This window comes from Prunus avium, chromosome 6, assembly GCF_965620075.1.
Source record: "Prunus avium chromosome 6, drPruAviu1.hap1.1, whole genome shotgun sequence".
Taxonomy (NCBI): domain Eukaryota; kingdom Viridiplantae; phylum Streptophyta; class Magnoliopsida; order Rosales; family Rosaceae; genus Prunus; species Prunus avium.
In genome coordinates, this window is record NC_142289.1 from 2245342 (window position 1) to 2306359 (window position 61018).

The window sequence follows — 61018 nt, forward strand, 5'->3', positions numbered from 1 at the left end:
ATAAAGTTTGAAGCAAGGAAGTTGCAGCCATGTACCTAAATAAAGATGATGTGAATCTGTGCAATGAAGTTAATGAAGATGCAGATCAAATCAACGAAGATGAAAGTGTTTCGATTTGATCTAAGTGTGAAAAATAAAGTCTATGCCAGGAGATACCATGAAGTTTGCTGCCATGCCAATCTAAATCAATGATGCCTTGCAGATTAATGAAGCATGCAACCTTGGTATGTTCTTAAGTTATTTGTTTTTCCTTCCAATTCTTCCATTTCCCCTAAACCTTAGCCTTTCATTACAACATTGTGAAAGACCTAGCTGATCTTTGAGGATGTATTCATGGGTGCTGGTAAGTATGTGTGTATCTCTATTCTTAGTATTTAATTCCTTTCATGAGATCTAACCAAATTTGTGCTTCTATTTCATACACTCACTTATGCTTTCTTGAGAGAATTAAAACATAGGTTCTGAGTGATTGAGTGTTATCTGTGAGAATTAGAGTCGAAGCATGTTCTCTATTCAAGGTTTGAGTGTGCTTGCTTTGAAACTGTGTGCCTTTGAGCTATAGCTTCCACTTGTACACACTGATTGATGACCTATCTTGGCAACTCTATGGTGTTGGAGGTATGACTAAAACTTTCTTTCATTTTCATTAGTTGATTTCAAAGTTGTTTTTCTAACCATTTTGTTTTGTAGAGTTAGAAAAACGTTTGTGGGTATCGTATCTGTTAAACCCTCAGGAGACACAACTCCTCCTACTAGGGATGCCTAGAGGTTTAAAGGCTTGTTGCATACGCTCAATGCAATCGAGTTACCTACGAAAGTGGTCTAGTTAACTTCTTGTTTTGTTTTTATCTTTGTTTCTCTTTTGTTTTGCTCGAGGACTAGCAAAATCTAAGTTTGGGGGTGTGTTAAGCTCATAATTTCATACATATACATGCCCAATTTACTTACTTCTTTTGCTTAGTTCCTATAATTCTAAGTTATTTCCCTCCCTTTGTGTGTTTTGTAGGCCAATAGAGCAAGAGAGCATAATTCATGCAATTCAAGCATGTTAAGGCCTAATTTGGATGAATAGAAGAAGAGCTTAAAAGACAAACTCATTTTGGCTACAGCCCCCTGCCAGTCCAGTTCCGTAGGTCATATTGCAAGCTTTGTTTCAGCAACCTACACAGCTCGGATGAGACAGCATTCTTCATGAAAGTTGTTCCAATGGGTGTGTACTATAACATATCCAAAATTCAGCCCCATTGGATAAATATGGAGTCTGTTACCTAGCAAACACAGAGCCTTGCTCAGGATGGATTTTATCAGCGCGCAAAATGAGTTAGCAATTTGTTTTGGCCTTAACTTCCTCCTCCGACCTTGGATTGGCCCAAATGATATATGGCTGGAAATAAGACATTCTGAACTTCAATTTCGAGTGCTTAAAGTCCTAATTTGATTAAGAGAAGCCCAAGTTGTAAGCCCTTGAAATTTCTGGTTATGCTGACCTCAGCATGTGCTGGTTGGATGCTTGGTCATGGTGAGCTAGGTATGAGCTATCATTTCTGGTTGGAAGCTTGGTCATGGTGACATGAAGATGAGCTAGGGCTGCTGGTGGGATCTATTGGTGAAGTGCATCAACCAATTCAGATTTTATAATGCAAGTGTTGTATGCATTAGTGAAGTGCATCAACCAATTCATCTTTTATAATGCAAGTGTTGTATGCATTAGCCATATTGAATTCAGATTTGTCACTCCCCTCTCCCTATAAATACCACATCCATTCCACATTCAAGACACAACAAATCCTGAGATTCACAACCCCCACAATTCACTCCAACCATCCTCAAACACTCTCAAAATCCCAAACACTCCAACAATCACCAAAACAACTCCAGCAAACCTCTCTTCCATTTCCCTACGAATTTCATCTTCCTTAGCCATCACCACTCACTCAAACTCATCCCAAATCACCTCCATATCCTTCATACATCTTTCTAGAAGTGGGGAAGCTCTTGGAGAAGCATTAGAAGTGGAGAAGCACTTGGAGAAGCCTTGGACACCACAAGAACTTCAGAAAAAGGGTTTTTCTACTCTTATTGTATTCATTATGTTTTCTCATTTCTGTTCAAGTCTCTTTTCCATTATGAGTAGCTAAATCCATAACTAGGGCTTCGATGTAACCTAACATGAATATTCTGGGTTTATAAGTTTGGAGTTTCAAGTTTGATTCATGATTCATGTTCTTATTCATTATGCTTATAAGTTAACATGCTTGTTTGAATGATTGATCACCATTAGAACTTGTTTGTTAACTATCTTGGTTTGAATTAAGAGTATACACCATGCTTTAATTCGAATTGAACTATGAATAGGAAGAGTATGTATGGACATTCGACAACAGGGATTAGATACATACTTGGTTGTTTAAAATGTTCTTCTATGCTTAATGGGTTCCTAATGCTTAATTTTAGGTTAGACAACAAATGATCAAATTAGGGAATTAGGAACACAAGGTTAGGACCAAACACCATGGCCTAATCATACTTTAGCTAGAATCAATCTTTGAATCTGAATTAGACTTGTTACTTGAATCTTTATAACCCAGAATTGAATTGTTATGGTGATTCGAATGCCCTAGTCTCAAAATCTGTTTTCCAACTCTTAAAACCACTCTTTGTTACATTTGTTTACTTGTTTTTGTTTGCAATTTCATTTTGCTTCTTTTGTTCAACAATCACAACCACTCTTGTTTTAAATTCTGTTTTAGACATAACCTCCTACTTTCTTGAATTTGGTAATCTAAGTACATAACTAGTTTTAACTTCTCAGTCTTCGTGGGTACGACCTCGTACTTGTCTTGCTATACTACTAATTGCCCCGTACAATTGCGAGTTAACATAATATTAACAACAATTGACTCAGGACTTCTTGAAATCTCAAATTTCATTTAACAAGGCAATACTAAGAAATGCTCGAAAACTTTGTAGGGAAAATATGAATGATTGGTGGTAAGCAAGAAGCATACAATTGCAACACTATCCCAGAAGATAAAAGGTAAATACCAAAAAAATAAAAGAAAACGGATTTACTGTTCCAAGGTGTTTGAAAATATAGACAGTGACTACTTGATTCATTGCATCTCATAAGAAACTCGGGAAGGCAGTAACAGTGATGGCCTTCTGTTATTTTTCATGCCTCTCAACTTGAGCGGACTCCAAATTACTGGTTTCCGCTGTAATGCAACAGCTGTTGGATGCCTCTCCTTTGCTGAGCCAAGCTGTGCCGGGGGACTACCCATGAACTTACTGCTCCTCCTCATGGTAGCTGGTGTTGTCTCAGCTTCTGTTGTTAACTCAGGCATTGGAGAGAACAGCCTGGAATACCGTGCCTTTCGTGGATCCCTCATGAATGACTGCCTGCCATTGTTAAATCGGGAGGCAGAAGAATGGAGGGGCGTCGTCATGTGAGAGTTTGGCTCAGGGCGATAGGTAGCAATGGAGACCCGTCTCTTAGGCTGAAGAATCTGCGAGGTTGTTGTAGTTGGAGGTCTGACAGCAATGGAGATTCGTCTTGGTAAAATTAGGCTTTTTTGGTTTCTTCCTGCCAATGTTGTGGAAATGTTTTCTTTGCCATCCATTGAAGATGGGACAACAGAAGTTGTATAGCTGGGTTTTTTGGGTGGTAAAGCTGGGGGCATGAAGTTGGTAATTCTTCGCAGAGGTAGCCTCGATTTTGAAGGAGCCAACGGTGGCTTCTTCTCTACAGCAGTCTTCTGGGCTGCTTGTTTCCGAAATGATGATGCTGAAGACTGATGAGAAGCAGCTGCAAAAGCTCTAGTCTCCTGTTTCAGTCTTGTCTTCCTTTCCTCTCCTAATTGGTTCTCAAGGTCTCGAACCTATTATGGACAAATGTAGTTGTTAATCTATGAATACACTGATAAAAAATAAAAATAAAAAACTCAGTAAGAAATAAATCAACTTCCCAAAACTCGGGAAAATTGTCTCTTTGAGTTGTATTGAGAATGGAATACCTTTTCTTGTAGATTTCTGCAGATGTGTTCTCTTGCAGCAAGCCTCAACTGCAAAGACTGTAAGCCATCCTGTAGTTTTTTGGTTTCCTTCTCATCTTGCTTAGCCTTTTCTGCCTGTTACATTGGAAATCTAAATATTTTAATAATTTGAAACCAAGAGAAGAAAGAATAAAGTAAAGGGTTAAATTACTATAACATACCATTTGTTTGTACTTGAATAGCTCAGTGAGGTCTGCCTGTTTGCGAGCAGGGCCACTCTCTATTCCCCGGACCCGGCTGGCAAAATTCAAGGAACACAGTGTCTCTCCAAGATCTGAGGCACTTGGGCTGATCTGGACAAACATCAAGGTTTTGCAATCTCCTCCTGCAAGTCAAATTTCAATCAACATCATGCATGTAGAACCAAATTAGAGAAGCCACTCACATTAAGTAAAATACTACTACAAAGGCTCACCTAGAGAACTCTGCAGCATATGAGTCAGCTTCGAATTCCTGGTTTTTGCAAAAGAACACAAATTTAGATACAGTAAGCAAATGTGAATATGAGAGAGAGAGAGAGAGAGAGAGAGAGAGAGAGAGATGCCTGTAAGGAATGTGGGCTGTTTTAGATGCAAGGGATGAGATAACATCACCAAGGGCCGAGAGAGATTTGTTTATAAACTGAGATTCCTTCAGTCTTTCACCTTCAACATCAATCCTCCCCACACGCTCACTACCAGCCAAGTCTACTAGCCAAAGTTGACTCCTAGTCCTCTGCCCATTTATCAAGTTCTCCCCCTTAACAGTCACTCGCAACAAGCTACAGAGAAGAAACTTGACTCATTACAATCATAAAAGGAAAAACTGTATGTTCACTCTGATTTGAAATATTCAGAGTACATGTGATTTTGCATGTAGTGTTTACGGTAAATCTTGATCCATTTTGCAAGTGATCTGGTAGAGAAACAAGCTAGAGTCTGAAAATGTAGAATTTAGGAAATTAGGAGCATGAAAAATACCAGTGAGAACGGCTGCTCAGCTCATTAGCACTGGTAGATCCAACAGATCTAGCTCGGCTTCCAGACTTCAAAAGTTCCCACATCTCTTCAAAGCCATAAACACGCGCTTCAACAAGTCCTGGAACATCTATGGTTCCCTCTGCAACTTGTTTTATTTCCAACCTTTTTTCACATAACACTATATGTATTATGACTCAACATTATATCCTCTAATTGAGATTCTTAAGATGCCAATGGATAAAACAATATTACCTCTTCAAAGAAAAAAAGTCAGCCAGTTACAACATTTCTTTAGAAGTTAAACCCAGAGGGCAATCGTATTTTGGTTCTTCAACATCTTAGGACGCCAATAGATAAAACAATATTACGTCTTCAAAGAAAAAGGGTCAGCCAGTTGCAACATTTCTTTAGAAGAATTTAAACCCAGAGGGCAATCATTTTTTGGTTCTTCAACATCTTAAGAACAGCCAAGTGCATGTTGATACTTGATTCAAATAAATTTTCTGTATGAAAGGTAGCAAAGCCTACTCAATTAAAATGTAAGCAAAAGAAAACTCACTTCTTTGTTGGTTGATTGGTGCTATCGACCAAGAGGTCCCTTATCTTCTCATTATAAACCTCCAGCATGCTAACACATAATTCATATCTCATGAAACCACCTCTGTCTTTTGAAATCCGAAACAACTCCTCCAGAGTCCTGTAGTTAACACCCCTATTTTCAGGGGTTCCCTCCATTGTAAAAGTCTTACCAGTCCCAGTTTGTCCATAGGCAAAAATGCAGACATTAAAGCCATCCAATACTGAAGTCACAATGGGTTTAGTTTGCGCAAAAACAGCCTCTGCATATTTAAAAAACTCAGCATCAGTGATACAAAATCAGTTTAAAATTTATTCATCGTAACAAATCAACTGTGGATTATTAAACCATGCAATTACAAATCAGTATGATTTCTTAGATACCTTGGTTGTCCTCAGGTCTGAACACATGGTCAAACTTGAACTGCTTTTTTGAGGAATCAGAGCAAATGACCTGGAGCTCGTTATCTAAGGAGGATTCGAATTCAATAACAGAACTAGATCCAGTTGAAATTTCATTTGGATTCAAAGGTCTACATCTGCAGAAAACCCTGATGTTGCCTTTAAGCTCGATTACTTCATTGTAAAGTCGCTTCCGCTCAGAGGACTCATCAAGGTACTTCTTCTTTAAAAGTTCATGTTCCATACCTAGAGAGCCAGCAACAACCGATTACAATCAAAGAGAAAGGAAAGTTGGTAAATAATCATGAGTGATCAATGCAAAAGGCTCACTTAGCAGCTGAATAGTGTTTAAAACTTCAGGGTCTGGAAAGGAATGTGTGGTGAGCTTGACTTGATCAGACAAGACAGTATGGTCTTTCTTCAAATCCTGTAAAACAAGTGCAATATAAAAGATGAATTAGAATGTTAGCCGTAAAAGAGCAAAAACAAAAACTTTTTGTAAATTCGTTGACCCACATTTCACCCTGTGGCAGTCAATCATTAAAATTTAAAAGGAAAAGAATATACAAATGCTTTCAATAACTTTCTAAGATTTCCTAGAAGCAAATTGAAATACAGGATGCTATATTTAAAAAATTACCTGAATTTTGGCACTCAAATCAATGATCTTTTGCAAAATTGGAAGGGTCTGTCCCTGATATGACGAAGCTTCTTGAGTTCCATTTGACTCACTACTCTCATCAACCAAATCAGAACCCTCAACTTCTTGTGTAGCAATACCTGAAATAAATTCTAAATCATTAAACACGTTGCAGAAGCAATATGTATATGTACCATGAGAGAGAGTGGGTGTTAGCCGTCTAGTTGCTGAGAAAATGTTATAATGGATATGAAGATTAAGGTTGGTGAACCACTCATCAAAACTTAAACATGCAAATCACCAAAGAAAGAACAAAAAGAAAATAAAGAAATTATAGTGCCCCTTAGTTTTTAAAAAAAATGTCATTTCAACTACTAATTTTACATCTGTAATATCACAGTTCAGTTGTAATAATTAAAATCTTTAATTTAAATATAAAAAAAAAACAAGAGTTGTAGAAAATACAGACCTTTGTCGTTGACATAACTGTCTAACTCGCATGTCGCATCTTCTAGGGTTTTAACTGGAAACATAAAAGATTAAATCTAATCAGAAAAGTTCCCAATTTTACATTCTCTTGGACTGAAAATAAAATAATAATAATAAAAATCAGTAATAATCGTACCCGACCTCAAATTCATGTTTGAAATAAACAAAACCTCAAATTCAACATTTTCTTGTAATTTTGAAACTAGAAAAGGGGGGAAAACTTAACCACATAAAACACAAACCTTTACGGATTCTAAAACAAAGTAACATTTCATCTTTTTTTTCCTTTTCATTTCAAAAATTGGGAATTAGAGAATAAAAGAGGAGGAGAAGAAAACGAAATTGGAAAATGAATAAAATAAAACAAGAGCACGTACTTGTTTCGGAGGTTGAAGAAGGCTTGGAATCGTGATCTGGAACAACATGGTCGCAATTTTCAGGGATCATTTCCACCATTTGATCTGAATAAAAGAAGCAAAATTCGTCATTATTACACCGTTCGAACAAGGATTTGGGAAAATTAAATAAAAAACAAGAAATCATGAGAGAGAGAGAGAGAGAGAGAGAGAGAGAGAGAGAGAGGAAAGTACCCTCCATGGCGAATCAGAGCAAGAATGTGAATTCTAGAGGGAGAGTGAGAGTGATGGATGGCTGAGAATTCTAGACCGAAGACCTCTGATAGCTAGAGAGAGAGAGAGAGAGAGAGAGAGAGAGAGAGAGCGTTGTTTGTTTTAGGACCGGAGGTGTTTGTCAGGGTAGGGTTTTGATTGCGTTGAGTTTGAAATTGAGTGAATCACAGCCGTCGGTTTAAATGGAAGGAGCTCTTTCTTTCTAACGGCTATCAAAATCTTCTCACTGGGCCATTAATGTCCCAATTGGCCCAATCGGTGAGAAAGAAAAACGACGCATAGTTTGACGTCGACTTATTTATAACTACGATGCAACATTCACGTCGTTTATTAATATGTATATTAATAAAAGAGGTACAATTTTGTTAGGCCTTGATTGGTTTTCTTCCTAATTCCCATAAAGATCTGCACTCAATCACAAAACAAATAAATAAATTTATATCTAATAAAACATAAAAATCTCTGTAACTTTGCTCCTATAACTACTTTTCCAGTGGCTAAGTTCATCATTCATGGCTTCCACATCCCCAAACTGCTTGTTTTACTTCTTCTCCCCTTCTTCAATATCCAACTCAACCTCAACCTCAACCACACAATTGCCCTTATCTTATTCTCACTCTATCTTTAATGGGTGCAATGGGATTTCACTCACCAAAGCCTGGCCTTCTAGCTCATCAAGAATTTGTGCCAAGTTTGAACAGTTCCAAGGTGAGCCTCCCCAGGACAATCTTGAAGATACAACACCACCAACCCTAGAAGCATTTGAAGAAGATGGTGAGCAGGAGGAAGAAGATGACAGGTGACTTAATTTCTTTCATAATTTGGGTTTTATGCAGTTTTTCTTTCATAATCTAGTGTGCATATAAAGTACAATTGGGCTGATTGTGGAGGGAAAATGGTGATTTCCATTTTATGTAAATGAATAATTCAAGTGTGTTCTTTGAGCTGCAGTTAATTTTGAATTGAGATTAAAAGGAGCTGCAATATCTATGCTTTTACGTAATATTGTTTGGAAATCGGGCATTGATGTAATTTGTTTAATGGTTCAGCTGCTTGCCTTCTGACTTGGAGGGTGCAGTCCGGCAATCGGGTGAAGCAAGTGCAACATTTGTGTCTTCAGGAGGATTGAGAGCCATAGTACGTGCCATAACAAAATGTCATCTGACTGATACATGTTTGAACAAATTTGTGCGGAAATAGGAATATTATATTCTTGTCTCATAGTTGACATTCTTTAATTTTCTTGGCTTGTCTGCTCAATTTGTTCCGTAATTTCGTTACAGGTTGAGCTTTTAATCCCCCAGCTGCAATTTCTTGATGAAGAAGGTGCACAAGCTGAGCTCTGGGAATTGTCAAGGGTTTTCTTGGATACGCTTATTGAAGAAACTGGTGGTCAGGTTAGTTGAAAATGTTTCTTTAGTTAGAAAACTTTAGTAAGTGATTTTTATCCAAGAAATAATCTCAGTTGATAAGTTATGCTAATTTAATTGTTAGAGAGTTAAAGCCATATTTCCTGATGCTGGTGCCGCAGCACTTCTAAAATACCGGTGGAAAGATGCTGCTTTTGGATTCTCCAGGTAATTTATACCATCCTACTAAGTCTTCACTTTGATTAGTCAACCTCTTCAGTTGAATTCTCTTAAGCTTACTTTCGGTTCGCATTTGTGGCTTTAATCTTAATCTTCTGTCTCCTAATATCCAGCTTAAGTGACCGAAAGCCGGTACAGAGTGAAGATGAGATTGTGGTTATGGTTGTTCCTGATTATCAGATGTTGGAATATGTAGAGAAGCTTGCATCTACCCTCTCAGATGATCCGGTAAGCTAGTGATTCTTACTGTTGCATACCTTCTTAACTTAAACTTACTGAATAGCATCTCAAAGTGGGAAGGATAATTTTCGACATTTTCTTGTGCATTGGCAGCCAAGGCCTCTCATCATGTGGAATCCCCGTCTCATCAGTGAGGATGTTGGAGTTGGATTCAATGTTCGAAAGCTAAGGCGGTACTTTCTGAGGTATAATTCTGATCTCTCTGCATTCATATATGGTCATTCTTAATTTTTACTTTCTGCATTTGTGTTGTGCAGCACTTTTACAACGGTGTACTCAATGAGGCCTATGCAGTCTGGTGCTGTCTTTAGGTGCTATCCAGGGTAAGGGATTTAAACATCTATCAAATTCTTAACATTTAAATTGGCTCCTTTGGTCTATGGTTTCAGCCGCTAAGAGCTATGGTTTCTGCTCGTTTACCAGGTCATGGAAGGTGTTCTATGATGACAAGGATAGACCAAACAGATATCTGCTTGCCAAAGAGCTCATTAGGCGCCCGGATGCCGAAGAACTTGAGGTTAGTTACTTGTTGCCAACTCCTTCACTTGAACAGATTACACAAAAATTATAAACAAGCTCAATGGCATTGGTTTGATCTTTTGCAGATGATATTTGGAAATGTAGATGAGAAGTCAGAGCAGGGCCAATCTTTGTTTGATCAAGCGGCAGGGATCTTCTCTTCACTAAATCGATTTATGAGGGTCATTTCAAGATAGACTTTGTCTCTGATCTATCTCCTGCATTGTAATGTGTATTGTGTATAATATTTTCTAGCACGAACCCAAGTTGTGTTTGCTGCTTTACGTCTGCTGTTTTTAGTGAAAACAAATGAAAGAAAGACAAAATACACATTTTTCGTATCACTGAAATTGAGTGCATCTGGCATATAATTTCTTGAGCAAGGCAGCTTTAATGATCTCTTTTACAGGCAACCCAAATCAGCATTTCTGGATTTCAATTTCTTCCTCCTATAAATACAGTGGCAACCAGCTACATGTTTTGTTTGACTATGAAGACGGAAGATACTATGTTAGCAACATATGTGCTCTAAAACAACTAGTCAAAACCAGTCTACATGTTGTGTTGAAGCTTTAGGTTGCTTCTTCGGCTTTCGATACCGATTGTTCTCAAACCTGGCTTTAACTATAAGCGAGTATAGCAAATCTGCCTCGGCTGAACTATCATAAGGCATGTTCAAGATACTACAAAATCAAGAGTTACCACACAAAGGAAGAGTTAATTCACAAAGGAAGAGTTAATTAAAACATTAAACAAGGAAGGAACAAACAAGATAAGTTTTCTTTTGTTCTTGAAAATTAATAACCACCTGTCAAGTAACTCCTCCAAGATAATTCTCTGTAAAGGTGTAACATAATGAATGCAACTTCTTGGGCACTGACCAACTGCAAGTTGAACTTGGTAATCATCCCCAACTCCTATTAACACACATACAGAGTGGACTTTAATCAGAAAATTAGCAACCTATTCCACTTTCTACAACTACAACCATCCTCAAAACCATAGCATAGGCTTCATCTTCTGTTCCTGTATCTACAAACAAAGACGAAAACAAAACGAAATAATTAAACCAACCTAGAGAAGTTGCTCTTGCCGTCCCGGTTGAAGCATAAGTGAAGGCATGAGGAGCTCTTTGTACACATGAATATGGACAACCTGCAGATTTTTTTTCTTCTTTAAGTGCTCCTCATTCTTTATAATCTGATCATAAAAAGAATCAAAGCTTTATACCTTTTCCAACACAAAGAACCTCGTTAACGAAAACATCAAATGCTTCACATTCTGGATTATCAAAGGGATCTACACATTCCCTACAAATTCATCACCAACAGTCAAGTATTACAACAAGGAAGCAAATAACAACAGAAATATAATAGAATTTGAACTTAAAATGGACAAAAATGATAAATTATATACATATATAATACACCAAACAAACTCCAAGTTTACCTTTCAATTATCTCCGATCGGCTGTAATTTGATAACATCTGCACACATTATATTAACCACCATCATTATCAATTATTCTCTTTTAGCAAAACTCCAATTTTTTTTCCCTTGAAAAATATTATAGAAAAAATATTTATAAATAAAAATGGCATCTTTAAATACAGAAATACCTCATAGGCCTGAATTACACGGCGAATCATCATATCAGAATATTTCCCGGTCCTATTTACATCAGGATGAAACTGCTTCACCTATTTTTTTCACAATCAAAATATGAATATTTGAATTAAACAACATATATATACAAAAATGAATGCCATATTTAATTTTTCTTTAATAAAAAGAAGAATGAAGATAAATACTTTGGCGCGGAAAGCGGCTTTAAGCTCGGTGGCTGAGCAGGTGGGCTGGACGCCGAGAATAGCGAAAGCGGATGAAGTACCGGAGGGAGGAGCATCCTCTCCGGTGCCCTCTCTGCAATTCTTTAGTGTGAATTTGTGACGGCGGTGAGTTTTAACGGCTTTTTGAAATGGAAAAATTGGAGGTGTCCAACCGCACACGGATAAACGTTCCATTTCTCTCTCTTAACTTTTACGCGGGGCTCTGCTATTCTGTTAATTAGTGAGTGGAGTAGAAGACTAAAACGCTGCGTTGGAGCTTCTGTGGATCCCTCCTCCTTTTTTTTTTGGTTGGAATCCCTTCTGAGCAAATTTTAGATGAATACATTTTTATTCTATTAATTCCTTTTTTTTTTTTCTGCGGGTGTGAAAGGCAAAAAAAACTAAAAGACTAACCAGGTTTGAATTTTCATGAAATTCTTTTTGCATGATATGATATCAATATAGCGAGAAAATATTGAGATGATATCGAAATGACGAGAGAATATTAAGAGTATATTGAGATAATATCGATATAATTGGTCTATTTGAGAGCAATGCTCCAGTAAAATAAAAGTTCTATTAATTTGATTGGGAACTAATTGATAGTGAGAAAACAATTTATTTTACACACATGATTTTGATATTCAGGGACGGACCCATTCCCAAGCTAACCTGGGCTATAGCCCAGGTGTCTTGATTTGTTCTAGCCTATAGTAATACTCCCCAACCCACCCAAGCAAACCCCACAAACCCTTAGATAATGCACGCAGAGAAAAAACAAATTGAAGAAAGAGCCAATCATCTCTCCTGTTACATGCCCTTCAATGCTTAATTAAAGCAAACCAAATTAATCTTCAATTATTAATCTTCTTTTATTGTCTTAATTTGTTGATGTTGAAATTTGGGACTTTTTAGAGTTTATGAAGTATCAATTAGGGATTTACAATTTTTATTTAAAAAAATTCTATGTAATTTTTTTTTTGGCTTGGCCAAAACATTTGATTATACAGGTTTTGTAATTAAAAATATACAAATGAAAGTAGGTCAGCCCCTTATAGTCCCCTAAAATTCCAATATATTTTTAATTATAATCATTCATGTTTTATGCCATAAACCCTTAATCCTAATAATTTCTACATTTTTGGAAAGAATAAAATAGCTTCTACATAAGTAATTGTTTAATTAGTATGAGTTTATTCCTTTTGTTGGTTAGTGTGAGTTTTTGTTTTGGTTAATTAATATAGGTTTTGTGTTATTTAAAAAATTGGAAATCTATACACGTCGATTCCATTGATTATGTTCCTCCCTTCATGGCTTGTGCGTAAGGTAAACCTAGCCCATCCTAATTTGAAACTGGGTCCGTCCCTGTTGATATTGCCAATAATAATATTATACAGACATAAACACACTCACAAAGGACTTTCATGAGCCCTCAGTATGAAACTTCACACAAGCAAAAGGCCAAAAGAAATTAAAAACAACTGGTAAATGTAAAAGTTTTACTATATATCTTGTTCAAGCCATAGTTGGAGCTTCAAATTCCTCTTCTTTCGAGACATTTTTTCAACATTGGCACAACAGAGGACATAAGGGGTCGTTTGTGTGGACTCTCTTCTGTGCAAATCATCCCTACCTCAAGCAATTGAATGCTGCATTGCTCAAGCTTCTCTAAAGCATCATGTGTGCCTTTTGAGCACGCCTCCTGCTTCAGTGTGGTGTCAACAACATCCCAAATTTGGTCTGGAAATGCAGAACCCACCCACTTCCTTAGATCAAGCCCATCCGAAAACACATCACTTGTCGGTCTTTTTCGCGTAAACATCTCGAGCAGAACCACACCAAAGCTATACACATCCCCTTTAGCTGATACCTCAACTCCCTGCCCATATTCTGTTTCACAAGCAATATATATATACAGATGGTTGCTCAGAATTGCTTTAGTTTCTGGTGTTTCTGATATATGAAAGTGATGTATGTTCATGTGATATGCATACCTGGGGGAATATAACCAATCGATCCTCGAAGAGAACGCGTTGTGCTAAGATATTCTTCCATTTTGTCAGCTGAAATGAGCTTTCCAATCCCAAAATCTGCTACCTGAGCCACCATATTTGTGTTGATAAGCACATTTTCTGGTTTCAGGTCACAATGTATCACTTGGACTGGACAGCCTTCTTGAAGATACTCCAAGCCATTGGCAATATCAATAGCTATGGAGATTCTTTCCCTTAAAGTCAGCTTACAAGCTCCTTCCTCTAGCCCACCAGGATAAAGATGTTGTGCCAAGTTCCCATTGCCAATAAAGTCAAGGACAAGAGCCTTGAACCCTCCGTTCCAGGCATACCCTACCAGTCTAACGAGATTCCGGTGCTTGATTTCAGACAATATTTGACATTCCCTCTTAAAGCTTTTGAAACTCTGATTGCTGTCACCATGCAGGACCTTAACTGCCACAGTACTTTCCCCATTATCAATGATTGCTTTATAGACTGATCCAAAAGTTCCTCTACCCAGAAGATTAGCCTCATTGAACCCGAGTGTTGCAGTTTCGAGTTCCCTTTCGGTGAAACTTCGACTTCCATGCTTTCCTGGGGGTGCCATTAGCATTCCATGCGCTGTCTTTGAATATTTTCTGAAGAAGAAACGATGAACAAAGACAGCACCCACCACACAGCTTACTGCAACTGCTGCAACCACAGAGTAAATTACCCAATTCTTTGTCCTGCCTTTTTGCTTTTGAACTTCACATGGAGGAAGACCAAGTTGTGCAGAACCACCACACAACCCCACATTACCCAGGAATGAGCTTTTATTAAAAAATGTAATCCTCCCAGTATATGGAACTTCACCTGATAGATTATTATAAGATAAATTGAGATTCTTGATCATATGTTCATCAGCAATCCAGATTGGAACAGTGCCATTTAATCGATTATGAGACATGTCCAAAACTTCAAGATAAGTGATTGATTTCAAAGACCTTGGAATTGTGCCTTCAAGCATGTTTTTGGACAGGTTCAGATACACCAAAGAAATGCAACTTCCAATCAAGCCAGGTATGACACCAACAAATTTATTCTTCGAAAAGTCGATTGCCTGCAGAGACACCAGCTTTCCAATGCTTGTTGGCAGTTGTCCTTCGAAATGGTTGTTTGAAAGGTTAAGTGAGAAGTCTAAGTTTGAAAGAAGGCCAATCTGTACAGGAACAGAACCTTGTAAGCTGTTGAAAGATAAATCGAGCAGCATCATAAGAGAACAGCGAGTAAGATCAATGGGAAATTTTCCTGATATGCTATTCGTAGACAGGTTAAGATATCTCAGCTGTGAAAGGTTACCAAGTGAAGGTGGAATAGACCCACCAATCAAATTTTTACCAAGATCCAGTAGACCAAGGCTAGACATCTTCCCCAAGTCATCTGGAATTGGCCCAAGAATTCTGTTTCTCTCCAAGTATAACCTCTGCAAATTCCCAAGCTCTCCAAATGATGGTGGAATTTTTCCTTCCAAAAGGTTGTATGACAGCTTTAAGGTTACTAGGCTGCTTAAGTTTCCAATACTGTCTGGTATACTTCCCATAATGGAATTATTGAAAAGATTGAAGTAAAAGAGGTCTTTTGAAAGACCACCTACAGAAGACGGTATATTATCTTTGAACGAGCATGAACCAAAGTGTAGCTTTTTTAGAACCGAACAGTTTGTGAGAGCTGTTAAGAAACTGAGGGAAGAATTACCAGAGCTGCCGCCACCTAAGTAGTAGTTGGAATGAAAGTAGAGAATCTCAAGGTTCTTTAACATTCCCAACTCTGCAGGAACTTCGCCCTCTAAATTGTTGCGACTGAGATCAAGCAGTGTGAGCTGAGAGAGATTGGAGAGGGTCACTGGAATTCTACCAGAAAGCTTGTTCTCAAGCATGTGCAATTTCTGCAAGTTCTGGAGTTTGGCACCCAGCTCTAAAGGGATTTCTCCACTCAACAGATTCTCAATCAGCGAAATCTCACGTAAAGCGGTGCAGTTGCTAATTGCTGCAGGTACTGGTCCCTCAAGAAAGTTCGTATGGAGGTACAGAATCTCTAGCTTTCTTAATGCTCCAAGCTGTGGTGGGATCTTTCCGGTAAAATAATTGACACCCAGTTTTATTTGTGTCAATTCCGTCAAGTTTGATAGTGACGACGGCAGCTCTCCAGTGAGTCTGTTTACAGACAGACCCAAGTATGTTAAGTTCTTCAGCCAGCTGAGTTCCTCAGGAATGACCCCAGAAAGATTGTTGACATTCAAGTCTAGTTCTTTCAAGCTTTGGCAGCCATGCAAAGAACCAGGAATCTCACCTTCAAGCTTATTTTCGCTTATATTGAGAAATGCTAACTCTGAAAGTCCTCCCAAGGAAGATGGAATTTGTCCATAGAATCTGTTGCCTTGCAGAGACAGGGTGGTAAGAAGAGAAAGATTGGATATGAATGGTGATATCCCTCCTTGCAAAACCATGTCTATGAGCTCAAGACCTATCACTCGGTCTCGGAGATGTGGGTGGCATGTGATTCCAGTCCAGTTGCAGAAGGGATTGGCTTCGTTCCAAGTCTTCAGATGACCTTCGGGATCGCTTCTTAGGCCCTGCTTGAATTTAAGAAGAGCATGACAATCAGTGGATTCTTCACAAAGAAATGCAGAACTAAATGGCAGAACAAGTAAAATGAAGACAAAGCAGCCAATCGTTGCCCTGATACAGTTTAGATTGTATGCCATTTCTCTCTCTCTATATTCTTTCTTTCTAGAGCAATTTGTATTTTTGGGTGAAGTTGTTCTTTCTGTTTGGACTAATAAAAATCTTTCCAAGGAGTATCGGCATTGGGGGCCACTAATTAAAACAACTTCTAGTAGTCAATAGCCTTGGCCCTTGATAATAATATAATAATAATAATAATAATTCATCGCTCTGATTAGAGAGCAGTAGTTGAAAGCCATAACTGAAGTTTGCTGTTGAAAGCCACATAATTTGAACCAATGTTTCATACTGACCTGACAAACTCAAATCTCAGCTGTGAAAATTATATAATTACAGTTCTTCGTCTTTTTTCTCAACAGACAAAATAGGAATACATTAATTTGATCCTACTCAAAATGTTGAGAAGCTAATTTTCTATACGGGCTTTTTATCAAGTAAAATGCTGCCAACAATATAAATACACACTCAAAAGAGGACTTTCATGGGCCCTCTTTATGAAACTACTTCACACAAGCCAAGCCAAAGGTGAAAACAAAAAACAAAATGTATATGTCACAGTTGGAGCTTCAAATTCCACTTATTTGCAGACATTTTTGAAAACTCTGCACAACAGAGGACATAGGGGGTCGTTTGTGTGGATAATCCTCTGTGCACATCATCCCCACATCACGCATTTGAATGCTGCATTGCTCAAGCTCCTCTAAAGCACCATGTGTCCCTTCCAGGTATGCATCCTGCTTCAGTGCGGTGTCAACAACATCCAAAATCTTCCAAGACTTGTTGCATTGACAGTTTGACGTTTTGTTCCCTGGGCCCCCATCATTTAATCTGGTAGTCAATAGCTTTGGCCCTTGGTAACAATAATTCATCGCTGTTTACAGAGCATTTGTTGAAAGCCATAACTGAGGCTTCTTTTGCAAGCCACATAATTATTTGAATAAATGTTTCATGCTGAGTCACCTGATAAACCCAAATCTCCAGCAATTCACAAAGAAGAAATATCAGACATATTTTTTCAGATTTAAAGTTCTCCAACCAACCCAATACACCTACTAACCACCCTTGTTCATCAGAAACCCTTCAATACACCCAAAATAGCAAAAGCGAACTTCACAATGCAAATATAAAATGGCAGCAGGGCTACAGGGGACCATCTTGGCAATCAATTCTTTCTGAGTTGCAATGTAAAAGATAACCATTCATTATACCTTATGCTACTAGTGTTCTCTTTCGTTCAGTCTACAAAGCGAAAGGGAAAACCCAGTTTTGTACCAGCTTCTTTAAAATTTATCCTGCCGGGGTGAAAAATATGCCGGATAAGAAATCATAATCCCGCATGCAAAAGTTCAACAGTTGAACTTCTCTTAAGATAATATTAACACAGAAAATTTGTATAATAAAGGAATGACAAACCTAAATCATTCTTCATTTTCCTCCAGAAATACAACCTTCATGGTTTTGGCAAGTCTGTAATAAAGAATTGGCTCTTATCTCTTTTCATGATCACCTAAATAGTAGAGTATAAACCTCTAATTTGGTACATATCCTTCATCTGTCATAAGTCTATACAGTTCTGCCAGAACTCCATAAATGATCTCTGCTTGTGGATGCATTCTATCCCCAACAACAAAGCTCTGAACTTTGTTTTCAATCTCAATCCAACTAATACCTGTTTCTTTTGCGACCCCCATTTCCTTCATCCCCTTAATGGTCCTTGCTCTCTCTTTCCACCTTCCTTCAGAAGAATATATATTCGCTAGCAAAACATATGGTGCCGGGGTCTCAGGTGCTGCCAAAAGCAACTGATCTGCAGCATATTTACCAATCTCTGAATCACCATGAATGCTACAAGCACCAAGCAATGCTTGCCAAACAAGTATACCCGGATTCTCAGGTAGTCCCTCAATGAAATTTTTGGCCTCAGTGAGAAGTCCTGCACGACCTAACATGTCAACGACACAAGCATAGTGTTCTGGTCTTGGACTCATCCCAGGGTCCTCATTCATGGAGTTCAAAAATTCCATGCCCCTTTCAACGAAGCCAACATGGCTACAAGCATGAAGTAGAGACAAAAATGTAACATCTGTTGGTTGTACACCATCCATTTTCATCTCTTCATATAATTGTAATGCTTTGGAGCCATCTCCATGACGGGCAAAAGCTGCAATCATGGAATTCCACGAAATTGAGTTCCTCTGAGGCATCCTACTGAACACTTTGACCGAATCCTCCAACTCTCCACACTTGGAGTACATATTTATAAGCCCATTGCAGACAAAAGAGTTATGACCAAAACTTTTTTTGACAATTAAAGAGTGGAGTTGCTTCCCTAGACCTAAAGAAGTATCAACACCAAACACACCAAGAACAGCTGAAACCATGTTTGGGTCGATTTCAATTCCTGCTTTCATCATTTTCGCAAATATTTGGATCGCTTCACTCTCAAACCCATTTTGTGCAAATCCCACAAGGATGACAGTCATGGAAATCTCATCAAGTTCTTCAGTGGATTCAAATATTCGCCATGCATCTTCCACGCTGCCACACTTCGAATACATGTCCATTAGTGCACTCTCAATGCACAAGTCTGATTGAATTCCCAGTTTCCATGCAAGTCCATGAATTTGACGCCCTACACTTATTGCCTGCAAACCAGAACATGCAATGAGTGACGCCAAATAAGTCAACGAATTTGGATCCACCACTCCACTACGCATCTCCAAAAACAATTCCAAACTTTCCACGTATAATTCATTTTGTGCGAGCCCCGAAATCATTGCCGTCCATGTAATCACGTTCTTCTCAAACATCTCTTCGAAAACCCGCCTTCCTGAACCGAAACACACACATTTACAATATGATGTGATCAAAGCATTCCCCACTGCAGTTTCCCGCTCAAATCCATTCAAAACCACCAAACCATGCATCATCTTATTCAAGTGACAAAACTCAGGCCCATCAAAAGCTGCTAAAATCGAAGTCAAAGTTGCTCTATCAAATCGATAAAAATCCGATCCACTCATTTGCTTAAAGTAGCCAAACCCAACATCAAACTCCCCGTTCCTTAAAAACCCAGATATCATTGTATTCCACGAAACTGTATCTTTCATGCCCATATTGTCAAACAGCTTAACAGCATAAGAAAATTGACCGCATTTGAAATACACTGAGAGCAGAGAATTCCAAACAACAACGACATTACGATAATCATCTTGACTCTCAGGGTAAAATAATTCAGGGTTCTTAATGATAGAGGCATGGAGGGAAGAGCCCAAGGGAAAGTTTCCTTCTTTTCCACAAAGAGAGAGAAGCAGGCTTATGTCCACATGGTTGAGGATCAATCTTGAGGTTGTTTCTGCAGAGGGGTTTTGGTGAACCTTGGCTTTGAAAGGAGAGATTAGAGACGAAGCACAAGAGGACAAGTAGTGAGAGTTGAGGTTCTGAAACTGAAAGACCCATCTGGATTTCATCCATGAAATTGGGGACACGGAGACCAGCTGCAATTCTCTCAGTCTCTTCAGATTTTCGCTTTCATGTTTCAGGCACAAAACACAATAGCGCAGACTAAACGGTGACTCTATTGGACCCAAACTTTTTAGGCTCATCAAATATAAGCCCAAAAATTGGGAACATGCAGTCCATTTGGGACCGCTTGGCTTGGGCTGCCTGCTGCATTGGTTAGTGCACACTTGAGACATTCTCCCTCTTTCCTGCGGTACTTTTTTTACCTCCATTGATAAGAAAATAAGGGAGAAATAATGTGCAACACAAGATGATGTGAAACTCAAAAAAGAGACAATTCTCAGTTTGTATCTTTGTTTTATTCCTACCATCATTTGAGGAGGTTGATGTACCATGTTCGAGTACAAGCACATTGGGATAATGTTTTAAAAGTTGGACCTTGTTTCCTAACATTGGTCTTTGCTTGAGGAGCAAGATCTGTTGTGTATAATTCAACTATTACAACGAGCAAAGAAAAAAAAATCTTTAACCAACTCAACGGACTGTATGGACACCATGGTAATTCCATCCATCAAGAGTAACTCGGGGGGTGACACCAGGAGGGACCTCAAAAGAGATCTTGATGGGCATAGCTTCACCTGGCACCAGCGAAAAATAGTTGTCTGAATAATGAACAGGAAGAATTCTTGTGTCTTCTCCTTCCTTATGGTCTGTCTTCAATCCATGAACTGAAAAATGAAGGAAGAAAGCAACGCCTGTGTCGTTGCCGTTGATTTCAGCAACCCTCAAACCATCATTCTCCTTTGTGAAATGTCTGGATATTTTCCGAAACCAACCAACTTCAAGCTCTTTGTCTGCTCCGTCATGTGTAGATTCCACCGATGCTACATCAAAATCACCATCACCTTGTTTAGTAGTGAAATTGTTTTGATAGGTTAAACTTTTCGGCACTGGTTTCTTAGATTTGTTCTGGATGCGCATATGCATTTCATAGGTGGTTCCTTTGATGGAAACCTGGGATGTAACCTTTAATGGAACTGTTTTCTTCCTGTACGGTTCTAACAGCTTGTAATCTCCACCAGACAGATGCAACCAGTAAAAGTTCCTGGATATAATGCGATAATCTGACATGTGATACAGCTTGAGAAGAAGAAAGTACACTGGCCTTGGGTTTTTAGATTTAGGATATTTCATCTCAGCAATTGGTACTGTTCTTTTTGGCGGCATGGACACCTTTTCATGAGCTATGTAGTATGGGCATGTTCCTTCTAGATCCCACACCGAGGCTTCTATAGCGACATCAGATAGTTCCTCTGATGTAGTGTTGACAACCTGTTCAAGGCATGAAGAGAAAATGACGGCAAGTTTCAAACCATGTTTATATGCTATTATGTTCCACTTAGATATGGATTCCTTCTGTGAGGACTTTTCTTTTTTTCTTTCTTTCTTTACAGGTAAATTTTCCACTAATTTCGGTATGTTAAGAAGAAATCAGAGCATATTTGTGCGTCGCCAATTATTAGTCTGATTATGATTTTGTTATAGAGCTTACCTCTATGACATATGTAGCCAAGTTAAGCTGGACATGGATTGGCTCCGCTGCGCATCGACAGCCATAGAAACCTGCTGTTTGGTCTAGAAAATGGTTGTAAAGTTGACCTCTAAGACCTGGCCAAGGATTCTGTGTTTTCCAAATCAAAACACCAGTGTATTTACTCCACATACGGGAAGTCCAACCCTCTAATAGAGCTTTATACTGAATGTAGTTAGCTAGTTGAGCCTGAAATGATGTAAAGTCAAATAGTCATAACATAGATAGTGTCCAAATGCACCCTGAATAATAAAAATACTATTTTACCTTCAAGCAAAAATCATCAAGATCCTTTGGCGACCCATAAAGCAAAATCTGGTCATGAACCTTGCCTGGTTTTGAATAAGGGATGTATTTATAGTGTACCCACATGCCGTTTGGAACTTCTTCATAATCATTGGAAACCTTCTTAAACAAAGGAATCTGCCATGCTTCTGGAGGCATTGTAGATCTGATGGTAGCTGAAACAGGCATACCTACAGAACCAACTTCAGGATTGAACCCATATTTGTAAAAGTCATCTTTAAAGAAGTCTTCGGGATTTTGAATTTCATAAGGGCCATCAGTGAAGTCCCCCTTTCCATTTGCAAATCCATCCCACAAGGACCCTTGGATGTAAATGCGTGTACCATCAAGATATTGGCTTGGATCCTCCGACCCTGCGGAAAAATCTTTAACAATCTTGCCACTCTCATTTGATGAGCTTTCAAAATATGGATGGAGCCTGAGGTCATGTTTCAAAGCTGCGTTGATGTCATATGGAGGAATTTGTTTACTTCCGCCCACCCAAAGGGCAAGACTTGGATGGTTCCTTAGAAGCTTGACAGTATCTCTTGCGCATAGCAAGAAAAGATCATGGTCCAGTGGACCCATTTGGATTTGATACTGGGACACCTCATCCGTTGACATCTCCAGTAATCCAAAATTCTTGTCAGACCTACAAAATTTAAATCAGCAGCAGTATGGATCAGATTCACCCAACTAATTCCATGGCCAATAAATTTTAAACCCTATGCTCTCAAGATTTAGCAGCTAAACCCTAAACCCTTTGTTCTACTGCCCTCCTTCCCCAATAAAACCTAGCTAAACATGCAGAGAGAGAGAGAGAGAGAGAGAGAGAGAGAGAGGCATAGCTTACCAACAGGCCATAAATATCACAGTAATGATAAAATTCTGGCCTCTCGGCCACTCCCCCTCCCCAACAACGGAGCATGTTAAGATTCATATCTGCGTGAAACTTGATGTCTGTTCAGTAACGCTCTTTTGAAAGTCGTAGGAGGCCATCTGACACTGTCCAATTACCACCACGAATAAAAATAGGCTGACCATTGACCTTGAACAACCTGAAGCGCAGAATGTACAGGTAACACAACATACACACCAGAAAAAGAGTTAGCATGTTGAAAAACTGCACATAACACAATAAACAAACACACACACACACACACACACACACACACACATATATATATATATATTATATAATTTAAAGTATACATAAATAGAATACCTCCCACCGGTGGTAGTATCAATGTGGTTATCAATTTTGCGGAATCCAAATAATTGGCTCCACAAATCAGATTCTCCGTATCCCTTTACATCGACAGTAATATCAACATTGTACAAGGATTGCTTTCCCATACCATTAGGCCACCATAAATTGGGCTTGTAGAAGAAGAGCTGTCAAGTTATACTATTTAGAACACAAGTATTGAATGTTGAATGCAAGATAAACAGATAGTCCAAAAGGGATACTAGAAATTTACTTTGTTCTATTAAGATAATAAAAATGCATCATATGTTCTTTCACGGACCTCAGGAAATGTATATTTCACCCGTGATCCAGCAGGTATTGACAGATGTTGAGTGTGAAGATGCTCTACTAAACAAACGTTTCCTTCAAGTTCTGTTGTGACTTGGATATTCAAAGAACACTCGGCAACCCAGGTACTTCTATTTTCCAACTCAGTTGTAGCATGAAGATATACCCTCTTGTAATTGTCAAAAAACGATGAAACCAAATGGGGATCAATTATTTTAACTGGCTGCAACAAAATGGTAATGAGTCAAAAATTGAACTTATACAAATAAATAACTAATATTTGACTGAAAATTGGTATCTGAAGATAATAAAAAATGCATGACCAAATACATTAGCAGTGCAGAATAACACGAAGGAAATTCTGACTGAAAGGGAAGCAAATTCACCCCTGTTACAGAAATTGACACCTCATCCCATATGCCAGTGCTTCTATCCCTGTAACAGTATATAAGCGAATTACAACAGAAATCTCTTGTGTACTGAAAATATCTATATAAAAATATCTGAAGATTCTGCAAGGGCAGGCAAGCAAATAGATCTGACAAGAAGTTTCTAGATCAAACTATTAGCCAATACACGAGAGGATGCATACAAATCATTTCCTTTATCACCATGGACTTTCAATACAGTGCATTGATTTTTCCTCCTAAACAGTAAAGGAGAGCCCTTGAACCATTTTAGCTGGAAAGAGGTGGAAAAAATTTCCTCGACAAACAAAAAGTATGCTGAAACGTTTTCTGGCATCCCAAATTAGAAAGAAGATGAAAGGGATATCATGATCACAAAATACTAAAGAAAACACTCTACAATCTTAATATGGTAAAACACAGTCACCTTATAGGGCAAATCCAATCCCAACCCTCCACATATTGTGCAGCTACATCTTTCCCGATCTGAAATGAAAATTAGATACAGTAAGGCACTTGCCTCAATTTAATAATGAACTCTTTTCAAGTCACCATTGCTCTTGCATGAGACCCAGTATCTGAATGTAATTCTGAAATTGGTAATTAGTAGAAGGATAAAACTTTGAGCAAAAATCTAAAAGAAACAGCATGTAATCAAATAGGTTTTATGGATATGGAAGTGTACCTCATGATCGCCACCTTGCCCACCCTCAGGAGGAATAGTCCCGGGATTATCTGGCGAGTAAACACGAACAGCAAGCAAATTTCGACCATCAGGATGCGCTATATCAGTGACATCAAGAGAATGCCTTCGAAACATCCCTCTTGGCAGGTCTTTTTTGTGCCCATTTAAATATACCTCTGCGTAGTAATCGATTGCGCGGAAATTCAGATCCAGGAACTGTGTGCTGGACTGGAAAAAGGGTGAAGCAAATTTAGAGGAAAACTAAAGTGAGAGCAATCTTACAAATCTTTCTTAAATTGCATTTATCATTTAAGTCGGATATGGCTTACCAGTTTACACCGAAAAGTTGTGAAGAGCCAGAAAGTGTAGTACTGCCTCCCGGATTCAGTAATATCTATGATGTAATCGTTTTGCAGTTCATAGAAAGGATCGGGTACATCTTTGCCCTTCACCAAGGTTGCCATAACACTGTCAATTAAAACATCTATGATCATTGATAGCCAAGTTTTGATTCAAGAAGTAGATTTGTTTCATCAGTTGGTTGCTTCAATCAAGATGGAGTTAGATGAATTAGCAACAATAACCAAAAATTATGCTCTACAGACACTAGAATGCTAGAAATGAATCTAGTCAGAATTCCTGAAGCATCTTTGTATTTGTAATTAATGTTGAAATACAGGGTTCTCATCTCAGCAAAAAATAGTGATACAGTAGAGAGGAAACTTAAGGCTTAGAAATTGAAGTTAACCTAAACGCAGCCAGAACCCAAAAAATGAAAACTCAAAACTTGAATCAGATTAACCCACATTTACTGAAACTCAAAGAAGTGTTTTATTATGTCAATGTATATGTACGCGATGGAGAGAGAGAGAGAGAGAGAGAGAGAGAGAGAGAGAGAGAGAGAGAGAGAGATTACGTTCCGGGGACGACGGCCTCCATCCAAGGAAGGGCGGGGGAGGGAGGGTGGGTGGTGGTGAGCTGGGTGCCACTAACCGTGACCTCCCTGTCTCTCGTCCCGATCCAACCCGAGTCCAGCCTCGTCTTCCCTATCGCCGCCATTGAAGCCTAGCTCTCTCTCTCTCTCTCTCTCTCTCTCTCTCTCTCTCTACAGTCCCAGTCAGCCAAAGTCACAGTCTCACTCACCAGATCTCTCTCATTTTAAAAGTGTGTACTTTGAACGCGGGCTGCTGCTGACAGAGACAGCCGACAAAGATGACAGGAAAGATGGCATTATTTATATATTGATTTTTGCCGCGCATCACACCCACAGTGCACAAAACGATGTCGTATGCTCCATCATTTATTTGACAATATTTCGAGGACCGTGATTCATCATATGTTATCTGTTTTGACATGATATAGAGTTTTTTTTTTCATAACTATTTGTTGCGATAAATTATAATTAGAGTTTTATTTGATGACTATTTAAGTGCTCTATGGAGTCCCATTAAATCCTTATAGTTCCTCTTCTTCGTTGTGTATAATTCAACTATTACAAGCAGCAAAGACAAAGCAGAACAAGTTTTTAAACCAGCTCCATCAATTGACTGTATGGACACCATGGTAATTCCATCCGTCAAGAGTAACTCGTGGGGTGACACCAGGAGGGACCTCAAAAGAGATCTTGATGGGCATAGCTTCACCCGGCACCAGCGAAAAATAGTTGTCCGAATAATGAACAGGAAGAATTCTTGTGTCTTCTCCTTCCTTATGGCCATTCTTCAATCCATGAACTGAAAAATGCAGGAAGAAAGCCACGCCTATGTCACTGCCATTGATCTCAGCAACCCTCAAACCATCACTCTCCTTTGTGAAATGTCTGGATATTTTCTGAAACCAACTAGCTTCATGTTTTTTGTCTGCTCCATCATGTGTAGAGTGCACCGTGGCTACATTGAAATCACCATCACCTTGTTTAGTAGCAAAATCGTTTCGATAGGTTCGGCTTTTTGGCTCTGGTTTCTTAGATGTGTTCTCCACAAGCATATGCATTTCGTTGGTGGTTCCCTTTATGAAAACCTGGGATATAATCTTGAGTGGTACTGTTTTCTTCCTGTATGGTTCTAACAGCTTGTAATCCCCACCAGACAGATGCAACCAGTAAAAGTTCCTGGATATAATGCGATCGTCTGACATGCGATACAGTTTGAGAAGAAGAAAGTAAACTGGCTTTGGGTTTTTAGATTTTGGATATTTCATCTCAGCAATTGGCACTGTTCTTTTTGGTCGCACCAAAAGCTTTTCGTGAACTTTGTAGTATGGGCATGTTCCTTCTAGATCCCACACTGAGGCTTCTATAGCGATGTCAGATAGTTCCTCTGATGTAGTGTTGACAACCTGTTCAAGGCAGGAAGAGACAATGACAGCAAATCTCAAACCATGTCTCTAATGTAAACTCCGTAAATAGCCGAGTAACCTCTAAGAAATATGTAACCAAGTTACCTCTAAAAGATATGTAGCCAAGTTAAGCTGGACATGGATTGGCTCCGCAGCACAGCGACAGCCATAGAAACCTGCTGTTTGGTCTAGAAGATGATCGTAAAACTGACCTCTAAGACCTGTCCAAGGATTCTGTGTTTTCCAAATCAAAACACCAGTGTATTTAGTCCACATTCGAGAAGTCCAACCCTCCAGTAGAGCTCTATACTGAATGTAGTTAACAAGTTGAGCCTGAGATGATTTAAAGTAAGTCCAATAGTTAAAACAGAGATAGATCCAATGTGCACCCTGAATAACCAAAAGATTAGTTTACCTTCAAGCAAAAATCATTGAGATCCTTTGGGGACCCGTAAAGTAAAATCTGGTCATGAACCTTGCCTGGTTTTGAATAGGGGATGTATTTATGGTATTCCCAGATGGGGTTTGGGACTTCTTGATAATAATTGGAAACTTTCTTAAACAAAGGAATCTGCCATCCTTCTGGAGGCATTGTAGCTCTGATGGTAGCTGAAACAGGCATACCTACAGAACCAACTTCAGGATTGAACCCATATTTGTAAAAGTCATCTTTAAAGAAGTCTTCGGGATTTTGAATTTCGTAAGGGCCATCAGTGAAGTCCCCCTTTCCATTTGCAAACCCATCCCACATGGATCCTTGGATGTAAATGCGTGCACCATCAAGATATTGGCTTGGATCCCTCAACAATGGGGGAGAATCTTCAACAAACTTGCCACCTTTATTTAATGAGCTTTCAAAATGTGGATGGAGCCTGAGGTCTTGTTTCAGAGCTTTATTGATGTCATCTGGTGGAATTTGCTCATTTCCACCCACCCAGAGGGCAAGACTAGGATGGTTCCTGAGAAGCTTGACAGTATCTCTTGCACATAGCAAGAAAAGATCATGGTCCAGTGGACCATTGGGATTTGATACAGGGACACCTCGTCCATCGACATCTCCTGTAATCCAAAATTCTTGCCAGACCTACAAAATTTAAATCCGAGGCAGAGCAGTATAGATCAGATTCACCCAACTAATTCCATGGCCATGAGATTTCAAACCTAATGCATTCAAGTTTACTTATCCCTCCTTCCCCAATAAAACCTGACAAAACATGCACATGTTAAAGCAAGAGCAGGCATGACTTACCAACAACCCATAAATGTCACAGTAATGATAAAATTCTGGCCTCTCAGCCAGTCCACCACCCCAACAACGGATCATGTTAAAATTCATATCTGCATGAAACTTGATGTCTGTACTGTAACGCTTCTTTGAAAGTCGTAGGAGGCCATCTGATAATATCCAATTACCACCACGAATAAAAATAGGCTGACCATTGACCTTGAACAACCTTGAGAGGAGAATGCACAAGTTAAAAGTTAAACAGACTCTCAATTTTGTTAAACAGAATCTACATTAAACTTTATGTAATTACCATACCTTCCTCCAGTGGTATTATCAATGTGGCTCTCAATTTTGCGGAATCCAAATAATTGGCTCCACAAATCAGACTCTCCATATCCCTTTACATCAACAGTAATAGAAACTTCGTACAAGGATTGCTTTCCCATACCATTTGGCCACCATAAATTGGGCTTGTAGAAAAAGAGCTGCCAAATAAATTTGATTTAGTACTGAACACAAGTATTGAAAGCTAAACCTAATAAATGTAAAGAATTGAATATCAAGATAAAAAGATTCTCCAAAGGGCTTCTAGAAAAGTATTGTTTTCTGCTAAAATAATTAAAATGCATACTATGTTCTGTCACGAACCTCAGGAAACGTATATTGCACCCGTGATCCAGCAGGGATTGACAAATGTTGAGTCTGAAGATGCTCTACTAAACAAAAATTTCTTTCAAGATCTGTTGTTACTTGAATATTCAATGAACACTCAGCAACCCAGGTGCTCTTATTTTCCAACTCAGTTGTAGCATGCAAATATGCCCTCTTGTAATTGTCATAAAATGATGAAACCAAGTGGGGATCAATTACTTTTACTGGCTGCACCAAATGGGAAAGAGTGAAAAAACAAAAGAACTTATTATAGACCACAAAGGCCATACTTACACAGTGCAAGAAGTCAACAACTTTTCATTGAGCCTCAACACAAATCAAATGATCAGCCCATATAAAGGTAAATCTATTTCCTTTCCCAACAAGATGAAAATCAGCATATCACTATAGAGACAGTATCACAAGGAAAATTCTATGACAGGAAGTGAAGCATTAAGACTAAACTCACCCCTGTTACAGAAATTGACACCTCATCCCATATGCCAGTGTTTCTATCCCTGTATCAATATACAAGTTAATTACATTGGAAATCCTTTTTACACTGATAATAAAAGATGACACATCCTCTGGCATCCCATTTTAGAAAGAAGATGAAAAGCATATCATTGGTTTGTGATCACAACATGCTAAAGAAAACACTCTGCAATCTCAATAGTAAAACATAATCACCTTATAGGACACATCCAATCCCAACCCTCCACATACTGAGTAGCTACATCTTTCCCGATCTGAAATAAAATTTGAAAATTAATAGTTATATTAATCTCAGTTTGCTCATTGCATACACTTGATAATTAACTCTTTGGAAGCCATCATTGGTCTTGCATAAAATCCAGCATCTTAATGTAGAATGATAAAAGACTCATGGATATAGATATGTACCTCATGATCACCGCCTTGCCCACCCTCAGGAGGAATACTCCCTGGATGATCTGGAGGGTAAACAAGAACAGCAAGCAAGTTTTGACCATCAGGATGCACTATATCAGTGACATCAAGAGAATGCCTTCGAAACATCCCTTTTGGCAGGACTTTTTTGTGCCCATTTAAATATACCTCTGCAGAATAATTGATTGCACGAAAATTCAGATCCAGGTGCTGAGTACCTGACTGGAAAAGGGTCATGTATTTAGAGGAAAGTATCCAAGCTAAAATATCAAGGAAAACAAAAATTAAAATCGAGGATAATCTTACAAATCTTGCCATAAAGAAAGAACATGTTATCATTAAAATGAATCACTTACCAGCTTACACTGAAAGGTTGTAAAGAACCAGAATGTATAGTACTCCCTCCCGGAATCAGCAATATCTATGATTGACTCGTTTTCCAACCCATAGAACGGATCGGGTACAACTTTGTTCTTCACCAAGGTTGCCAAAACACTGTGAACTAAATCATGATTAGCCCTGAGCCCTGATAGTTTTTAGTAAAATTATGATTCAAGTTGGAGGCGTTTGAATCAATTCCAAATTGTTAGTGGAACAAGTTGAACATAATTCTACCAATGAGTTTCATATTTCTTAGCACATTTTGATGTCATGCAAACACTGAAATGAACTTGAGCCCAGAACTTGAATCAAATTAAACCACATTTACTTAATCACATTGAAATTAATGTGTGTGTGTGTGTGTGTGAGAGAGAGAGAGAGAGAGAGAGAGAGAGAGAGAGAGAGAGAGATTACGTTCCGGGAACAACGGCCTCCATCCAAGGGGAGGTGGAGCCAACGGAGGGAGGTTGAGTGGTGGTGAGCTGGGTCCCACTGAGATGGACCTCCGTGGACCTCGCGGCGAGCCACCCCGAGTCCAGCGTCGTTTTCCCTATCGCCGCCATTAAACCCTAGTTTCAGTCAATTTAGCTGTCACTCTCACTCTCAAAAGTCAGAAATGAAGAGGAGACTTCATCACTCATCCTAGTTTTTTCTCAATTATCAGTGTGCATATGAGTTCGTGAGTGTGGGGCAGAGGCTCAGACTCAGACCGACAAAGATGATCATCCCCTTTCTTATCTTTTACGGCTGAGATTTCTATGTGATACAGATCCGTGATAAAGTAATATTTTTTCACAACTACCTTTTGATTTTACCGCGCATCACCAGTCTTACAACGCCGTTTTCTTCCGTGTAGGATTAATAGTTTTTCATGTATTTAACGATGTGCAAACAACTCACTGATGTAGTGATTTAGAGTAATTATTCTTCAAGAAAAGATTCTGGGCTTGAGTTATAATATTCGTGTAGTGTGTGTGAGTTCGTATAATTTGTGTGAATTTAGTATATTATCACCCTTCTTAATAAAAAAGGGTTCTTAAAAAATAAAAATAAAAACCTCACAATAAGAAAGGTTCTCAACAAAAAAGAAAAAAAATACAATACCACAAGGGTCAATAAAAATATAGTCTTTTGTTTCATTACTCTATCTATTGTTTTTTTTTATATATATATACAAACGATCATTTAAAGTAGTTTAATATATGAAGAACATAATCAAACTCAAATGCAAGGGTTTTGACCAACCAGCCTAACTTTTTCAATTGTTAATTACACCAATTTAACTCAATAATGTGAATTTATGCGAGCTAGGTTCATGCTGGTGTTACTTTATTATCTTTTAATGGAGGAAACCTACCCCAATATGAAGAAATCAAGGTTTTTACCTGTATTTGGTATAGTTTGTATAGCTGTAAATTACTTGCCTTTGTTAAATTCTACTTGTGTTCATTATCCTCACAACCAAAGCTTCTAATATTGGATCAACACAACACGTGCCTAAATTGCACATTTTTGGTTGGACCATTTTTCTTTTAAATCTCGTTAAATTGCATCATGGCTTCCTAGTCCTATTGTTGTACCCATAATACTTCTTTTTTCCCATAACTTGTTTTTCTTTCTTTTATTTTTCCCCCTTTCCCATAAGGATATAGTTGAATTCAGGGAGACAAGATAAAGATATGACCGGGTTACATGGCCATGTGATGTGCTTAGTTGCTCCAAACTAAGCAACAAAATCATTGAAAATCAAGACCCAAGCTTTCTCAATCTCATCTTCTTCGTGTTTTCTTTTTTCTTTTTCCATTTGGTTTGACATATTCAAAGTCTTTTTGGCCCCAGATTGAGAAGTAAATTTATCCTTATATGATATCTCAGCCAAATTTGAAGCTCTGAAACTTTGTTTGAAATGATACATTGGCATGTTAAATTAATGTTAAGCTGACAAAAACTTTATCTTATTTTGCGTTTGTTGTAATATATTATTGGTTCAGTAGACCATTAATTATTATTTTTACGTAAGTTATCAAGCTGGTAAGATTTGAAATCGTCCAACCGATGATATTAACGGTCAGGATTTTGTTGTCCGTACCGTACGTCGGCAAACTACAAGCCATGAGGTCATGGAAAGCTGGAAGAGAAATACTTAAGGAGTATAGCCGCGCGGCTATACTATTATTCGAGAATCTGAAACACTGTTTGCGCCTTCTTCGTCACATTTGCCCTTAAAAAGCGCGCCCATTTTCCCATTTGTCAATTTTTCTGTTACTTCAATTGAACCTTTAAAAATGAAAAAAAAAAAAAAAAAAAGGGGAACACCAAACAGACACCAAGCAAAGCAAAGGAAGCAACGAGTGAGAAGCGCTTAACAAACTTTCCCACCTATTTTCCCGAGAGAATTCCCTTTTCCCGCGATCATATTCATTTTCCCGAGAAAATCATCGCATCAAAAGATTCAAACCCCCGGAAAAATGGAATCTTTACCTGCTCCTCAGCGTCGCCTCCACGCCATTCATTCCCACCTCCTCCCTCCCTCAACCGACCATCCTCCTCACTCTCATCTTCACGCTAACCTCACCACCGGTGAGTTTGCTCACGGTACATACTCATCTCTCTCTCTCTCTCTCTCTCTCTCTCTCTCTCTCTCTCTCTCTCTCTCTATATATATATATATATATATATATATATATATATATATATATATATATGAAGCTGTGGTCTTGTGTTGGGTCTTAAGCAGGGCAGGGCTACAGTGTGGTGCTCCCAGAGAAGTTGCACACAGGGAAGTGGGATGTGCATAGGTATATATATGCTTTTCTTTCTTCTTTTTTTGTAGATTTTAGCTACCTTAAATTGTTGCTGTAATTATTCGGTTTGCTTTTGTTATTGATTTGCTGCAGATCTGCACGTTCGCCTTTCAAGCTCGTCAGTCGATTTGCTGATCATCCTCAAATTGGGACTTTGCATGATAACTTTGTGTCAGCCTTCTTACTTTCTTACTTTCTTGCTTGGTTGAATAAATTGAGTTAATTAATCCCCTGTTCTTATTTTTTAGTTATTTATTAATTATTATATTTTGGAAGAATTACAATTGTTTAATTGTTTGGTCGAAATTTCTGAGAAATGCAGACGTTCAGTTGAAGTTTTTAGAGATTACAAATTCTTAGGTACACGAAATCGGGTGGATGGAACTGTTGGAGAGTAAGTTGGTTTGTGTTGTGCTCTCTAATTGTGCGTAATTTCAATTCCTTCTCCAAAGTAGTAGTCTTTATGATTGAAGGTACAAATGGATGACATATGGAGAAGCAGCCACAGCTCGGGAAGCAATAGGTTCTGGCCTACGCTTTCACGGGTTAGAAAAAGTAAATCAAAATCCATTACACAAGTCATATGCTCTGCTTTGATGATAGACTATATTTGCCAAAATTTGATGGCATCATCTTGGCTTGGACAGGGAGCTTGTGTTGGACTTTATTTCATAAACAGGCCAGAGTGGCTGATTGTGGATTATGCTTGCTCCGCATATTCTTTTATCTCAGTTCCTTTATATGATACTCTTGGTATGTATGTATACCTGTAATTGCTCAAATGAATGGTTCCGAGTTTGTAAACTCTGTTTTAACAGATTTTTGGTCTATGAGCAGGCCCGGATGCAGTTAAGTACGCCGTGAATCATGCTGGTGTACAGGCAGTCTTTTGTGCCCCACGGACTCTAAGCACTGTGAGTTTTGATATTTGCTTCTTCAGCTGTGATTTTGCAATTTTGCAATAAATGATGCCTGCAAGGAATGCCATAGGCTGGTGCATCATTCAAAGATGTATTATTTCTTACTTTTAATGTTTTCTTCAAAATATTCTGCAACGTTCCATTTCTGTTGTTAACAATTTGAAAATGGGAAATCCAGTTTGTATCTGAATTCTGCTTTTCATAATATGCTAATTTATGCTTTACAAATTTGCTTTACATCTTATAAGCCTCTCCTGATTCTTGCAGATGTTAACTTTCGTATCTGAGATTCCGTCTGTACAACTTATAGTGGTATGTACTCTTGAAATCTTATTATCTTATTATCTTATTCTTGTCTAAGTTGAAAACGAACGAATGCATATTTTCCAGTTTTCTAATCCTTTTTCCCCTTGAAATCCATAAATGTAGGTTGTGGGAGGGATGGATGAACACTTGCCTTCGCTTCCATCTACATCTAGAGTGAAGCTTATATCATATTTAAAGCTCATCAGTCAGGTAAATTTTCGACTTAAACCTATCCTGATAATTTTTTTCAGTTATTTGTAAATTTATATTCCAAGTATATTCTTATCTTCCGAACAGAGAAAAACATATTCTTTAGAATTTTGTTTTGCTAATTGTATGCTTATATCTTGGTGTAGCATTAATGTTTGTTTATAAAACATGTATGTTTCTTCACCTTACAATGATTCTCTTTTAGGGCCGCAGTAATCTGCAGCCTTTTTGCCCTCCTAAGCCCGAAGATGTTGCAACCATTTGCTACACAAGTGGTACGACTGGAACACCAAAGGTAGAGCTTGCTTTTTTATGCAACTATGCTCAGTTTCTGCTGGAAAAGCTCATTCTATATTGTTATGGTGAAGTACATTATGGACCTCGTTACTTGTTTTAATCGTGTTTCTCTACCCCCTCCTTCCCCTAAAAAAGGGAGTTGTATTGACCCATGGAAACTTTATTGCAAACGCTGCTGGATTCTGTCATGCAGTCACATTCTATCCCTCGGATATGTGAGTACATTATATATAAATTATTAGTTGTCAGATAATGTTTCATATAGTGTTTAAATACATTTTATTTTCCACAGTTACATATCCTACCTTCCTTTGGCACACATCTATGAACGAACTAATCAAATTATATCAGTGTACTACGGTGTTGCTATTGGTTTCTACCAGGGGGTATGTGACTCTTCTGAGTATCATAGTTTTAGTATCTCCTGGAGTCTCTGAGGCCATTCAAGCATTACGTACAGCTCTGTCCTTAATTGCAGGACAATCTGAAATTGATGGATGACCTGGTTGCACTGAGACCTACATTATTTTGTAGTGTGCCTCGGTTGTACAACAGAATATATGCCGGGTAATCATAGTTGGCTGCAGCTTAAAAGTATTGTTTATTATTGTTCATGTGGTCTCCATGTCATATCTAATTCAGTCCATCACAGAATTGCAAATTCTGTTAAAACATCTGGGACTCTAAGGGAGAGACTATTTCAAACTGCCTACAGTTCCAAGAAGCAATCCATAATGAGTGGTAATATACACTAATAACTTCACCTTCTCATAGGCTATTACTTAAGTCATGCTGTTGTTAAATTTCTCTATGTTAAACATTTATTTCAGGTTCGAATGGATCACCAATATGGGACAGATTGGTGTTCAACAAAATAAAGGAAAAGCTTGGAGGACGAGTTCGTTTTATGGGATCCGGTGCTTCACCCTTGTCCCCTGATGTCATGGACTTCCTTAGAGTGTAAGTTGGGTATCTTATATAGTGCAATTTAATAATTTTTTCATTTTTTTTTTCAAGTGTTAAGACCAATGAAATTTTTGCCGCATATGTAACCAAAATCGCAGGTGCTTTGGCTGTCAAGTAATTGAAGGATATGGTATGACAGAGACTTCTTGTGCCATGAGTATGATGGATGAGGGTGACAACTTATCTGGCCACGTCGGGTCCCCTAATCCCGCCTGTGGTGAGTTTATCAGACTTATCATACACGAATGTATATAAGAATTTGCTGTTAGATAGCATATTATCTGATTCAAAGTGTCACATTTCAGATTCTTCTATGTATTCCACCCTCTCTCAGTAGCCTTGCCTTTTTTCTTTTTCAGAAATAAAACTGGTGGATGTCCCTGAAATGAATTACACCTCTGAGGATCAGCCCCATCCTCGTGGAGAAATCTGTGTCAGGGGTCCAATTGTCTTTCAAGGCTACTACAAAGACGAAATCCAGACGTACAGAACTTGCATCTATTATTATGATCACAGATACAAAATTTAGCACAAGTGAGTCTACCTGACTGTGCAGTTGATTGAACAGGAAAGAAGTCATTGATGACGACGGCTGGCTGCATACTGGAGACATTGGTTTGTGGTTACCTGGAGGCCAGCTTAAGATCATTGATAGGTGAGATCCTATCTTACACATAATTATAGTTCAAAATTATTGAATGTAAAAAGAACATATCATTCAGAAACTAAACTCTTTTGACAGGAAAAAGAACATATTTAAGTTGGCACAGGGGGAGTATATAGCACCAGAGAAGGTTGAGAATGTCTACGCCAAGTGCGAATTTGTTGCTCAAAGTTTTGTATATGGTGAGGAGATTGAGTTTTCTTTGCATATAAAACATCCCAGCAGCCATGCTTTACTTGCTGATTTGCTCATTTTATGCTACTTCTAGGTGACAGCTTCAACTCCTGTCTAGTAGCTATAGTTGTAGTGGATCCAGATGTACTGAGAGCGTGGGCTGCATCTGCAGGCATAAAGGTTTGGTTTCTTTTTAACCCTCCTAGGTTCATTTCCATTGTCTTTTGGTTCATGCAGGCATGACGCTTGCTCGATACGTTTATCCTTTCGATGAAAACAGAATTTTTGTTGTTGTTTTTTGGGCGACTCTTATTGCATTCGATGCAGTATGAAGATCTCACACAACTGTGCAATGATCCAAGAGCAAGGACTGCTGTTTTGGCTAGCATGGATGCCCTTGGAAAGGAGGCTCAGGTAAATCTGTCTCAAGCCATACTGCCTGAAATAATAATCTTCAGGTTGCAAGGACTCTTGTAGCTTATTTTTAGTGTTTCATTTACAACTGCAGTTGAGAGGTTTTGAATTTGCAAAAGCTGTAACTTTGGTTCTTGAACCATTCACATTGGAAAATGGCCTCCTCACTCCAACCTTCAAGGTAAGCTTCTATTTTACTTGTCTTGGAAATCGAAAACGATGAGGGAAATATGGGTTGAAATTTACATATCCTAGTATCACTGTATTGACTTGAAACGCTTTCTAGATCAAGAGGCCTCAAGCTAAGGAACACTTTGCTAAAGCAATATCAACCATGTATTCTGAGCTATCTGATGCTGTACCGGCAAAACTGTGAGGATCCGAAAGACATGGAAGCAGGATGAGAAAAATAACATCCTTTTCCTTAGCCAAGAAACGAAAAGAAAAAGTGATAACCATCCTTTTTAATGAATTGTCGTAGACACGTCGAAACCGTCTTTTGATCGGATGATGAGGTTTTCATTGTTATTATTTATGTGAAAAGAAAAAAAAAACTATAGAAACTTTTGATTCTTTATAGCCCATGCTGGGGCCAAACTTACCCTTCTACTTCAGAAACAATGGAATCATATGGCCTCAATTCAATTCCTGCATTCTTCAAGTGATCCATCACCTCTGCGCTCACTTTAGTATCTACAAATAACTTCGCTTTATCAGTCTCCACAATCCAATATGCATCCATCACTGCCTCTCTGCAAAACAAAATTTAGCACATCATTTGGATTTACACAAAAGCATGAATATTTATGAATAATTTTGAATTACAATTTTATATTTGGTTAAAGAATCAAGAATATATGAGAATAGCTGATAAACGGGGTTAACATGCATCTTTGACAAAAAAAAACCAACCCACAGATAGGTTCAGAGGTATAACTATTGATTCCAGCGATTAGAATCTTCATGTCATAGTGGGGCCATAGATTTCTTCGTAGTTATTTTATTTTATTTTATTTGTCAAAATTAGAAAAGGGGAGGGGGAGGAGAAATATTTTTATGTTCAAGTACACCAATTGTCTGGCAGTGGCAGAGCTAGGATTCTTAGCATGGAGGGGCCAAAATTTCAAAGTCACTTCCACATAGGTTTTTCATCTTCAATTGAGAGGGTCAACACAAATCTAATTGCAGTAATTGTATTGCTATATCATATATTTTATAACATATTACAATAGATTGAAAATGATAGCTCTGCCCCTACTATGTGGTGTACCATCCAATACACATAAGACATGAAAATATTTCATAAAAATAAAATATTTTTATATGTCCCATTTGTATTTTATGATACACCATTTTCATATATATGCTTGTCTTTTTTTAATATATGTTCCAAAAATCGGTACACAGTACGTGGGCGGCAAGCATGGGCCTAGAGCCTAGAGGAGTAATCAGGGCCTAAGCACCCTTATTGTTTTTTAATAATTATTTTGTATTATAAATTATAAATTTATACCAAAATCATGCAAAATAATAAGATATATAAAAGAAAACTTTAATATTTTCCAACCTTCATGTTATCTAATTTTTATTTTTGTATTTTCAGTAACCTTGATACTTAAAAAAAACTGCTAAAAAAAAAAAGTAAAAATAGGCCCATTTTAACACAATGTTTAAGGCCATTTTACAAAACCCAACCCGTTAGTTATATTAAAAATTAGGTCAGATATCTTCCTCTTCACAGCGTCCCTTCTCCTTCCTCTCTCTGTTTCGATTTCATCTCTCCGTCTCGAGCTCTCTCTTTCTCTCCGTCTTTCTTCCTAACAAGCAGCGGCTCCTGCGCGCTTCAACCGCCCTTCATCCGCCTAGACCCGCCTAGGCCGCCTAGGCGCCGCCTAACTCCCATCGTTCACAACCCTTGGGAATTGGTTGCATGGACAACATATATGGAAGTGTGGAGAGTTCTGACTCACAGCTTTTCCGAACTGAAGAATGTAGAGACATGCTGTTACGTCCCCGCAATAGGACAGAATATCTCTTGGACAACCTCAAACTGAGATTTGATGATTGCGAACCCACGCAGTACTTTACGTGTTCTAATCCACATTGAAGAAATTTTCGGAACAGTCTTGTTTTTAGTTATTACCAAATGGTTCGTTGTCATCGTTGTAAGCGTCTAATGGACACAGAGACCACCCTTTCAGTGCCTGGTGCTGAAGATGGTGAGGTCTTTGTAAAAGGTCCAGCCAGATTTATAATTAGTGATGCCCCATTTACTTCTACAAGCTCTTCTTTAGTAAAGAACCTCGGATTCACGGGATGGAATAGTATTGAGGAGTTGACAGTCAATGTAGGAGTTGATGAGGTAAATGATCTGTTATACCACCAAAGTTAATTTTCTAGTAAGAAATGAAATGCTAGTTTCTGATGATCTTTTCACTTTCTTCAGGTTTTGAAGTTGCTTATGTGCTCATTAGTATCAAAGATGCCTTTGACTGAAACTCTGCTGAAGCATGAACCCCTCCCAGAATTGAGCAATGAAAATGTTGATCAAGAAATATATGTTGAATCTTGAATGTTAGGAGACGCCATGGTTTGTTACGCAGAAGCAGGAGCGGAGTTTGTTAATTTACTTTCAGTTTCTTGACTCTTCCACTCGGGTTTATTGTGAAACAGATGCAGGATAACTCTATGAAAGGATGCATTGGTCAGTTGTACAAAAGTGTCCAGGATCTTGATGAGCAATGCTTGAAGTCAAATAACCATATCTCCAAATCCCCTAATCAACAAGCGAAATCAGTTGAATTCGTAGACCCCAAATCCCACTGTAACAAAGATGATAACGCTCTTGGATTTTTGAAAGGACCGGGGATGTTCATGATAACCGACAGTGTCTCGACGTAAGTCCGATCTCTGCAATTCTTGGCCTGTCAATTTTATGCGAATTGAACGTACCTGTCACTGACATTGAGGTACAAGTTGCTCAAGTGGGCTAGAAGGAGGTGAGTTATATATCATTTATGTTTATCATTTGTAATTTACCTTAAACTACTCTGGTTGAATCCTTAGCTGTGAGTTTCTATTTTGTTTGAAATTTTAGGCAGTTGGTTTATGATGAATATTCAATAAAGTGTTGCTGCTTGACCACGGTTGTTATTCAACATGGTTAAAGCCCAAGTAGCTAGCATGTGTTGAAAGTGGTTGATCTATTTGTGACAGTTTTATAATCTCTTTCATATGTTGATCAATCTTGTTTCTTACTGCAGGCACTCCGTCTTTTGGTGGCTTCTTTTGTTTGTGATTCTGCTCTAACCAGTATCTTCCTTAGGAAGCCAAATCGAGGATTTGGATGCCTTAATTTTCTAATTTAAGAAGAGGATGTATTTTGTGTTGCAGATTAATTAATTTTCTACTTTATGTATTGTTCTCTGCACTATTGTATGTTTTGCGTTATATGACTTGAAACGCTTATGATTGTTGGATTGCTGTGAGATATTACTTCGTATATGTGTGCCCCGTCTTGGTTTCATCTTGCTAAGGAACACTTTGCTAAAGCAATATCAACCATGTATTCTGAGCTATCTGATGTGATGCTGTTCCGGCAAAACTGTGATGATCCGAAAGACATGGAAGCAGGATGAGAAAAATAACCATTCTTTTCCTTAGCCAAGAAATGAAAGAAAAAGTAATAACCATCCTTTTTAATGAATTGTAGTTGACACGTTGAAACCGTTTTTGATCGGATGATGAGGTTTTCATTGTTATTCTTTAAGTGAAAAGAAAAAAAAGCTATAGAGACTTTTGATTCTTTGTAGCCCATGCTTGGGCCAAACTTACCCCTCTACTTCAGAAACAATGGAATCATATGGCCTCAATTCAATTCCTGCATTCTTCAAGTGATCCATCACCTCTGCGCTCACTTTAGAAGTATCTATAAATAACTTCGCTTTATCAGTCTCCACAATCCAATATGCATACGTCACTGCCTCTCTGCAAAACAAAATTTAGCACATCATTTGGATTTACACAAAAGCATGAACATTTATGAATAATTTTGAATTACAATTTTATATTTGGTTAAAGAATCAAGAATATACGAGAATAGCTGATAAACGGGGTTAACATGCATCTTTGACAAAAAAAAAAACCAACCCACAGATAGGTTCAGAGGTATAACTATTGCAGACGAACCAGCATCAGCAAGTTCAGACCTCAGAGACAACAACTTGGATGCGACATCTACACCAGCATACTTCAGATCATGTACTCTAATGGGTTTGTTTTGAGGCTTTGGTCTTGATTCGTTCCATGGAATACTAGAACCCAGTGCAGAAATGCTACAACACCCGAGCTATATGCAAAATAAACATAGAACTTAGTGTTCGAAAAATCGGCCGTCTAGGCGCCCGCCTAGGAGCTAATCGCTAGGCGGGTCTTTTTGTTAAAAAGGTCAACTAGTGATTTATCCCTTAAACTTGTACCTAACTTTCGATTTGCCCCCTATCCCTTTTGTTTCAGAAAATTAAGGATATGAACTCTTATTTTTTCACTAATTTCCCTCCCTCCTGCCATCTAAATTTTTTTTTAAGGTGACAAATTGAAATTAATGTATAAGTTCAGGTAACATTTCTACAAAAATCCCTTTTTAGAATTAAGAAAAGATAACATGGGTAGTTATGTTTCATAAAAGTAGGACCTATTATATGTTTTTGTTTTTGTATTTTTTTAAATATGAAAAAAGTGAATTTACCATATTATCCTCATTTAATTAATAATTTCAATTCTTAATGTTTGAATTAACCAATGGCATTTTTTGGTGTTTTGAATGTTTCACCATTCTCTACCTTTTGCTATATATATAGACTAGCCTCTCTGCACGTGCTTCCGGGCCTGCGAGAGGCTTTTTTTTAAATTTATTTTATTTTATTTTAGAATTAAAAATAATAATGGGTAGTTGTGTTCCATAAAAATAGGATCCATTATCTGATCTTTCTTTTAATTTTAATTTTTTAAAATATGAAAATGTATGAATTTACTATATTATCCTCATTTAATTAATAATTTCAATTCTTAATATTTGCATTAACCAAGGGCATTTTCTGGTATTTTGAATGTTTCACCATTCTCTGCCTTTTGCTTTATATATATAGATAAATAGTATAGCTGCACGGCTATACTCGGGTGTTGTTTTATGAAAAAGTAATTAACAAAATAGTATAGCTGCCCGGCTATACTACTTTTGACACATGAGCGCCTAAACGACAGGATGGACTTTATTTTATTTAAAAATAATATAACCGGGCGGCTATATCTTCTTTTTTTTTCCAAGCTATAAAGAGTACAGCCGCACGGCTGGACTTGGATATTTTTATACTAAAAACAAGCACAGCCGCTAGGCTGTACGGCGGTCTTTTTTTAATTTAAAAACATATAACCGTTCGGCTATACGACTTTTGACACGTGGCGGCCAAACGCTTGGAGGGACTTTATTTTCTCTTATTTATAAATAGTATCGGCTATACTTCCGTTGTTTTTTAATTAAAAAATAGTATAGCCGCGGGGGTATACGGGTTTTGACATGTGGGCAGTGCTATTCCTCTGTTTTTAATAAATAGTATAGCCGTGTGACTATACTCCATTTTTTTCAAATGTTTTTAGAAAAAACAGTATAGCTGTGCTACTTTACTGGGTTTTTTTGTTGTTGTTTTAATTTGTTTAATAAATATTTTTATAAGTCCCATTTGTATTTTATGATACACCATTTTCATGTATATGCTTGTCTTTTTTTAATATATGTTCGAAAAATCCATAGGCAGTAGGTGGGCGGTAGGCATGGGCCTAGGGCCTAGAGCCTAGAGGAGTAATCGGGGCCAAGGCAGCCTTTTTTTTAATAATTATTTTGTATTATAAATTATAAATTTATACCAAAATCAAGCAAAATAATAAGATATATAAAATAAAACTTTAATATTTTCCAACCTTAATATTATCTGATTTTTATTTTTGTATTTTCAGTAACCTTGATGTTTAAAAAAAACTGCAAAAAAGAAGAAGTAAAAATAGGCCCATTTAACCAAAGTGGTTGGTGTGAGTGGTTCGGCACTCTCATTCCTTAAGAGAGATCAGGGGTTCGATCCCTGCTCTCGTACGGAGTCACCACTTTGGCCAACACTTTACCCCTTACGGGCCGACCCGGTATGAGTGGGGATTAGTCTGGGTTGTGGTTAAGGCTTAAAGGTGCCACCCATAGTTGGGGCCTATCCAGGACCACCTCATGGTTCAGACCAAAAAAAAAAAAAAAAATAGGCCCATTTCCGCTCTCGTATGGAGTCACCACTTTGGCCAACACTTTACCCCTTACGGGCCGACCCGGTGTGAGCGGGGATTAGTCTGGGTTGTGGTTAAGGCTTAAAGGTGCCACCTATATTTGGGGCTCATCCAGGACTATCTCGTGGTTCAGACCAAAAAAAAAAAAAATAAGCCCATTTTAATACAATGTTTAAGGCCATTTTACAAAACCCAACCCGTTAGTTATATTAAAAAGAGTGCAGCTAATTGAACCCTAAAATTAACTGAGTACACCCTAAGGTCTAAGTACACCATCCTATTTCAATCAAAATATCAAATTAACTAAGTACACCCTAAGTGACTACCAAAAATACCCTTGGTACACCCTAATACACTCTATCACACAAAATAAAGAAACAAAATCAAAAGCCCTTGGAAAGAAAAAAGAGAAACGTATCCCACCGATAGTTTGGTTCCTCCCGCAACCACAAAGTGAAAGAAACCAAATGCCAAAGTGTTTCATTTAGCTAATAGCTTGTATAGTCTTACCTGCACAAAAACCACAAAATTAATTGAACCAAAAAAATATCACCACAATTGCAACCACAACCACGTCCCTAGAAAATCATCTTCATGTTTCTTGTACAACATCATTAGTATCCTTGTCTTTATTTTCAATATGTTTCCAACCATCATCTACAATAAGAAATCGCGGAGGCAAGACAATAATTCAAGTTTAGCAGATAAATAGAACAGAGGAATAGCCTCTTACAAGTTTCAAGGCAAGACAATAATTCAACGCAAGAATCAATTCAAGTTCAACGCAGGACCTTCGAGCATTCAACGACACCTCCTTGCCCCTCCGCCAATGCTAGCTATTTGATTATGGTTGAATATGTGGCAAGTAGGGTGTACTTATTAAAATTATATTTGTTTCACAATTCAATATATTTTTTTTGGTCATTTTATATTAGGGTAAATTAGTAATTCAATAAATAGTTTGGTAGTAGGGTGTACTCAATTAATTTTAGGGTTTGTTTAGCAGCACTCTATTAAAAATTAGGTCGGATATATTCTTCTTCCCAGCGTCCCTTCTCCTTCCGCTCTCTGTTTCGATTTCATCTCTCTGTCTCGATCTCTCTCTTTCTCTCCCTCTTTCTTCCTAACAAGCAGCGGCTCCTGTGCGCTTCAACCGCCCTTCGTCTGCCTAGACCCGCCTAGGCAGCCTAGACCCGCGCCCAGGCGCCGCCTAACTCCCATCGTTCACAACCCTTGGGAATTGGTTGCATGGACAACATATATGGAAGTGTGGAGAGTTCTGACTCACAGCTTTTCCGAACTGAAGAATGTAGAGCCATGCTGTTACGTCCCCGCAATAGGACAGAATATCTCTTGGACAACCTCAAACTGAAATTTCATGATTGAGAACCCACGCGGTACTTTACGTGTTCTAATCCACATTACAGAAATTTTCGGTACAGTCTTGTTTTGAGTTATTACCAAACGGTTCGTTGTCATCGTTGTAAGCGTCTAATTGATACGGAGACCACCCTTCTAGTGTCTGTTGCTGAAGATGGTGAGGTCTTTGTAAAAGTTCCAGCCAGATTTATAATTACTAATTAGTGATGCCCCCATTTACTTCTTCAAGCTCTTCTTTAGTTAAGAACCTCGGATTCACGGGATGGAATAGTATTGAGGAGTTGACAGTCAATGTAGGAGTTGATGAGGTAAATGATCTGTTATACCACCAAAGTTAATTTTCTAGTAAGAAATGAAATGCTAGTTTCTGATGATCTTTTCACTTTCTTCAGGTTTTGAAGTTGCTTATGTGCTCATTAGTATCAAAGATGCCTTTGACTGAAACTCTGCTGAAGCATGAACCCCTCCCAGAATTGAGCAATGAAAATGTTGATCAAGAAACATATGTTGAATCTTGAATGTTAGGAGACGCGACGAATGAGGAAGAAGAAAAGATTTCTATTAAGCTCATAGTTAGCAAATCTAGGAAGATGGTTTGTTATCCAGAAGCAGGAGAGGAGTTTGTTAATTTACTCTTCAGTTTCTTGACTCTTCCACTCGGGTTTATTGTGAAACAGATGCAGGATAACTCTATGAAAGGATGCATTGGTCAGTTGTACAAAAGTGTCCAGGATCTTGATGAGCAATGCTTGAAGTCAAATAACCATATCTCCAAATCCCTCTAATAAACAAGCGAAATCAGTTGAATTCGTAGACCCCAAATCCCACTGTAACAAAGATGATAACGCTCTTGGATTTTTGAAAGGACCGGGGATGTTTATGATAACCGACAGTGTCTCAACGTAAGTCCGATCTCTGCAATTCTTGGCCTGTCAATTTTATGCGAATTGAACGTACCTGTCACTGACATTGAGGTACAAGTTGCTCAAGTGGGCAAGAAGGAGGTGAGTTATATATCATTTATGTTTATCATTTGTAATTTACCTTAAACTACTCTGGTTGAATCCTTAGCTGTGAGTTTCTATTTTGTTTGAAATTTTAGGCAGTTGGTTTATGGTGAATATTCAATAAAGTGTTGCTGCTTGACCACGGTTGTTAGTCAACATGGTTAAAGCCCAAGTAGCTAGCATGTGTTGAAAGTGGTTGATCTATTTGTGACAGTTTTATAATCTCTTTCATATGTTGATCAATCTTGTTTCTTACTACAGGCACTCTGTCTTTTGGTGGCTTTTTTTGTTTGTGATTTTGCTCTAACCAGTGTCTTCCTTAGGAAGCCAAATCGAGGATTTGGACGCCTTAATTTTCTAATTTAAGATGAGGATGTATTTTGTGTTGCAGAGTAATGCATTTTCTACTTTATGTATTGTTCTCTACACTATTGTATGTTTTGTGTTATACGGCTTGAAACGTTTATGATTGTTGGATTGCTGTGAGATATTGCTTTGTATCTGTGTGCCCTGTCTTGGTTTCATCTTGCTTTGTATCTAACTGTGTTACTGGGGGAAAAATATACCGTAAATTCTGGCAAGTAGGAGGTCCTCAGTGGAAATCCATCGGCTATACTATTTTTTATAAAAAAATAACGTAGTACAGCCGGCCGGCTAAATTATGTTTTTATATAAATAGTATCGCCATGCGGCTATATGCGGGATTTTTTTTTTTTAAAAAAAGAAGAGTATACCCGCGCGGCTTTACGGGGTTCAAAGTGTTTTTTTTATAAAGAGTATAAACGCGCGGCTATACTTCTTACACAGATGTTGTGATCTTTAAAAAAAAAAATTGTTTTTCTACAATTTTTGTTTATCGAAAGTTTAGAGCATGATCCATACAATTAGGCCATTACCGTAGTCCTAATTGTCCCCTTTTGAGTTTTTACTTTTCCAGAGTTATTACCCGAAATAAAGAATTTAGCATTTTCAATTTTAATACTCGTAATGTATATGTACGTACGTATTTTTCATGTTTAATATACTTGGTTTTTTACAAAATTTTCAATAATACACATAAAATTCATGTATTATACATATAAGTTTCGCATATTATTGAATAAAAATAATATATTTAAAAAAAATTAAATTTATAAAGTATATATATTGAAACTAGCAAATTAATATCTATAAAGTATAAACTAATGCAACTAGAAGGGTCTTTTTTTTATAAATGTTTTTAATAAATAGTATAGCCGCGCGGCTATGTTGTTTTTGACATGTAGGTCCTCTTTTCTTTTTTTATAAATAGTATAGCCGCTCGGCTATACTCCTTACACAGATACTGTGATTTTTTTTTTTAAAGATTGTTTTTCCAAGAGTTTTGTTTATTGATAGTTTAGAGCATATCCATTACTATTAGTCCATTACCCGAGTCTTTATTGTACCCTTTTATGTTTTTACTTTTCAAGAGTTATTACCCGTATAAAGAATTTAGCATTTTCACTATACATATTTTAAATATATTATATATATATAAGTACCCTCTTAGGTGCATTAGTTCATACTTTATTAATACTAGCCTCTCTGCATGCGCTTCCGCGCCTGCGAGAGGTTTTTTTTATAAAAAATTTAAATTTATTTTAGAATTAAAAAAGATAATGGGTAGTTGTGTTCCATAAAAATAGGATCCATTATCTTATTTTCTTTTAATTTTAATTTTTTTAAATATGAAAAAGTGTGAATTTACCATATTATCCTCATTTAATTAATAATTTCAATTCTTAATGTTTGCATTAACTAAGGGCATTTTCTGGTATTTTGAATGTTTCACAATTCTCTGCCTTTTGCTTTATATATATAGATTAATTGGCTAGTTTCAACATATCCAATGCAGATATTGAAGAGAGAGAAATTTCAGGGTAAATCAATTTGAGAGTTCTATTTTTTCTTCTTCTTTTTTGTGGGTATGTTTGCCTTTGATCTAACTCGTTCTCTTGAGTTAAAACAAAAGTCCAAAAAAGGTATAGCCAAGTGGCTACGGTATTTTAAAAAAATACCGTAGTAACGCCGTGAGGCTATACTGTTTTGAAACATATCTGAGAGTATATCCGCGTGGCTATACTATTTATGGGAAAAAAAAAAGACTCACCTAGCGCTTTGGTGACCACATGTCAAAACAGGTATAGCCGATCGGCTATACTATTTTTGTAAGCGCTGCTGTACTATTTATAGAAAAAAAAAAGACCCATCTAGCGCCTAGGCTTCCCACGTGTCAAAACTAGTATAGCCGTGGCACTATTCCTTTAATTGTTTCAGGCTTTGTGTCTTTTGGTGGCTTCTTTTCTTGGCGACTCTGCTCTATCCGATGTCTTCAATAGGCTGCCAGTGCAAGAACAATAAACTCTGTATAGAGATGATGATGCTTCTCCTGTTTCTACTTACTGGAACTCCAGTATATGGTTTATTATGTGTTTCTAAATCTCAATGCTACGGATATTACTCACCGGTTCAAGTGCCAGTGGAGGTGGATGTTTCTTTATTCTGATATTTTAATGGAATTTTGCTTTATGATTGACCTGATGCATCTTATGTAGGCTATTTGCTTTCTTCTCTTCTTGGAATTGTATTATTCTTATTTATGAATGCTATTCTTAGTTTAAGAGATTGGAATCTTCAGGTTACGGTGAAGCAGGATGTTTCTTCCTAGTCAAGTAATGAATGCTTCCCTTTTCAAAAGTTAAGGATGGATGGAGGGTCATAACATGCACTCCATCTCAAGTGATCCTCCCCCTGATATCTTTCCAGACTCATGATCTTTTTCTACATATATTACTTTATGCAGGCCCTTTATTTAAGTCTTTGTGTTTTCTTTAGCTTCATCCTTTTCTTCGGCAGTTTTACCCAAAAAGGTTTGAACTTTGAATTACATGTCTTTTTCTTTTCTAAATGTACTTATGATGTTGAGCTGTTTGGCATTTTCCATTATAATTGTCCATTAATTTCTTGCATACTGAAAGAGCTCTTTTCCTTTCTTGCACAGAAGAACCTGTCGATCAATGCCTAATTTTATTTTCCCACTAGTTATATTAATTTCACTTTAATTAGAAGATTAAAAACATAAATGGAGAAGCCGACCTGCAAATTTACTGAGAAAGACTGGTGAATTTCACTAAGCTTTCCCAAAAGGTTATTCATTCAAAATCTCCTCATGGACTGCATAACTCAGGATCAGACTAGCCATGTTGATAAAAATGTTGGTCGCTGGTTTTAGATTTGAATCATATACTTGTTATCTGCTCAAGCTCTGACCTGTTTTTCAAGCTATTAATTCTGCAAAATTTTGTCTCACTTTCGCCATACTTGAATTGTATTTTGAAGTCCTTTCATGTCTAAGCAGGAAAACAACTTACCGCTTTGTACTTTCTTACAGTATCAATGGCTGATAAAACTGTGAAGAATATTATGAGCTTGAAGGCTGTGGTGGACAAGGGGAGCAACAAAATTATCTTCGTAGAGTCTGACAAAGATTTTATTGATGTTCTCTTGAGTTTCTTGACAATACCAATGGGAACAATTGTCAGGCGTGCCAGTAAACATTCAGTACCGCTAGCAATAGGTTGCATGAACTATTTGTACACCAGCATCGATGTTCAGGATTTCCAGACTGAAGCATGTAGAGAGATGTTGCTATGTCCCACAATGGGGCTGAATCTCATTGCAAAAACCTCAAACTGAGAATTGACAATGATGAGCCAACATGGTACTTTCTGTGTGACAGTTGGCAATGCTCCTTCGAAAATAAGTCAAAAAGTCATTACAAAGGTGTTCTGTGTCAATGTGGAAGATGCATGAATGTGAAGTGCGGACTTTCAGTTTCATCCTCTGCTGAGCAAGGTGGGGGCATCTTTGTAAAAGAATCAGCTGGGTTCATAGTGACTGATGATTTACGTGTGATGTCCCCGTTATTGGTGGCAAGCAATCTTGTATTTACAAAGCTTGGAGCCATGAATGAGAATAGCACTACTGAACAAAAGACTTTGAATATAGGAGCTCATGAGGTAATTGAATGCTGTTTGCCAATTGTTTTATTTTTCTTTTAGTACAACTGTAGTGTTTGTGGTTTTTGACCTCATGGTCTTTTTTTCCAGGTTTTGAAGTTGCTTCTGCGCTCATTAGTATCAAAGAAACCTCTATCTAAAACTCTACTGAAGCTTGATCCTGCACCAATTCCAAATCCGAATTTGAGCCTTGATCAACTAATATTGACAAGTATTGAATCTCTGCTGCTTGGAGACATAATGAATGAGGAGGAAGAAGAAAAGATTGTTGTTAAGCTGACAGTTAGCGTCTCAAAGGATATTGTTTATTATGCCGAAGCAGGGGAGGATTTTGCTAATTTGCCCCTCAGTTTTTTGACTGTTCCACTTGGTTTCATATTAAAGCATTTGAGGGATGCCTCTTTCAAAGGATGCATTGATCAGTTGTAAAATAGTGTCCAAGATCTCGATGAGCAGCACTTGAAGTCAAATTACCACAAGGAAATTCTGCTGAGTCCTAAGATTTATCCTGAGTTTTGCTATGAGAACCGTCTTTTAGGAATGGAGGATGGCCCTGTAGCCTCATATTTGTATGCATATTGGAAGGATGATCAGGGGCGTTTGAAAGATATATTGACAGCAGATGCTGCCCTCATCCCTTCTAACGCTGTGACAGTTCCACTCAAATTGAAGCATGATAAAAGTCCTCAAGGTTATTTCAAAGGTTAGACAGTGTTCGTGGTAACTGATTATCTGTTCATAACACCAATATCTCCTGCCTTTGGCTTTTTTATTTTAAATCTACTTAAGGTACCTTTGACTGACATAAAGGAGGAAACTGTTGAGGTTGGCAAGAAGGAGGTGAGTTATTTTTTATAATTTTCATTGAACTACGTTTATAGAATTCAGGTTGCCCCTTTCATTGCACCCTCCCCCCTTTTAACTGTTGATGATTCTTGTGTTGTTACTGATATTGTAGGCTTTGCGTCTTTTGTTGGCTGCTTTTCTGAGCGGCTCTGCTCTAACTAATGTCTTCATTAGGCAGCTGAATCTAGAAAAGTTCATAAAGAGAGCTTGGTTATCTCATAGATGAAGATTGCTAGTAGAGGTCTCTTTATGCAGAATACTTAATGAACGTTATTAATGCCGGCTTTTGTTTCTTCTAAGAATTGTATTATTTCTATATATAATTCAATCGACCTCATCAGTTGTTGCTGTAGTTGCAATTAGCAATTAAGTTCATCAATCTCGTTAGAAAAACTAACTAAGCGGAGGCCTACCTGATTTACACAAAATTGATGAAAGTTAACTAAAGTAAAAAAACTAAAGAAAAATAAATAAAAGAAAGGAGAAGTAGTTGTAATAAGTTTCGAGTTCATTATGGATGATATGGGGACGAAATCTTCTTCCAAATACCATGCACAGTGGCTTCTGCTGCTGCCTACTATACCAAAATCCTTTAAACAGTAGAAGCCAAGGACTTCCCTTTTATTTATAAATAGTATAGCCGAGCGGCTATACTTTGGTTATTTTTTAATTAAAAAATAGTATAGCCGCGTGGCTATATGGGTTTTGACACATCGGAGGTGCTATTCCTCTGTTTTTTATAAATAGTATAGCCGTGTGGCTGTACTCCATTTTTTTCAAATGTTTTTTTAAAGAGTGGTGATTTTCCCACTCCATTTTATAACTAAAAAAGGAGTGTAAGTGGATAAAATTGGAGTGGGGAAATCATTACCCTTTTAAAAAAAACAGTATAGCCGTGCTACTTTGCTAGGGGTTTTTTTTTTTAAAAAAAAATTGTTTAATAAATATTTTTTATATGTCCCATTTGTATTTTATGATACACCATTTTCATATATATGCTTGTCTCTTTTTAATATATGTTCGAAAAATCTATAGGCAGTAGGTGGGTGGCAGGCATGGGCCTAGAGCCTATAGGAGTATTCGGGGCATAGGCACCCTTTTTTTTAATAATTATTTTGTATTATAAATTATAAATTTATACCAAAATCATGCAAAATAATAAGATATATAAAAAGAAAACTTTAATATTTTCCAACCTTGATATTATCTTATTTTTATTTTTGTATTTTCAGTAACCTTGATATTTTTACAAACTGCAACAAAAAAAAAAGTAAAAATAGGCCCATTTTAATACAATGTTTAAGGCCTTTTTACAAAACCCAACCCGTTAGTTGTTGCTTCGATTCAGCTGCACCAAAATGGATTCAGCTGCATCCTCAACTTGTGATACTCGCAAGTGCACGAGCCGTTTGGTAGTATAGCATATGTAAGTGCGAGGTCGATCCCACGAGGATTGGTGATTGAATGATCCAATTCATTTCCCCTACATAAAACAGAAATGAAAAAGAAAATAAATAAAACAAGTAAAAAGGAAATAACTCAAGCAAATAAGTTCCCAAGTTCAATTAGATTAATGGATTGATTCTAGCTAAAGTATGATTAAGCCATGGTGTTTGGTCAAAACCTTGTGTTCCTAATTCCCTAATTTGATCATTTGTTGTCTAACCTAAAATTAAGCATTAGGAACCCATTAAGCATAGAAGAACAATTTAAACAACCAAGCATGTATCTAATCCCTGTTGTCGAATGTCCATACATACTCTTCTTATTCATAGTTCAATTCGAATTAAAGCATGGTGTCTACTCTTAATTCAAACCAAGATAGCTAACATGCAAGCCTAAATGGTGATCAATCATTCAAACTAGCATATTAACTTATAAGCATAATGAATAAGAACAAAAATCATAATTGAAACTTGGAAACTAATTAAACTTGAATACTTAAGAAAGAATGTACATTACAAATAAAAGTAAAGTAGAACTTGAAAAACTTAAGGAGAATTTCAGCACAAATATTTCATTACAACAATTGAAAACTAGAAAGGAAACTAAGAGAATTTGAGGGAGAGAAGGGAAGGGAGCTCTAGAGAAGTGTTTGAGAGCTCCCCCCCTTGGGGTGTGTTTTGAAGCTTGAAGGCTTCTCTATTTATAGGGCTAAGAGGGAGGAACAACATGATGAAATCCAACACCACCATTCCTCTTTTAATACAACCCATAACTCACACTTCATCTTGTCTATGTTAGTGTGGTTGGAATCAATCTCATCCCATACTTCTTTTGCTGCACCTCAAGCTTTCTTCACATGGGATCAAAGGTGATCAATTGTGGCTGCCTTTTGCTGCCAACCCATGTGGTTGCCTTTTGGTTGCTGAAAAACGAGTTTTCTGAACCAGTCTTGGTGTAGGAAGGCCAGAGGTTTCAAAACGTATCCAATGGTGCTCAAATTTGGATATGTTATAATAGACACCCATTGGAACAACTTCTATGAAGAAAGTATTCCCATCAGAGCAGTATAAGTGTGCGTTTTGGGCCTTACAAGTTGGCAGCCGAACAGAGACTGGAATTGACTTCATTTCATTTCTTTGCTTTACATGCATGCACATGCTTTCTCTATAATAACTCCAGCATGTACCAACTTGCTCCTTTAGAATTTCATAGCTGGAATGCCTCCCCACTTCACTCATTATGTTGGATCCAAAGTCAGTTGCAGCATGGGTGAGGCACATGGCTTAAAGGAGGAGACAAGGCTCAAAGCTGGCAGCTGCAAATCCTCCTGAGCATGGTTCAGTGTTGGACGGGCTAAGGACTCCACATTTGTTCAATTGGGCTGAATTTTGGATATGTTATACTAGACACCCAATTGAACAACTTCTATGAAGAATGTCTCCTCATCCGAGTTGTGCAGATTGCTGAAATGAGACCTGCAAGGTGACTTACGAAACTGGACTGACAAGGAGTGTGGCCCAACTTTGGTTTTGTCTTTAAGCTCTTGCTCTTATGCCAATCAGCCCTTAACATGCATGGATTGCATCAAATGTGATCTCTTGCTATCTTAACCTACAAAACACACAAATAGAGGTAAGTGACTCAAAATAAAGAGAAACTAAGCAAAATCACTAAGTAAAGAAGGCAAGCAAGTGTATGAAATTATGGACTTATCAAAACAGAAAATGGATTAAAAGCACAAGTTTAACTCAATAACATAACCAAATCATAAGCTAGAAGGGTACAAAATGATATACAATTATGAACCGATCAAATACCCCCAAACCTAGATTTTGCTAGTCCTCGAGCAAAACAAAAGGAAAACAAAGATAAAAACAAAACAAGAAGTTAAGTAAACCACTTCCGCAGGTAACTCGATTGCATTGAGCATATGCAACAAGCCTTTAAACCTCTAGGCATCCCTAGTAGGAGGAGTTGTGTCTCCTGAGGGTTTAACAGATACGACACCCACAAACGTTTTCCTAACTCTACAAAACAAAGTGGTTAGAAAACTTATTAGATTTGTTAGTCCTTAAGCAAAATAAAACCAAAACCAAAACCAAAATAAAAATAATTACAAAACCAAAATAAATAAATAAATAAATAAATAAAGAAAAAAGTAAACTCAAAACAATCTTTCCGAACATTTTCTGAAGAGAGATGACTCATGCGCATGACTCAAAAATAAAAGCTCAGTTTTTAGACAATATTTACAAGGTGGCAAAGTTCAAAACACAACATGCTCAAAGTGTAGTAGTGTGATAGCCAAATGCAACAAATTCCCCAATCTTAGTTTTTACACAATTTCAAAAATCATACCAAACACAAATGCAACTTCAAATCTCACCAAAGTTGTCCTCTCATAAATGAATCACTCAGAAGAGGGCTACAATGCAACACTCAATTATAAACATGAGATTAGAGTTAAATCATAAGGGACTTAACTCAAAAATAGGAAGATGAAGAACTTGCATTAATATGATCTCAAGAAGGATGCCAAACACTTAAAAGTAGAAAAATGAATGCAATTCAACCACATGATATTTAAGATCAATTTAGGTCTTTATTATAGGTTGTAATGGGGCCAAGGGTGTAAGGTGAGTGAGAAATGAAAGGTATGGATAATACAAAGTCCAAGGAACTCACAATGTAAGAGCATAAAATAAAATTGTTTACAAGACTTCGAATCATCACGATTAGATTTTTTTCTTTTATATGATCAAAACTCCTTATACCTTCATTTACAATGATTCATACTTCTTTCCAAATGCCAATTTATTTTGAAGGCCCAAAAATGAATTTTTAATCAACCACCACTTAATCACAACTTTTTTTTTTCTTCTTTTCTTTCACCAATTGAGTGAAGTTTTTTTTTTCTTTATGTAATATCCCTTCCCAAACTTAGCATGAAAAACACATCCGAATTAGAGCTCATGAGTTCCTTAGAAAGGTAAATATTTGTTTTTCGGGCTAAGGTGAGGAAATATAATTGGTAAAATGAAAGAAAAGGTTTACATGTAGGCTCAAAATGGTTAACAATGGAAAATCATGCTTAAGCATGCATAAGGTTAGCTTGAAAGGCACAAACGATCCAAAGAAGGCCTTAATATCATTTCTTAAATGTCATGAAATCAAATTGCAAAAGAATGAATGACTTTTAAGTGTTCAACCAAATCAATGAATAATGAGATCAAACAACAACTTTGATGACAAGAAAATAAGAGTATGTGTATAACACTCATGAAATGAAGAACAAGGCTCAAAAGCTCACATTATATGGTTATATAAGTCTAATTTATGCTTGATACAATTCTTTGGGTCATGCAAATCCTTTAATTGGAAAATTATGAAACAAATGGCAAGTGCAAAGAAGGTTTCGAACATATCATGCTAGAACGATGCCAAAATTTTATTTTTTAAAAAATTTTATTTTTTTCATAATTAAATAATAATAATAAAATGAAATCCAATTTTAAGTCATGCAAACATTTATCACAATCTCATCAAATGTGTTCGGAAAGTGAATAAAATCAAAATCAAAATAAAATAAAAATAAAAATAAAAATAAAAGCAAGACTTAAACAAAATAAAAATAAAAACAAGCAAATAAAAAAAATTAAATTAAGGAAAAACCAAATTTACATGTTAAACTCCAATACCCCCAAACCTAGAAATGAACATTGTCCTCAATGTTTAAAATTTAGGCACAAGCAATGTCAAAAATAACAAATGAAGGTATTAAAGCAAATATATAAAAAAAACACAAAACACACAAGAATTAAAATACAAAATAAAAAAAATAATTACAAAATAAAAATTACAAAACAAACAAATAAAAGAAACGAAACAGTAAAACACTCGAAACAGAAAGCCCTAAACAAACAGTCTTACGCAAACCAAAACCCAAACGATTGAAAGCCCAACCCAAAAGAAGGTTAACCCACTTTGAAACCTAAACAACGGTGAAAACCCGACCCACAAAGAAATCCGAAGCCCACACGTTTTTTATTATTATTATTTTTTATTTTTAAGAAGAAACGTGAATTGGGAGCGCAAAGGCGGGATTTCTGAAAAGAAAAAATGTGGTCCCTAATGCCTCGGTGCCTGGGAAGTCACGGGCAAAAGAGGTGAGGGATGTGTCGGCGCGCAGAGGCCGCTTTCACATCCCCCAAGCCAGAATTATTGGCCTCTTGGGTGAAGCGGGACGACTTTTTCACTTTGAAGGTTGTGAAAGGTGAAAATGCAATTAAGGGGAGGTTGGGAAATGGGTGCGGCGATATATAGAGATAAGCCGTAAGGGCCGCACAGAACTCAGAACCGCAGCGGCTAGGGTTTAGCAGACTAAGTCTATAAAAGGTAAAAAGAAATGGTAAAAAAAAACACAAACTCAGAAACACACAAAACAGAAAAGAAAGAAGAACAAAGAGTGAGAAATCAAATGGCCTCTTCCTACCCTTTTTCGTTGGATCTCAACCTAGCTCCACCGACTCAGACACGAGGCCAAGCAGCGGCACCAGTATGGATGCCCTACTTTGCTTCCGCACGGGGGCCTGTGACAGTAACTGACTCAATACTCCTGGACAACGATGTTGCCATTGGAGTGGCTAGAAATTTAGTGACTCCTAAAGATATACGTGTGCTGGGGACAAGGGATGACAACCGGGTCGTGAGCGATGCCCTGGCACTGAGCGTGCAGAGTACGGCAACAGTCGCAAGTTTGGGTCATCGCCTACTTGCGAAGTCCCATGAGGTAGAGGTGCTAAAGGGTCAGTTGGCGGCGGAGCGAAGTATGGTTGAAGAGTGTCAGACTGCTATAAAAAGCTTGAAAAGGGAGAGGTCAAGGATAGTGGAGGTGAATCGACACCAGCTAGAAGTATTGCGGGACGAGAATAAAAACCTATCAAAGATGGTAGAGTTGTATTCTCGCGACATGCGAAAGCAGCTAGAGGACCTAGACCGACCGGGTAAACGCAAGCATGTAGATCGCGAGAGAAGTTACGCTCAAGCTAAGATTGCGATCTTTGGGAGCTCAAGTGGTGAGCCCCAAGAGGCTGTGCATGAAGCCCAGGAAGAGGACAGCCAGAGGGCCAAACTCAAAGCTCCAATGGTCGAGACACCGAGCACTGTGAAGAAATGATTTCCTACTGCATTATTGTTGTTTTTATTTTATTGGTTGTTTTTGTTTTTGGTTATTTTGTTTTGGAAATAAAAGTAAAGTTGCAGAAGGAAAAAGAAAAAAGAAAGCACACTTCCCAAACTTAAATCAAACAAAGACGACAAACGGAAAAGAAAGCACAGTTCCCTAACTAAAATAAAATAAAGATGATAGCCGAAAGGAAAAAGCAGAAACACAAAGCTCTAGAAAATGAAAGTAACAGGCAAAAATATTAAACACCAGAAAACACGGAAAAAAGAAAAGTAAAGTGAAAGTAAAGGTGCTCCCCCTTGAAGCGATTAGGTCGAGCATGCCCGGGAAATCCGAAATGGTGTTGGCTCTCTCTCATCAGCATATGTCTTTTTAAACCACACCTCTGCAAGCGGATGATACCCAGCATTTCTTCCTGCAAACTCAAGGAAAAACATCAAAAAATTCAGAAGCAAAACAAATGGCATCCTCATGCACTCACCTTGATGATCTCAACCTTGAGCTCTCACTTGCACCACCGAATGCCCAGACAAGGGCTCCTCCAACTCCTGTCTTCCCAAACTCCACATATCATCACGGCACGGCCTCAAACTTTGCTGAGGCAATACCGAACTTTGCTGAGGCAATGCCGAACAGAGCAGTGCTGTTGGGTGGCATGATTGGCAGTATACTCACACCGGCAGATCATCTGCATGTGGCACGTAGGTCTGACAAGATGGCAGTGGATGAGTCCCACTCTTTATCTGTGCTCCATGCGGTCTCGGCTACCAATTTGGGCATGCGATTACTGGCGAGGATGCGGGAGTGCACAGCGCTGAACGAGGAAGTGGCTTCCTTGAAGGCTATGGTGGCAGATTTGCAGAAGCGGCTTTACTGTGCCAATCAGCATGTGGAAGCACTGCAGAGAAAGAATGAGGACCATGTAGAGCTGCTGCAAATTCTACAAGTGCGAGACAATAGAGGCAAGCCATGATGATGATGAAGATGAAGATAAAGAAGATGAAGAAGAAGAAGAAGTTTTTTTTTGTTTTTTTTTTTGTTGTTGTTTTTTTTGTTGTTGTTTGTTTTTGTTTGTTTTTGTTTGTTTTTGTTTGTTTTTAATGCAGAGTTTGAAATAAAATAAAAATGTGTTTTAACACTCAGAAATAAACTAACTAACCATACCACGTAAATAAAATACATAAACTAACTTAACAAAACAAAAACAAAAACAAATACTCAACAGAAAAGATAACAAAGAAAATATAAAAAAAAACTTAATTTAAAAACACACGAATATACAAGCAACTCACGGATGACCAGTTAAGGGCCTCAGAAAACACAGCCAGGGGATCCGGGAAGGTTGGAGGGGTCACAATGGTCCCGCTTAAAACCCAAACTTCTTAGACACCGAAGGTGTCGCCTAAAGAACTCCTAGACACTGTATTGACAGAAGTGCTCACTGGGGTTACCATAAGTCAGCTCATATGAAAAATCTTTTTAAAATTTTTAAGATTAAAAAAAAAAAAAAACAAATTAAGATAAAATGAAACAACAAACCATAAATGAAAATGAACTAAGTACTCTAAACAAACTCAAACAAACGAAATAAATTGTTGTACTAAAAGAAACAAACCAAGAAACCAAAGAAAAACACAAACAGCACTTTCTATCACCTATTTATCACCATTTGGACAGATTCGTTTCTCTGTTTTTCAGCTTCGACCTGTGTTCAGTTTTTAGGCCATAACTTTCCAACCGCAAGTCCAAATTTCACGTTCTTTATATGGTTGGATTCGGCACAGAAAAACAAAGAACCCAACGTGGACCAAAAGGCAAAAACAATAACAGAAATAAACAGAATTCAAAGAAGAGAAAGGATTGAAATGCTCCCCCTTGAAGCGATTAGGTCGAGCATGGATGCACTTGGAGGTCGACTTCTCCCATTGCTCCACACTACCCATTCTTACGATTGAGGTTGCCATCTCTCTCCATTTTTATTAAGCTGTCATAAATTGCTAAAACCAACACACAAACTTGAAATGGAATTAAAAGGATTAGGAATGAACAATAGAGAACTAAGTAGACTTTAAACATTATAAATAAATAAAAAGTAGGAAAATCAAATAGAATCAAACAATGTTACCGATCCCCGGCAACGGCGCCAAAAACTTGTTGCTTCGATTCAGCTGCACCAAAATGGATTCAGCTGCATCCTCAACTTGTGATACTCGCAAGTGCACGAGCCGTTTGGTAGTATAGCATATGTAAGTGCGAGGTCGATCCCACGAGGATTGGTGATTGAATGATCCAATTCATTTCCCCTACATAAAACAGAAATGAAAAAGAAAATAAATAAAACAAGTAAAAAGGAAATAACTCAAGCAAATAAGTTCCCAAGTTCAATTAGATTAATGGATTGATTCTAGCTAAAGTATGATTAAGCCATGGTGTTTGGTCAAAACCTTGTGTTCCTAATTCCCTAATTTGATCATTTGTTGTCTAACCTAAAATTAAGCATTATGAACCCATTAAGCATAGAAGAACAATTTAAACAACCAAGCATGTATCTAATCCCTGTTGTCGAATGTCCATACATACTCTTCTTATTCATAGTTCAATTCGAATTAAAGCATGGTGTCTACTCTTAATTCAAACCAAGATAGCTAACATGCAAGCCTAAATGGTGATCAATCATTCAAACTAGCATATTAACTTATAAGCATAATGAATAAGAACAAAAATCATAATTGAAACTTGGAAACTAATTAAACTTGAATACTTAAGAAAGAATGTACATTACAAATAAAAGTAAAGTAGAACTTGAAAAACTTAAGGAGAATTTCAGCACAAATATTTCATTACAACAATTGAAAACTAGAAAGGAAACTAAGAGAATTTGAGGGAGAGAAGGGAAGGGAGCTCTAGAGAAGTGTTTGAGAGCTCCCCCCCTTGGGGTGTGTTTTGAAGCTTGAAGGCTTCTCTATTTATAGGGCTAAGAGGGAGGAACAACATGATGAAATCCAACACCACCATTCCTCTTTTAATACAACCCATAACTCACACTTCATCTTGTCTATGTTAGTGTGGTTGGAATCAATCTCATCCCATACTTCTTTTGCTGCACCTCAAGCTTTCTTCACATGGGATCAAAGGTGATCAATTGTGGCTGCCTTTTGCTGCCAACCCATGTGGTTGCCTTTTGGTTGCTGAAAAACGAGTTTTCTGAACCAGTCTTGGTGTAGGAAGGCCAGAGGTTTCAAAACGTATCCAATGGTGCTCAAATTTGGATATGTTATAATAGACACCCATTGGAACAACTTCTATGAAGAAAGTATTCCCATCAGAGCAGTAGAAGTGTGCGTTTTGGGCCTTACAAGTTGGCAGCCGAACAGAGACTGGAATTGACTTCATTTCATTTCTTTGCTTTACATGCATGCACATGCTTTCTCTATAATAACTCCAGCATGTACCAACTTGCTCCTTTAGAATTTCATAGCTGGAATGCCTCCCCACTTCACTCATTATGTTGGATCCAAAGTCAGTTGCAGCATGGGTGAGGCACATGGCTTAAAGGAGGAGACAAGGCTCAAAGCTGGCAGCTGCAAATCCTCCTGAGCATGGTTCAGTGTTGGACGAGCTAAGGACTCCAAATTTGTTCAATTGGGCTGAATTTTGGATATGTTATACTAGACACCCAATTGAACAACTTCTATGAAGAATGTCTCCTCATCCGAGTTGTGCAGATTGCTGAAATGAGACCTGCAAGGTGACTTACGAAACTGGACTGACAAGGAGTGTGGCCCAACTTTGGTTTTGTCTTTAAGCTCTTGCTCTTATGCCAATCAGCCCTTAACATGCATGGATTGCATCAAATGTGATCTCTTGCTATCTTAACCTACAAAACACACAAATAGAGGTAAGTGACTCAAAATAAAG

The 61018-nt window shown here is 37.7% G+C and overlaps 7 protein-coding genes and 4 pseudogenes across 13 annotated transcripts; 5 read left to right on the top strand and 6 right to left on the bottom strand.

Annotated features, from left to right (window-relative positions):
• Window positions 1-2963: 2963 nt before the first annotated feature.
• Window positions 2964-7874, bottom strand: LOC110759659 (P-loop containing nucleoside triphosphate hydrolases superfamily protein). Of its 2 annotated transcripts, XM_088255767.1 has the most exons (13): window positions 7709-7874; window positions 7496-7579; window positions 7099-7152; window positions 6630-6769; window positions 6320-6416; window positions 5972-6235; window positions 5571-5850; window positions 5012-5173; window positions 4597-4812; window positions 4468-4505; window positions 4214-4377; window positions 4014-4127; window positions 2964-3878 (listed from the first exon to the last, which is right to left on the bottom strand). In XM_088255767.1, exons 1-13 carry the CDS (start codon window positions 7713-7715, stop codon window positions 3114-3116), a joined length of 2385 nt encoding a protein of 794 aa, XP_088111893.1. In that variant the 5' UTR covers window positions 7716-7874; the 3' UTR covers window positions 2964-3113. The 2 variants fall into 2 exon arrangements, with proteins under 2 accessions (XP_088111893.1, XP_088111894.1); XM_088255768.1 differs by lacking the exon at window positions 7099-7152.
• Window positions 7875-8130: 256 nt separating this feature from the next.
• On the top strand, window positions 8131-10445 carry LOC110759662 (DUF1995 domain protein, putative (DUF1995)). The gene is made up of 9 exons (XM_021961750.2): window positions 8131-8546; window positions 8797-8884; window positions 9031-9144; window positions 9242-9324; window positions 9450-9564; window positions 9670-9761; window positions 9834-9899; window positions 10000-10093; window positions 10182-10445. The coding sequence occupies exons 1-9, from the start codon at window positions 8260-8262 to the stop codon at window positions 10290-10292; spliced, it is 1050 nt and encodes a 349-aa protein (XP_021817442.2). The 5' UTR covers window positions 8131-8259; the 3' UTR covers window positions 10293-10445.
• Window positions 10446-10493: 48 nt separating this feature from the next.
• Window positions 10494-12178, bottom strand: LOC110759663 (Chaperone DnaJ-domain superfamily protein). The gene is made up of 7 exons (XM_021961751.2): window positions 11907-12178; window positions 11715-11795; window positions 11545-11582; window positions 11326-11405; window positions 11170-11250; window positions 10904-11012; window positions 10494-10778 (listed from the first exon to the last, which is right to left on the bottom strand). The coding sequence occupies exons 1-7, from the start codon at window positions 12117-12119 to the stop codon at window positions 10637-10639; spliced, it is 744 nt and encodes a 247-aa protein (XP_021817443.2). The 5' UTR covers window positions 12120-12178; the 3' UTR covers window positions 10494-10636.
• Window positions 12179-13274: 1096 nt separating this feature from the next.
• LOC110759656 (uncharacterized) lies at window positions 13275-16797 on the bottom strand. The gene is made up of 2 exons (XM_021961744.2): window positions 13919-16797; window positions 13275-13814 (listed from the first exon to the last, which is right to left on the bottom strand). Exons 1-2 carry the CDS (start codon window positions 16662-16664, stop codon window positions 13459-13461), a joined length of 3102 nt encoding a protein of 1033 aa, XP_021817436.1. The 5' UTR covers window positions 16665-16797; the 3' UTR covers window positions 13275-13458.
• A 125-nt stretch (window positions 16798-16922) lies between these two features.
• LOC110759660 (Tetratricopeptide repeat (TPR)-like superfamily protein) lies at window positions 16923-20519 on the bottom strand. The gene is made up of 2 exons (XM_088255770.1): window positions 18058-20519; window positions 16923-17936 (listed from the first exon to the last, which is right to left on the bottom strand). The coding sequence occupies exon 1, from the start codon at window positions 20517-20519 to the stop codon at window positions 18174-18176; it is 2346 nt and encodes a 781-aa protein (XP_088111896.1). The 3' UTR covers window positions 16923-17936; window positions 18058-18173.
• On the bottom strand, window positions 20423-25839 carry LOC110759658 (mannosylglycoprotein endo-beta-mannosidase-like; annotated as a pseudogene). The gene is made up of 11 exons (XR_015836821.1): window positions 25528-25839; window positions 24941-25079; window positions 24612-24839; window positions 24354-24412; window positions 23906-23954; window positions 23512-23742; window positions 23208-23377; window positions 22836-23040; window positions 21965-22634; window positions 21659-21886; window positions 20423-21438 (listed from the first exon to the last, which is right to left on the bottom strand). The product of XR_015836821.1 is annotated as a mannosylglycoprotein endo-beta-mannosidase-like (transcript).
• A 202-nt stretch (window positions 25840-26041) lies between these two features.
• Window positions 26042-30866, bottom strand: LOC110759657 (mannosylglycoprotein endo-beta-mannosidase). The gene is made up of 11 exons (XM_021961746.2): window positions 30532-30866; window positions 30093-30231; window positions 29731-29958; window positions 29518-29576; window positions 29297-29345; window positions 28825-29055; window positions 28492-28661; window positions 28198-28402; window positions 27364-28032; window positions 27054-27281; window positions 26042-26948 (listed from the first exon to the last, which is right to left on the bottom strand). Exons 1-11 carry the CDS (start codon window positions 30678-30680, stop codon window positions 26151-26153), a joined length of 2925 nt encoding a protein of 974 aa, XP_021817438.1. The 5' UTR covers window positions 30681-30866; the 3' UTR covers window positions 26042-26150.
• Window positions 30867-32393: 1527 nt separating this feature from the next.
• On the top strand, window positions 32394-38005 carry LACS7 (long-chain acyl-CoA synthetase 7). Of its 3 annotated transcripts, none has more exons than XM_088255672.1 (23): window positions 32394-32712; window positions 32855-32915; window positions 33015-33092; window positions 33244-33315; window positions 33395-33476; window positions 33569-33674; window positions 33759-33835; window positions 34109-34153; window positions 34271-34357; window positions 34563-34652; window positions 34790-34869; window positions 34947-35040; window positions 35133-35221; window positions 35307-35395; window positions 35485-35614; window positions 35719-35837; window positions 35980-36103; window positions 36189-36275; window positions 36363-36466; window positions 36553-36638; window positions 36786-36872; window positions 36967-37053; window positions 37957-38005. In XM_088255672.1, the coding sequence occupies exons 1-23, from the start codon at window positions 32586-32588 to the stop codon at window positions 37966-37968; spliced, it is 2013 nt and encodes a 670-aa protein (XP_088111798.1). In that variant the 5' UTR covers window positions 32394-32585; the 3' UTR covers window positions 37969-38005. The 3 variants fall into 3 exon arrangements, with proteins under 3 accessions (XP_088111798.1, XP_088111797.1, XP_088111796.1); XM_088255671.1 differs by lacking the exon at window positions 37957-38005 and adding an exon at window positions 37159-37525 and having other exon boundaries at window positions 32395-32697; XM_088255670.1 differs by lacking the exon at window positions 37957-38005 and adding an exon at window positions 37159-37525 and having other exon boundaries at window positions 32396-32712.
• A 440-nt stretch (window positions 38006-38445) lies between these two features.
• Window positions 38446-40379, top strand: LOC110759652 (uncharacterized; annotated as a pseudogene). The gene is made up of 3 exons (XR_015836384.1): window positions 38446-39234; window positions 39319-39871; window positions 40136-40379. The product of XR_015836384.1 is annotated as an uncharacterized LOC110759652 (transcript).
• Window positions 40380-44782: 4403 nt separating this feature from the next.
• Window positions 44783-45949, top strand: LOC148293470 (uncharacterized; annotated as a pseudogene).
• Window positions 45950-49000: 3051 nt separating this feature from the next.
• On the top strand, window positions 49001-50797 carry LOC148293471 (uncharacterized; annotated as a pseudogene). The gene is made up of 3 exons (XR_015836383.1): window positions 49001-49623; window positions 49714-50463; window positions 50582-50797. The product of XR_015836383.1 is annotated as an uncharacterized LOC148293471 (transcript).
• Window positions 50798-61018: the final 10221 nt, after the last annotated feature.

What these genes read in the sequence shown, in the direction of transcription:
- LOC110759659 (XM_088255767.1), bottom strand. An exon ending in TTCTTCAACCTCCGAAACAA is followed by an intron (nt 7,153 to 7,495) that starts GTACGTGCTCTT and finishes TTATGTTTCCAG; the next exon opens with TTAAAACCCTAGAAGATGCG. An exon ending in AAACACTATTCAGCTGCTAA is followed by an intron (nt 6,236 to 6,319) that starts GTGAGCCTTTTG and finishes CTGGCTCTCTAG; the next exon opens with GTATGGAACATGAACTTTTA.
- LOC110759662 (XM_021961750.2), top strand. Translation starts at nt 8,260, where the DNA reads ATGGCTTCCACATCCCCAAACTGCTTGTTTTACTTCTTCTCCCCTTCT. An exon ending in CAGGAGGAAGAAGATGACAG is followed by an intron (nt 8,547 to 8,796) that starts GTGACTTAATTT and finishes TTAATGGTTCAG; the next exon opens with CTGCTTGCCTTCTGACTTGG. An exon ending in GCTGCTTTTGGATTCTCCAG is followed by an intron (nt 9,325 to 9,449) that starts GTAATTTATACC and finishes CCTAATATCCAG; the next exon opens with CTTAAGTGACCGAAAGCCGG.
- LOC110759663 (XM_021961751.2), bottom strand. Translation starts at nt 12,119, where the DNA reads ATGGAACGTTTATCCGTGTGCGGTTGGACACCTCCAATTTTTCCATTT. An exon ending in GTGTAATTCAGGCCTATGAG is followed by an intron (nt 11,583 to 11,714) that starts GTATTTCTGTAT and finishes TAATGTGTGCAG; the next exon opens with ATGTTATCAAATTACAGCCG. An exon ending in CGATCGGAGATAATTGAAAG is followed by an intron (nt 11,406 to 11,544) that starts GTAAACTTGGAG and finishes ATGAATTTGTAG; the next exon opens with GGAATGTGTAGATCCCTTTG.
- LOC110759656 (XM_021961744.2), bottom strand. Translation starts at nt 16,664, where the DNA reads ATGGCATACAATCTAAACTGTATCAGGGCAACGATTGGCTGCTTTGTC. An exon ending in GATTGGTTATATTCCCCCAG is followed by an intron (nt 13,815 to 13,918) that starts GTATGCATATCA and finishes CTTGTGAAACAG; the next exon opens with AATATGGGCAGGGAGTTGAG.
- LOC110759660 (XM_088255770.1), bottom strand. Translation starts at nt 20,519, where the DNA reads ATGTGCTTGTACTCGAACATGGTACATCAACCTCCTCAAATGATGGTA.
- LOC110759657 (XM_021961746.2), bottom strand. Translation starts at nt 30,680, where the DNA reads ATGGCGGCGATAGGGAAAACGACGCTGGACTCGGGGTGGCTCGCCGCG. An exon ending in TGTCAATTTCTGTAACAGGG is followed by an intron (nt 29,056 to 29,296) that starts GTGAGTTTAGTC and finishes CATTTGGTGCAG; the next exon opens with CCAGTAAAAGTAATTGATCC. An exon ending in TGCAATATACGTTTCCTGAG is followed by an intron (nt 28,662 to 28,824) that starts GTTCGTGACAGA and finishes TTTATTTGGCAG; the next exon opens with CTCTTTTTCTACAAGCCCAA.
- LACS7 (XM_088255670.1), top strand. Translation starts at nt 32,586, where the DNA reads ATGGAATCTTTACCTGCTCCTCAGCGTCGCCTCCACGCCATTCATTCC. An exon ending in GCTTTCACGGGTTAGAAAAA is followed by an intron (nt 33,477 to 33,568) that starts GTAAATCAAAAT and finishes TGGCTTGGACAG; the next exon opens with GGAGCTTGTGTTGGACTTTA. An exon ending in CAGCTTAAGATCATTGATAG is followed by an intron (nt 36,276 to 36,362) that starts GTGAGATCCTAT and finishes CTCTTTTGACAG; the next exon opens with GAAAAAGAACATATTTAAGT.